Below are 65,000 nucleotides of genomic sequence, written 5' to 3'. Positions count from 1 at the left end.
GGGAAGGGGGGTGTTGCCTCACGTTACCTCACAAAGACGTCACCTCACAAAGATGTCAGCTGTCAGATTCTCGTGCAGTAAACACAACTTGACTGAAAGGACAGCACTGCGCCTCATTCTAATATTCATAATTATACACCCATTGTATTTTTGTAAACTACAGGTGGGAAATATTTATGCTATTTATGCTGGCAGGAATTTTTGTCAACTCTTGCCTGAACATATTTTGATTAATGAGGCCCTTGGTTGTAGTGCGTGCGTGTGTGTGTGTGTGTGTGTGTGTGTGCGTGCGCGTGCGTGTGTTTGTGTCTATATATCCATCCATTTCCTACCGCTTGTCCCTTTCGGGGTCGCGGGAGGTGCTGGAGCCTATCTCAGCTACATTCGAGCGGAAGGCGGGGTACACCCTGGACAAGTCGCCACTTCATCGCAGGGCCAACACAGATAGACAGACTATATATATATATATATATATATATATATATGTATGTGTGTGTGTGTACATACCGTATTTCCTTGAATTGCTGCCGGGGCGCTAATCAATTTAAAACCTTTTCTCACTCCTGCACTTACCAAAGGTATGCGGTAAAAGTAAGCATGCACTAATTATTTTAAAACCTCTTCTCACTCCAGCACTTACCAAAGGTATGAAGTAAAAATTTGAGTGTGATGTAAGCTTGGACCTTAATGGCCAACTGAAATGAGATTTTCTTATTTAAACGGGGATAGCAGGTCCATTCTATGTGTCATACTTGATCATTTCGCGATATTGCCATACTTTTGCTGAAAGGATTTAGTGGAGAACATCCACGATAAAGTTTGCAACTTTCGGTGCTAAGAGAAAAGCCCTGCCTCTACCGGAAGTCGCAGACGATGACGTCACATGTTTGATGGCTCCTCACATATTCACATTGTTTTTAATGGCAGTCTCCAAGAAAAAGTGCTATTCGGACCGAGAAAACAACAATTTCCCCATTAATTTGAGCGAGGATGAAAGATTTGTGTTTGAGGATAATGATAGAGACGAACTACAAAAAAAACAAGTTAAAAAAGACGCGATTGCATTGGGACGGTTTCTGATGTTTTTAAACACATTTACTAGGTTAATTCTGGGAAATCCCTTATCTTTCTATTGTGTTGCTGGTGTTTTAGTGAGTTGAATAGTACCTGATAGTCGGAAGGGTGTCTCCACGGGTGTGTTGACGTGCAGTGTCTCAGGGGAGTCGACGGCAGCTATGGACGGCACAAGCTCAGCTTTTCTCCGGTAAGAACCGACTTTTTAACCACAATTTTCTCACCGAAACCTGCTGGTTGACATGTGGTCGGAAGCCATGTTCTCTTGACCGCGCTCTGATCCATAGGAAAGTTTCACCTCCAGGAATTTTAAACAAGGAATCACCGTGTGTTTGTGTGGCTAAAGGCTAAAGCTTCCCAACTCCATCTTTCTACTGTCACTTCTCCAATATTAATTGAACAAATTGCAAAACATTCAGCCACACAGATGTCCAAAAAACTGTATAATTATGCCGTTAAAGCAGACGACATTTAGCTGTGTGTGTGCGGTGCTCATATTTCCTAAAATCCTGTGACATCTAGCATACACGTCATCATTACGCGACGTTTCGAAGACGAAACTCCCGGGAAATTTAAAATTGTAGTTTAGTAAACTAAAAAGGCCGTATTGGCATTTGTTGCAATATTAATATTTCATCATTGATATATAAACTATCAGACTGTGAGGTGGGTAGTAGTGGGTTTCAGTAGGCCTTTAAATCCTACTGAATAGCTCTTAATCTTCTTCCCTTTATGCGATTTCAAATTACCGGTATTGAAATCAGTCTCCTCCATTTTGAAAATGATGACAGGGGAAATGTCACTCGTGACGTCACAAGTTTGAACAGGCGGTAATCCTAAGCATGCGCTAATTATTTTGGGAAGCGAGTTTGACCCGGCAGTAATTCAAGGCAGGCGCATACTATATGCCCTGCGGCAATTCAAGGAAATACGGTATATATATATATATATATATATATATATATATATATATATATATATATATATATATATATATATATATATATGTATATATGTGTATATATGTATATATATATATATATATATATATATATATATATATATATATGTATATGTTTTTTTTCGGACTATAAGTCGCAGTATTTTTTTACAGGTTGGCCGGGGGGGAGACTAGGCAAAAAAAAAAAAAACATTTTTAAAAATTTTTTTTATAGTTTGGCCAAGTCTCACCCCCGGCCAACCTATAAAAAAAACTGTGACTTATAGTCCGAAAAATACGGTACATACACTGTATCGAGAGAGAGAGATAATATCGATCACTGCTACAGTGTATGATTCATGATTTTCTCAGGATGCACTGACAATCCTTCAACAGTGTTTATACTGTGTACACAGCACACACCCACTTCAATTGTGTTTTATGAAAAAAAAAATATATCCTCCTGTCTTTATATTTTGTCATGTGGTGAATGCAGCGCCATAACGTGTACAGATTCATAGCAGTCTCAGCCTATTTTATACTTGTCATGTTTTTCAATTGTTATTAAAATAAATAATACTGGTAATAAAGTAATTAAACAAAAAATAAAAAATTTCACCATGAACTTAGTAAAAAAAAATTGTGCAGTTTAAGAATTTATTTTTTTCAGATCAGACAAAATGCAGTCAAGTGAATTTTTTTTATAAACAAAAAGACAAGAAGTTTAACTATTTATGAGTCACAGCCAAGAGATGTGACACATGTCTGTCAATTAAAAGTGATTCTTCTTTGAGTTTTTGTGTAATTATTGATTCAGCTGCTCATTACTGAACTACAATTTAATGTCAGTCATAAAAGCTGTAATATTTAAAAGGTGACTTCAAAACGTCGCAACTTCTAACAGGTACCATTGAATTAATTAATACAATCACAAAAAACTGGGTGATTAATAGTTTTTGCACATTGAGAAACCACACAAAGTGTGTGTGTGTACTTTTGGAAAAGACAACACAACACGAGTTGAAGTAATGGCGATCGCTTGTAATTAAACAGGCGAAAGTTCAAGTTTGGCGGCAGGCCAAGTCCCCGGAGAGGTGGTCGCACGTCTTGATTGACAGCGACGGTGAAAACAATGAGGCTTTTGTACCGGTTCCTTCATGCTCGTCTTTTTGTGTCAATTAGGGCTCTTCTGAGGAGAGGCGGCCATGTTGCGGACACCAAACACACACGCACACACACACACACACGTTCTGCTAAACGTTTGATGGTTAGCATTAGCGAGCCTACATCGTGATCTTGGCATGACACAGATATGACTCTACAGCTGTGATTAGAAATGGGAATATATGAGATTTTTACGATTCCAATTCCACTTTCGATTCTGCTTAACGCTTTAGTTCTTGATTGATTCTCTTATTGATTCTCATTTGGATAAAACGATTGCAAACGAGTTGATTAGCATCAACTTTGTTTACAAAAATTGTGAGTATACAAACACAACATCCATCCATCCATCCGTTTTCTTCCACTTATCGGAGGTGGGGTCGCGGGGGCAGCAGCCTAAGCAGAGAAGCCCAGACTTCCCTCTCTTCATCTGGCTCCTCTCGGGAGATACCGAGGCATTCCTAGAGCAGCTGGGAGACTTAGTCCACAGGCCACAGGAAAAACACAACATTGAGGTCTTAAAAGACCCACTGCATAGTTGGGCTGCCAGGAAAAAGAAATGTTTTGAAATGAACTATAATGTGAGTGTGAGTGTGAATGTTGTCTATATAAGAGGGACAAGCGGCAGAAAATGGAAGAATGGATGAATATTGTATAATAACAAATAGTTGACTGTAGTAATAACCAAAATACAACAGAAAATTATTTTGTGGCAAATGACAATCACAAAAAAATGTTCAGTAAGATGTTTCACCTAACAAGCACAAGACATTAATACAATGTTGATTATACATGCATGTCCTTTAAAACTGACTTTGAAACAATGTTGCAAAGTCAGTTGTATTTGTAAATTGAGACAATGTTGATGTCTAATGTTGGAACCACGTTGTTGGTTGGGAAATGACCAAATTTCAATGGTCAAATCAACGTCACAACCTGTCATTGAATAAAGGTGATCATAAAGCATGTTGTTTGAACATTATATTTGTGTTGCAGAATATTGGTTGGGAAGTGACCAAATTTCAATGGTCAAATCAATGTCAGTATAAGGCATTGATTAAACCTCGTCATAAAGCATGTTGTTTTAACGTTTTGTTTGTGTTGTGGAATATTGGTTGAGAAATAACCAAATTTCAATGGTCAAATCAACATCAGAATCTGACATTGATTAATCGTCATCAAAAAGCTTGTTTCAATATTATGTTTGAGTTGCTCAACATCAGGACATAATTATACAACTTCTCAATGTTGGTTCAATGTCTTATGCCTGCTGGGTAACATTTTTTCAAATAGAAATGAAAACTATTCCTTTAAAAACAAATGCATACACAAAGCCCAAAACCAGTGAAGTTGAGACGTGTAAATCGTTAAAAAAAAACAGAATGCATGAATTGCAAATCCTTTTTAGCCTATATTCAATTGAATGGACTGCAAAGACAATATACTTAATGTTCGAACTGGAAACCTCTGTAATTTTTTGCCAATATTAGCTAATTTGGAATTTGTTGAAAAAAAGCTGGCACGAGTGGCAAAAAAGACTGAGAAAGTTGAGGAATGCTAATTAAAAACTTTTTTGGAACATCCCACAGGTGAACAGGCTAATTGGGAACATGTGGGTGCATGATTTGGTCGCAAAGCAGTTTCCATGAAATGCTCAGTCAATCACAAACAAGGACAGGAGGAGGGTCACCACTTTGTCAATAAATGCATGAGCAAATTGTCCAACAGTTTTAGAACAACATTTCATAACGACTTATTGCAAGGAATTTAGGGATTTCACCATACAGGGTTCTTAATATCATCAAAAGGTTCAGATTATCTGGAGAAATCACTACATGTAAGCATCAAAAAGCGACATCAGTGTGTAAAGGATATCACCATATGGGCTCAGGAAAACGTCAGAAAACCACTGTTAGTAACTACAGTTGGTCGCTACATCTGTAAATGCAAGTTAAAACTCTACTATGCAAAGCCAAAGCCATTTATCAACAACACTCAGAAACACTTCGTTGGGCCTGAGCTCATCTATAATGGACTGATGCAAAGTGGAAAAGTGTTCTATAGTCTGATGAGTCCACAGTTCAAATTGTTTTTGTAAACTGTGGACGGTGTGTCCTCCAGACCAAAGAGGAAAAGAACCCTCCGGATTGTTGTAGGCGCAAAGTTCAAAAGGCAATGGTGATGGTATGGGGGTGTATTAGTACCCAAGGCATGGGTAACTTACACATCTGTGAAGGAACCATTATAGCTGAAAGGTACATACAGGTTTTGGAGCAACATATGTTGCCATCCAAGCAACGTTATCATGGACGCCCCTGTTTACTTCCGCAAGACAATGCAAAAGCCACGTGTTACAACAGCGTGGCTTCATAGTAAAAGAGTGTGGGTACTAGACTGGCCTGCCTGTAGTCCAGATTTGTCTCCCGTTGAAAATGTGTGTCGCATTATGAAGCGTAAAATACCACAACAGAGGCCGCGGACTGTTGAACGACTTAAGCTGTACATCAAACAAGAAAAGCTTCAAAAATTGGTCTCCTCAGTTCCCAAACGTTTACTGAGTGTTGTTAAAAGGAAAGGCCATATAAGACAGTGGTAAAAATGACCCTGTGCCAACCTTTTTGCTACATGTTGCTGCTATTAAATTCTAAGTTAATGATTATCTGCAAAAAAAAAATACGCTTCTCAGTTCGAACATTAAATATGAAGTGAAGTGAATTATATTTATATAGCGCTTTTCTCAAGTGACTCAAAGCGCTTTACATAGTAACACCCAATATCTAAGTTACATTTAAACCAGTGTGGGTGTCACTGGGAGCAGGTGGGTAAAGTGTCTTGCCCGAGGACACAACGGCAGTAACTAAGATGGCACAAGCAGGAATCAAACCAGCAACCCTCATGTTGCTGACACGGCCACTCTACCAACCAAGCTATGCCACCCCATCTTGTCTTTGCAGTTTATTCAATTGAATATAAGTTGAAAAGGATTTCCAAATCATTGTCTTCTGTTTTTATTTTGCATTTACACAACGTGCCATCTTCACTGGTTTTGGGTTTTGTACAATATAAAATATATGCCATGCAGTCCAAGACAACTAAAAGCAGGTCAAATCAAGGGAAACCGAGCACAGCAATTTTTCAACCATCAAATTTGAAAATCAACTATTATTTTGAAGAAGATTAAGCATATCTGTTTCTAACTAATCAGGGTGTCTTCAGCTGTGGACAACACCTCTTAGACAGGAAGAAAGAGTGCAGACAGTTAATTAGTTATTCACTAATTAACTGTCGTATTAACAGCAGACAACATGCAGACCTCTACACAGGACTTGCAAAGATTGTCTGCGTGAAGTCCTACTTGCTGACCGCAGCAATTCGTCAGGTCAACCCCCGACACTGAGAGAACCGAGGCTCAGTGGTTGTATACGACGGCAACGTTGTTACGATTGCGAAGTAGTTGTCGCAGATTTATAACAGACGCAGAAGCCGCCGGTTCCTGAGGGTTCTCACCAGAGCCATGTCAGCCGGGTTGCTGCCCTAATACTGCTGGGTGCCAGACCTGTCAGCCATGGGTGGCCCTACCAGGAACCGAAGTTCTGGCACTACCACATTGCCAACGCCCTTACCACGGTGAGGAAGGGTTGGACTATAGGAGGGTGCCACCACTGCTGGCAAATGCGTCATTCGTTCAACGTCTGCTAATATTTATGCTCGTATTTTCTCAGTTAAATGCAATATCCATTTTGCAAGTATTGCGAGTTGCCTCGCTGACTTCCTTTCTCGTGAATAATTGTGGCGACGGCATGAGTCGATAAGGGAATAGTGAACAAAACTGTAAAATGATCCGCAGGAATCGAAATCCTGGGAGCCGGTTTCTCAATAAGTACGATGGAGGGTACCCGGAACCTTTTCTGTGGTTAGGGTGCGTGCCTTAAACACCATGTCACACGCACCTTTTGAAACGAACTCCTGGGGCATCCACTCAGCTTGATGGCGGGTATTGTTCCATGGAATCAAGTGCATCTGAGCCTGAGGGTTTGGTCTACTAATATCCAAGAAACGCGTACTGAATAGTGTGTGCAATTTATAAAATTGTGTCCTATTTGTAGGCATGTTGCGGGTGATTTTCTAAGACTGTGTACAATTGATGATAAGAGCAAAAAGGGTGCAAACCGACCTATTTATATAAGGGTTTTATGTGCCGCCATGGAGACACTCATTTCCCTCCACATTTATGGCATCAAATGGTCCACATTATACGGTCCAACCAGTTCTTGACCTGCAGCACATAAATAAAATATAGATCACCTTTGATGGGCAATATAGAAATGTGATTGAAACAACTGAACCTATTTCGGCAAACTCCGGCAGGCACTGCAATGTTGTTTTTCAGACTAAAAGAAACGCATATGGTAATATTTTTTCTTCATATTATGGGACATAAAGTATTAAAATTAGTTTTTATTGTTACTGTAATTATTATTACAAGTATAGTTTTTATTATTATTATTGAAAAAACTAACATCATTTCAAAAAAGGCCAGCAAACATAAAAACAAAAATCAATTCAATTAATTATAAGTCATCCAACTGCAAGGTAAAAGCCAAAAACTATTATGGCCAATATCTTTATTTGTGACAGTCCAAATATGTTGACACACACGTGGGACAGAGCATTTTCTGTCAACCGTGCGTCTACCAATTTGAAACCACTTTTTATCTTTTACGATGTTTCCCCTGTTGTTTTAATTGAATTGTTGTTTGAATGTGTCTATGTTTTGTACGACACTTTGTGATTTTATCAGCAAAAAGCGCTTTATAAATAAAATGTACTTCCTTACTTTGCAGCGCAATGGTCTCATTTCTCAACGCCGTTTGTGCATAACTGTGCACGCTGGCATGCACTTTCTAAATAGAGACACAAAACACAGCTTTTGTCTTGATGAATCACATTGCGAGTGCTAAATTATTCTATTTGTGGGTGTCCTGATGATCAGCATGTATTCTTTATATTCATTGAGAAGACACACTAAAATTGTGTTTCTTATTTTTCTCGTTTAAACATTTATGGGGGAATTTTGCCTATAGTTCACAATTAATACAAGAGACAAGAATATGTTTTAATCCGTGGCCCGGATCATGTTTTGTTACTTTCTGTTAGTTTTGGACTCCCTCAGTTCCTGTTTTGTGCACGCCTGAGTTTGTTTTAGTTACCATGGTCGCTTATATTTGTCACCTGTCTCTGAATGGTGTTCGGGACGCTCACCTGTTTCCCGAGCACTAATAAGCGGCATTATTTAACCCTGTCTGGCTCCTTTGGTTGCTTCATGCAAAAAGTTACGTGAATATTCATTATCCTGTAGTCTATGCTAAGTGGTAACCTTAGCGTCCAGTGCGATCGGCACATTTTTCCGATGGCTTGTTTTCTGTTTTTGGTACTTGTTTGATTTCAAAGAATAAGTCACGTTCCTGATAGCACGTCTTGTCCGGAGTGGTCCGTCTGCATCCCGGGGGAACAAACCCTGCAGTAAGCTGCGACCCCGCTACACGTAACAGGAAGAAGCCAGCATACAGTTTCCCTGCAACGGACATCGAGGAGGTGGCCGAGGAAGGTACTTGGATGGTGTTGAGGGCGATGGAGGCGAAGACTCTCCGCTATTGCCCCATTGAGCGCCAGGACCTATCGGCACGTTGATCACTATCAACGCTGACAGTACTGAACGCGTCAGCGAAGACAGAAGCCGTCTAAAAGGGTGTTGCTTTGCTGCCAGGATGCGCCGCTCCCTCAGACTCCTCCTCCGGTGAACAGCACGCCTCAGGCAGCCCACTCTACGCCCAGATGTTTGGTAATCCTGTCACGCATTTTGCCAAACACGTTACCGACTGGGCTATGAGCCCAATAGACTCTGGCAACAATAATGTCACTCCACCCACTGCTGCTGACATCAAGGACCAGGATTTTCTTTTTCTGTCTTCTCTTTCCCTCTGTCGGCCGCCCCCTAAGACTGAAGCCCCGCCCACATCACAGACCTTTTCCTTTTGTCCTCCCACACAATCTCAGGTGGTGGGTGGAAAGTAACATTTTGGACAATCTAAAGGGGAGGAGTCTACCCCTTTCCTGACCTCGAGGGTTCCAAATCATTAGGAGCGCGTCTGGTATCCGCCATAGTCCAAGTCCTGACCGATGTTGCCAGCAGTCCTTTCGTCTGCAAGCAACTTGGCGGATGAAGGAAGGAAGGTGGGAATCGTTAGGTGCCATGGGGGACCGAGACTTGATGTGGGGGCCAAAAGGCAAGCCAATCCCAATTAGCTCCATGTGGTCCAGGGACGGCGCCGCGTCACCGCAGTCCCAGAAGCACCGCCCCCGACGAAGGACGTGAGGGAAGGCTTCCGCGAATGGACAGGACGCGTCGTTCCCTTGAGCTACTCCCCCTCTGGGCAGTAACGGGCTGCGGCCTGCCCGGCTTCCTCAGGATGACGTCACCCCGCCGCCGCGAATAACGTCACAGAACAGGATTTGTTTTTTCTAAATTCCTTTTCTTTCAATCAACTGCACCCAGCAAAAGACTGTATGTCCATGATAAAACATTATCAGGACATGTTTTTGAAAATTAGATCTCGTCAAACCAAGCCACGTCCTAGTTTTCATGCGCCACACCCCAAGACTCAATCTCCGCCCACTTCACAAAATATTTGTTTTTTTCCCGCCCACACAACCCCAGGTGGGGGAGAATGAAAGACAATTTGGACAATTTAGAGGGGAGGATTCTGCCCCCCTCCTGACTTTCCCCCACCCACACCTAAAGACGATTTCAGACCGCAGGGAGCGCGTCTGGTATCCGCTCCTTGAGGAGGGGGCTAGTGCCGGGAGCTGTGCTAGTGGGGTGGCACAGCTAGGGCCAGCCAGGCAGTAACTTCCAGCCCTTCCACCACCACCAGTCCGTCGGCATGCCAAGCTGCAACCCCCAGCTAGGCAACCTCCGCCGAGGTAACGGCTAACCTCCGCCCAGGTGGCCCTTAAGATGCCATCCTCTCGCCACCTAAACCTGCTGCTCCAAGGTTAGCACCTGTCGCTGCTCCAAGGCTAGCACCAGCTGCTGCACCTCGGCAAGCACCAGTTGCTTTTCCTTCTCCTTGGCAAGCACCAGTCCCTGTTCCTGCTCCTCGTCAAGAACCAGTTTCTGTTCCTGCGCCGAGGCGAGTTCCAGTTCCTGGAACTGTGCCAAAGTGAGCTCCAGTTCCTGTACCTGCTCCACGGCTGCTTCCTCCCTCGTCTCCGGTGGGCCTTTCCACGGCGCCGCCACCTTCTTCATCACCAGCGTCGTCGTCTCTGCGACCTCCGGCTGGCCGGCTGTGCAATCGGCCATCAGACGCCTTCAGGCGGCCCTCTCAAGGGCCAATTCATGGACGCCCCGGGCGCAAACAGCAGCGACGCCCACAAATTGGGCGTAAGACTCATAGGCTGCTGAGGTTCTGGCATCACTCACGCCCACCTCCTCGTCGGCTACTGATGTGGCTGTTCCATGGTCACTTGCCTCGCCAAGTGCAGCGGCGTTCAACGCGTCGCCGCCACCTGACTTTCCCTCGCTGGTTGCGGGGACACTTGGCCTAGCGTCCCACCGCCAAGTCCTCACTTCGCCCTCCCGTGACTCTTGACCCAGCCTGTTTTTTTGTGGACATCTAGAATCTGTCCTTAACAGGGAGGCACTGTATGTGGCCCGGATCATGTTTTGTGATTTTCTGTTAGTTTTGGACTCCCTCAGTTCCTGTTTTGTGCACCCTGAGTTCTATTTAGTTACCATGGTAGGTTATTATTTTCACTTGTCTCTGATTGGTGTTCGGGACGCTCACCTGTTTCCCGAGCACTAATCAGATGCATTATTTAAGCCTGCATTTGCCGGTCAGTCGGCCTGGCTTCTTTGTTTGCTTCATGCAACAAATTACGTGAGTATTCCTTGTCTTCTAGTCTATTTTAAGTGGTAGCCTTAGCGTCCAGTGCGCTCGGCTTGTTTTCTGTTTTTGGTACTTGTTTGATTTTGAAGAAAAAATCATGTTCCTGCCTGGACGTCCCCGGTGTGTATATTGTACTTATTATATATATATACATATATATATACATATATATATATATATATATATATATATATATATATATTAGGGCTGGGCAACGATTAAACATTTTAATCGAAGTTAATCGCACTATTTCTCCGATTAATCGCAATTAACTGCATTGTATACGCAAAACCCCAATAATGAATTCAAAAGTAGTGTGTAGTGCACCTTTATTGGAATATTCTCCCACATGAACAAAAGCACCAAAACATTAGTTGTGCGAACACAATTTAAATCAGTCCTTGTTAAACAGTAGCAGTTAAATAGCATGTTTTATGAAAATCAACTCAAAAAATCGAAATAATAACATTTAAGCTTATTGCCACTGCCAGGGTATTTAAGTTATTCTTTTAGTTATGGAAAATAAATATAATCTACATACAAATCTCTGAGCCACAATCATAACATCTGAACAGGCAATTTCTGAGGTAACAGCAGAAACATTTTTTTTTATCAGGGATCTTATGTTTAAAAAACCTACATGATAGGTAGTGGGCTGTTTTAGGGAATTTTTGATTAAATTATCCGTAGTAGCAATATTAATAATGTTGTGTTTATTCTGCGTAGTGCACTTAAAATAATTATGACCATATCTAGGAATTGATATGATGGGAATTTTCCGATTTTTTGCTTGGTGCTTTGATAAACTGAACGCATCATATACATGGTACTATATTGTGATGTTATGAGCCAGGGGAAAAAAGAACTACCCTACCCAGCATGCAACAGGAGTGACGAGCATGCGCGGTAGCCCGGTATAGGTTGTGTGTCGCCATGACGGCATCTTGTATGTTGTGATATGCACGCTCTGAAAGCAAACGTTAAGAACTCAGCCAACACTCCTCGTCTGCATTATTCATAAATAGACAGACAACACATATACTCCGCTGCTTCACAGGCCGCTGGATGTGGCCGGCAAAGTATTCCACGCGTCATTCAGTCCAAAACGGCCCGATCTATCCACATTCAGAATTGTGTGGTGGTCGTAAGTGATACCGGAGTGACCACGCTGTAAGCCAGCCATGAAATTTGCAGAATTGTCCGGTATTTTTGCCAAATGTTCCATCTTTACCAAGAGCCCCTCGACGCCGAAGCCCATCCGGGCGACACCATCTTGTTAAGCAAAGGCGTTGACAAAATAAAAGCATGTAAACAACATACGCAAATGTGCGATAAAATAATTGTCGGCGTTAATAGATTGATGAGTTAACTCGTAATTAACGCATTAATTTGCCCACCCCTAATATATATATATAAATATGTAAATATATATACATATATTGGATGGATATATATATATATATATATATATATATATATATATACATATATATATATAAATATATATACATATATTGGATGGATATATATATATATATATATTTATATATATATATATATATATGTATATGTATATATATATATATATATATATATATATATATATATCAAACATATTACATATTGTTATAAAGGTGTCTGTTATTACATTATATTTACTGTATACTTGCAGTGTGTAAATCAAACATATTACATATGACTGTTACTACATCATATATATATACTTGTGGGGCTAGCGGGTATGAACCGCAGGGTGATGTGATGCGTCTAGTGCAGCCATCCTTGGATAGCATAGTTGCATGCCTGTCTGCTGCTTGCTTTGTTGCATGCCTGCTGCTTGCTGCCTCTCGCTTCCAGGAACTGCCGCTGGCTAGCTGATCAAGAACCAAGCGATGGAAAAGCAGAATGCGTAAGTCTTTCCTCGCCAGTACATAGCCTCTCCATCACTAAGACCTTTGCTGTGCCTCGTCATGGCAGTGCCGGTAACTGTGTGCCTTGCGGGGTGGATAGCTTAGTCCTCATCCAGGCTACCACCATCCGACTGACCAGTGCCTACTGGCTAACCACTTGGTTATAGGCTACGGGAGAAAACCCCTAACGAAAAATCTGTGGCTAGGACCCGCATTAGGCAGTCACCAACAGACCGGTGCTCTGGCAGTCCTCTGCAACCCCATGTGGCAGAAGGTCGTCATGAGCTTTTCATGCCACTGGAGGACGCCACATGGGGCAAAGACAACACAGTGTGGGTAGAGACTGCGCACTTCTACCACCACTTAAATCAATTCACTGCGCAGGTGTTTTTGCTCCTCCTCAGCACTACACTCCCACCTCCCCAATCCCCCCAACTTCCCGCCCTCAAGTCCTGCGGCGATGGGGAAGGGCGGCAGGTACAGGTCAAGGATGTGACTGGCAGTACCTAGCACAACCCTGCACGTAGGCGGCGTGAGAGTGAAGGTCGCTATGGCATGGGATGGAACAGCATGCCTCTCCGGCAGCTTCGCACGTGACTGAGCAGCCCCGCTCTGCTCACCCCTGAAATGGGAAGGGCCTAGAAAAGGTGGCCTAAAAATGGTCTGTTCCTCATCGCCCGGGCAGCCTACCGCAGCTGCCGGGCCATCCCTTTATGCGGTCGAAAACAAACTTACAAAAAAACAAAATTCCCTTCACAATAGCGTCATGGAACGTCCGCACACTTTTAGATGTGCGTGATCTCTCCAGCCGCCCGCAGCGAAGAACAGCACTTGTTGCACATGAACTAAACCGATACGGCATTGACATAGCCGCCCTGAGCGAAACCCGCTTACATGGGGAAGACTCAATCACGGAGGCGGGAGAAGGCTACACTTTCTTCTGGAAGGGTCATCCAGAAGGCTCCCGTCGTCTACATGGAGTGGGGTTCGCCGGCAGGACAAGCCTGCTTCACAAGATCCCAGAGTCTCCAGTGGGTATAAGCAAAAGGCTCATGACGTGGCGTGTACCACTCACCAAAAATCGCCATTTCACCGTTATCAGCGCTTACGCCCCAACCCTGGATGCAGACCTCGAGAGCAAGGATACATTCTATGCTTCACTAAACTCCGCCATTGAGGGAACGCCTCCCACCGACAAGCTCATACTCCTCGGGGATTTTAACGCGAAGGTAGGCTCTGACAGTGGGCTCTGGACCGGAACACTTGGTCAGCACGGGGTTGGTAGGCTCAATGATAATGGGCTTCGCCTCCTTACACTCTGCTCTGAACATCAGTTGATCATCACCAACACCATGTTCCAGCTCAAGGATAAATTCAAGACCTCCTGGCAACATCCTCGCTCGAAACATTGGCACCTCCTCGACTATATTATCACCCGTCGTAGAGACAGGGAGGAGGTCTTAATCTCCAGAGCGATGCGTGGAGCGGACTGCTGGACCGACCATCGAATGATCAGAGCCAAATTTCAGATGGAAGTCCGCCCCCAACTGAAGAAAACACCACCAAACAAGAGACTCAACTGTGAAGCACTCAAATCCAAGCACTTTGTAGACCAGCTCAGAGCACAGCTTGCAGAAAATTTGTCTGCAATCCCTGATACCCACCTGGACCCTGACATCAACACCTGCTGGAACTCCCTAAGGACTGCCATCCATCAGGCAGCAGAGGAATCCCTTGGGTACACCAGGCGTAAACATCAGGACTGGTTTGACAACAGTGCACCGGATATCCATAAACTTCTCCAGGCAAAACACAACGCCCATGCTGCTTACCTGGCCAACCCACAATCCATCACACTAAAAACTCGACTCTCTTTCATAAGAGCCGAAGTCCAGCGTACCCTCAGAGCCATGGAGAATGACTGGTGGATCAAGAAAGCCAGCGAGATCCAACTCTATGCTGACACCAACAATTCTCATGGATTTTATGATGCCGTCAAATCCATATATGGTCCACAGAGAAAAAACATAACACCAGTCAGATCGGCAGACGGAGTCACCCTCTATAAGGACACACCCCAGATCCTAAATAGATGGGCTGAACATTTCAACACTCTCCTTAACTCCGAAAATCCCTCTGACAAGGACATTTTCACCAATTTCCCAACCACTCCCCCTGTCGACCACCTGGACTCCCCGCCTACCTTTGCTGAGGTCCAAAAAGCCATCAAGGGCCTAAAAAACAACAAAAGCCCAGGCCCTGACGGTATCCCAGCTGAGGTACTGAAGCTTGGTGGCTAACTCCTCACCCGCCGGCTTCACCAGTTGATTGACTCCACCTGGTCCTCTGAAGCCATCCCCCAGGAATGGAAGGATGCTACTATAATAACCATCTTCAAGAGGAAAGGTGATAAAGCCGACTGTGGAAACAGCAGAGGAATTTCTCTGCTCTCGGTTGCTGGGAAAGTCCTTGCTCGGATCATGCTCTCTCGTTTAGTTACTCACATCTCTGAGAACATCTTGCCTGAATCACAGTGTGGATTCAGGAGAGATCGCAGTACTACTGACATGATCTTTGTAGCCAGGCAGGAACAAGAAAAGTGCCGGGAACACCACCAGGATCTGTACATCACCTTCATCGACCTGTCCAAGGCATTTGACACCGTAAACCGGAATCTCCTCTGGGACTTACTGGGAAGGATGGGAATTCCACCAAAGTTCCTCAACATCCTGAGACAACTTCACGATGGAATGCGAGCCTGTGTCCGCATTGGAGGCCAGCAATCCCCCTCTTTTAATGTGAAAGTCGGGGTCAGGCAGGGATGTGTCCTAGCCCCTGTTATATTCAACCTCTTTCTCTCAGCAGTCACTCTCCTCTCACACAAAGCTCTGGGAACCACAGATGGCATCCACATACAGTTCCGGCTAGACGGCAGTCTCTTCAACATCCGGCGCCTCCAGGCCTTCACTAAAATTACAAAACAACAGATCCTAGAACTTCAGTATGCTGACGATTGTGGTCTCCTTGCCCACACGCCAGACTCTCTCCAACGTGCAGTTAACGTGGTCTCATCCACGTACAGTGCCCTAGGACTCAAGGTCAACATTTCAAAAACACAGATCATTGTGCAACACTCTATCCATCAGTCAGAAGTGCCTGTTTTCAACATTGATGGCCAGCAGCTCACCATCGTTCAACACTTCACCTACCTCGGAAGCGTCCTGTCCCCCACCTGTAACATCGATAATGGCATCCAGGTCCGTGTTGGGTTAGCGTCTGCTGCCTTCGGTAGGCTCAAAACCAGGGTCTTCCTGAACAGAAACCTGACAGTTTCCACCAAAGCAGCTGTTTACAGAGCAGTTTGTCTGTCCACACTGCTATATGGCTCGGAAGCCTGGACCCCTTACCAGAGGCACGTCAGAATCCTGGAGAGATACCACATCTGCTGCCTGCAACGGATTCTGGGTCTGACCTGGGAGGACAGGGTCCCTCATGTGGATATTTTTGACCGGACCCAAACACCCAGCATCCAAGTGTACCTTGCGCAAAGACATCTGCGCTGGGTGGGGCATGTAATCCGCATGCCCGCCCAGAGACTCCCCCGACAGATCCTCTACGGCCAACTCCAGGAAGGCTGTAGGTCTCCTGGGGGTCAGCGGAAACGCTACAAGGACCACATAAAAACCCTCCTGAAGCGCTGTGCTATCCAGCCTTCCGCACTGGAAGTCTTGGCTGCTGATCGCCACACCTGGCGCAACTGCAGTCACGCCGGCATTGCTCATCTCCAGGAGCAGACCACTGAGAGGAGAAAACGACAATGTATACAGCGACATCAGCGCGCTGCAGGGGCCCCCCTCTCAAACGTGGACTACATCTGCCCCACATGTGGCAAACCATGCGGGTCACGTATTGGCCTGCACAGCCACATGCAATGGCATATTCGAAACCCCCCTCAATAACCCATTACTGGAGCAACGTCATCATCGTAATCGATGGACAGCCATAAGCAAGCAAGTAAGCATATACCTGTAGTGTGTTGATTGTACATATAACATGTTGCTATGAAGGTGTATGTTACTACACTATATATATACTTGTAGTGTGTGTATTGTACATATTACATATTGTTTTGAAGGTGTCTGTTACTACCTTATATGCACACTTGCAGATACTTGCTGGGTGTATATTGTACATATTACATGTTGTTATGACGGTTTCTTTTGATACATGATATATGTATATATATATATATATATATATATGGTGGGTTCCCTCCGGGTACTCCGGCTTCCTCCCACTTGCAAAGACATGCACCTGGGGATAGGTTGATGGGCAACACTAACACTAGTGTGTAAATGTGAGTGTGAATGTTGTCTGTCTATCTGTGTTGGCCCTGTGATGGGGTGGCGACTTGTCCAGGGTGTACCCCGCCTTCCGCCCGATTGTAGCTGAGATAGGCGCCAGCACCCCCCGCAACCCCGAAAGGGAATAAGCGGTAGGAAATGGATGGATGGATATATATAAATATACTGTATATATGTATGTATATATATATATATATATATATATATATATATATATATATATATATACTTGCAGTGTATGTATTGTACATATTATATATTGTTATGAAGGTGTCTTTTAATTTTATAATTGTAAAGAACAATGTTTTATCAACTGATTGCAATAATGTAAATTTGTTTTTAACAATTAAATGAACCAAAAGTATGGCTTATTTTATCTTTGTGAAAACATTGGACACAGTGTGTTGTCAAGCTTATGAGATGCGATGCAAGTGTAAGCCACTGTGACACTATTGTTCTTTTTTATTATTTTTATAAATGTCTAATGATAATTTCAATGAGGGATTCTTAAATACTGCTATGCTGAAATTATAACTAATATTGATACTGTTGTTGATAATATTCATTTTTTTTTCACTACTTTTGGTTTGTTATGTGTCGTGTTTGTGTCTCCGCAATTGCTCGTTTTATTGCAGTTCTGAGTGTTGCTGGCTCAGGTTTGGTTTTGGAATTGAATTGCATTGTTATGGCATTGCTGTGCAGTAGTTTGTTGGATTGATTAAAAAAAAAATTGGAAAAAAAAAATCGAAAAAAAAAACAACAAATAGAAATCAATTTTTAAAAAATGAGTATTGATTCTGAATTGCACAACGTATTTGATTCGATTCGTATTCAAATCAAATTTTTCCCACACCCCTAATATATATATATATATACATATATATATTTACAGTGGGGCAAAAAAGTATTTAGTCAGCCACCGATTGTGCAAGTTCTCCCACTTAAAATGATAACAGAGGTCTGTAATTTTCATCATAGGTACACTTCAACTGTGAGAGACAGAATGTGAAAAAAAATCCAGGAATTCACATTGTAACAGCCCCAAAGCATGATGTTTCCACCCCCATGCTTATAGGTGTGGTGTTCTTGGGATGAGACTCAGTATTCTTCTTCCTCCAAACACGACGAGGTGAGTTTATACCAAAAAGTTCTATTTTGGTTTCATCTGACCACATGACATTCTCCCAATCCTCTGCTGTATTTCCAATGTATCCATTTTGGTATAAACTCAACTCGTCGTGTTTGGAGGAAGAAGAATACTGAGTTGCATCCCAAGAACACCATACCTGCCGCTTTGAACTGAACTCTCGCGGCTGTGTTGGAGCCACTATGGATTGAACTTTCACAGTATCATGTTAGACCCGCTCGACATCCATTGCTTTCGGTCCCCTAAAGGGACCGGAAGAACCCCTTATGTGGGTACTTCCGAGGATGTCGTAGTCGTAATGGTTTGTACAGTCCTTTGAGACATTTGTGATTTAGGGCTACATAAATAAACATTGATTGATTGATTGATTGATTGATTGATTGATTGAAGCATGGGGGTGGAAGCTTTGAATGGTTGACCAAATACTTATTTTCCACCATAATTTACAAATAAATTCTTTAAAATTCCTACAATGTGAATTCCTGGATTTTGTTTTCACATTTTGTCTCTCACAGTTGAAGTGTATCTATGATGACAACTACAGACCTCTGTCATAATTGTAAGTGGGAGAACTTGCACAATCGGTGGCTGACTAAATACTTTTTTTGCCCCACTGTATATATATATATATATATATATATATATATATATATATATATATATATATTGATTGGCAACACTAAATTGGCCCTAGTGTGTGAATGTGAGTGTGAATGTTGTCTGTCTATCTGTGTTGGCCCTGCGATGAGGTGGCGACTTGTCCAGGGTGTACCCCGCCTTCTGCCCGATTGTAGCTGAGATAGGCGCCGGCGCCCCCCTGCGACCCCAAAAGGGAATAAGCGGTAGAAAATGGATGGGATGGATGGATATATATATATATATGTATGTATGTGTGTGTGTTGGGAAATTGTGTTAGATGTAAATATAAACGGAATACAATGATTTTCAAATCCTTTTCAACCCATATCCAAATGAATGCACTACAAAGACAAGATATTTGATGTTCAAACTCATAAACTTTTTATTTTTTTTGCAAATAATAATTAACTTAGAATTTCATGGCTGCAACGAGTGCCAAAGTAGTTGGGAAAGGGCATGTTCACCACTGTATTTCATCACCTTTTCTTTTAACAACGCTCAATAATCCTTTGGGAACTAAGGAGACACATTTTTGAAGCTTTTCAGGTGGAATTCTTTCCCATTCTTGTTTTATGTACAGCTTAAGTTGTTCAACAGTCCGGGGTCTCCGTTGTTGTATTTTAGGCTTTATAATGCGCCACACATTTTCAATGGGAGGCAGGTCTGGACTGCAGGGAAGCCAGTCTAGTACCCGCTCTCTTTTACTATAGACACGCTGTTGTAACAAGTGACTTGGCATTGTCTTGCTGAAATAAGCAGGGACGTCCATGATAACGTTACTTGGATGGCCACATATGTTGCTCCAAAACCTGTATGTACCTTTCAGCATTAATGGTTCCTTCACAGATGTGTAAGTTACCCATGCCTTGGGCACTAATACACCCCCATACCATCACAGATGCTGGCTTTTCAACTTTGTATCTAGAACAGTCCTGATGGTTCTTTTCCTCTTTGGTCCGGAGGACATGACATTCACCGTTTCCAAAAAACGATTTGAAAATTGGACTCGTCAGACCACAGAACACTTTTCCACTTTGCATCAGTCCATCTTAGATGAGCTCGGGCCCAGATAAGCCGGCGGCATTTCTGGATGTTTTTGATAAATGGCTTTGGCTTTGCATAGTAGAGTTTTAACTTGCACTTAATGATGTAGCGACAAACTGTAGTTACTGACAGTGGTTTTCTGAAGCGTTCCTGAGCCCATGTGGTGACATCCTTTACACACTGATGTCGCTTTTTGATGCAGTACTGCCTGAGGGAATGAAGGTCCGTTATATCATTGCTTACGTGCAGTGATTTCTCCAGATTCTCTGAACCTTTTGATGGTATTACGGACCGTAGATGGTGAAATTCCTAAATTTCTTGCAGTAGCCCGTTGAGAAATGTTGTTCTTAAACTGTTTGACTATTTGCTCACGCATTTGTTCACAAAGTGGGGACAGTTTCCCAATCCTTGTTTGTGAATAACTGAGCATTTCATGGAAATTAATTTTTTATCCAATCATGGCACCCACCTGTTCCCAGTTAGCCTGCACACCTGTGGGATGTTCCAAATAAGTGTTTGATGAGCATTCCTCAACTTTATCAGTATTTATTGCCACCTTTCCCAACTTCTTTGTCACGTGTTGCTGGCATCAAATTCTAAAGTTAATGATTATTTGCAAAAAAAAAAACTTTTTACCGGTTTGAAAATCAAATATGTCGTCTTTGTAGCATATTCAATTGAATATGGGTTGAAAAGGATTTGAAAATCATTGTATTCCGTTTATATTTAACACAATTTCCCAACTCATAAAAAAGTATAAGTACAAGTAAACATTAATTGATATGGAAAAAAGGTTTGTATATATATATATATATATATATATATATATATATATATATATATATATATATATATATATATATGTATATGTATATATATATATATATGTATGTATATATATATGTATATATATATATATATATATGTATATATATATATATATATATATATATATATATATATATATATATATATATATATATATATATATATATATATATATATGTATATATATATATATATTTACACAGAGGTGGGTATTAACGCGCTACATTTACTCCGTTACATCTACTTGAGTAACTTTTGGGATAAATTGTACTCCTAAGAGTAGTTTTTACCCAACATACTTTTACTTGAGTATATTTAGAGAGAAGAAACGCTACTTTTACTCCGCTCCATTTATCTACATTCAGCTCCGTACTGTTTTTTTATCGATCTGTTAATATTTGTTTTGGTATGTCACAGACCTTCAAAGTAAGATCTACGCATGCCTGCGTTTCACCAATCACATGCAGTCACTGGTGCTGTTGGACCAATCCAACAGAGCCAGGCGGTCACATGAACGTCACACGTGGAACCCGACTTAAACAAGTTGAAAAACTTATTGAGGTGTGACCATTTAGTGGTCAATTGTACGGAATATGTACTGTACTGTGCAATCTACTAATAAAAGTTTCAATCAATCAATCAATCAATCAAAAGTGTAAAAGAAAAAATACACTTTTTATTTCAACCGTACTTCCCGTCAAAAGTCTCAAGACTGATCGCACAGTTCCTGTCTTCACAATAAAAGTGCCGCTCCATCGCGCCTGCGCTAACAAAATAAGAGTGTGCGAAAGCCAGCGCAAACAGGCTAGCAAGCTCCGGAGTTTGCCACCAATGTATTTCTTGTAAAGTGTATAAAAACGAATATGGAAGCTGGACAAATAAGATGCCAAAAACCAACCACTTTCATGTGGTATCAGACAGAAAGGAGGAACATATATTCTCCTCCATTTGAAAACGTGGATGTTATCAGCAATATACTGTCTGATTCTAATCAATGCAAGTCATCAGAATCCGGTAATACACCAATTTATATTTTTGTCTTAATGAAAGATAGGAATCTATATGTTAAACATGCTTGTATATTCATAAAAACACCTTTAACATGTGAACAACAATGGCAAAATAAATAAATTTAAATTATATACTGTATATATAAATGTATGTCTATATACATACATATATATATATATATATGATATGTGTGTGTATATATATGTATATATGAGGTAGATCACCTCGACTTGGTCATTTATTAAGTAATTGATTAACGTTGAAAAACTTATTGGGGTGTTACCATTTAGTGGTCAATTGTACGGAATATGTACTGTACTGTGCAATCTACTAATAAAAGTATCAATCAATCAATCAATCAATTAATGCCTACTGAGACTATGGTGCTATTAAGTTAGTGTGGCTCAATTTGCCCTAATTTGTTTTATCGTAATGTATTATTACTTAATATATAATATTGTTTTAGTTGCTTAAGAAATATTCCTGGCTCTGAATTTGCTCATTGCTATTTTTATGTTTTTGTGCATTATTTGTTGCCGTAATCATTAAACGAACAGATTACTCATCAGTTACTCAGTACTTAGGTAGTTTTTTCACAACATACTTTTTACTTTTACTCAAGTAAATATTTGGGTGACTACTCCTTACTTTTACTTGAGTAATAAATCTCTAAAGTAACAGTACTCTTACTTTAGTACAATTTCTGGCTACTCTACCCACCTCTGTGTGTGTGTGTGTATGTATATATATATATATATATATATATATATATATATATATACTTGCAGTGTGTATATTGTACATATTACATATTGTTATGAAGGTGTCTGTTACTACATTATATATACACTTGCAGTGTGTAAATAAAATGTTGGTGGAGGGTTTTGAAGTTGATTTAGAGGGCTTCAAAGGCTACAACGGTGATTCCTCATAGCCGCATCTTCCAAGTGTTTTTTGTCATCTTTATAATCCTAAAAAAAAAAAAAAAGTTTCATAAGGCATTTGTTCTTTATATCTCATAATAACATTTTAAAAAGTGCTGTTCCCCTTTAAAAAAACACTATCGATCAGCTTGCTAAGCTGTCAATTTGCATATCAAGATTAGGCTCCAAGTCTCTGTCTTTTTTTCGAAGGGGTATGCAAAATAATCCATCATGGGGCCAAAGAAAGTTGCGAGTGGCATAAAGAAAGTGAGACTTTTGAATTCAAGAAATGATGCGTGGCAGTTTTCATTCATATATTTCATTATAATTGACATGTATTTCACATTGCTTTCTGCATGTAAAACTATATCTATTCACTAAAAAATAGATTTTGTGTTCATATGAGATTATTGGATTTACGTTGTGTCTTATTGGAAAAGTTGCTTTGGTTTTCGTCAGACTTTTAAGAAAAACTTGATAGAAACAGGTGTTGGAATGCAGGCAGAACTTTTCCCTTTGAGCAGAACTTCCTCTGTTGAATGAGCGCGTCGAATGCCAAGAGCGGACTTCTCAATTAGAGCGGATCCACTGACCCGGGGTCTGTTTGATCCTCTTCCCTTGGGGCCCGAAACGTCGGCGACCCCCTTCCAAATTTGGCAGAGACACATCTCTATCGGGTGAGATTGAAAAGCACCATTGTTGGTGCGGCTGGGAAGGGCCTCGTAAAATGTTCCAAGTGTAGGTTGGGGCTACGTGTAGGTTGGCGTCCTGAAATGACCCCCAAGGAGCCAAAGAGTGCATGGGCGGGATGGAGGTGACACCTCGCTAATGAGAAACATATCTGGACGTGATCATGGAACGTTAAATGGGGACAGAAGAGAGACACTGGGGTCCGACAAATATTGTGACCGGTGTTGTTGTCTTTCATTTTCAGTTTGGAAAGGATTTAACGCTGGCTCTTCCCCAGGAGTGTGCAGGAAACCTTTGATGGGTGGCGTCTAGGAAATCAGGACGGGCGTCTACACTGAATGATTTGATCCAGCAAGGCTCCATGAAGTGGTTGCTTTACCCCTCGTGTGGAGCGTCTGAATTGGAGCCGGGTCATCTCTGGGTGAAGGTGTTATTCATTATTTTTCCGCCTGTCGGATCCCATGAGCGGCGGCAGGAGACAGTGGCAGTGCGGCGGCCGAGGAGCAAAGGGCCCGCCGGTGGGCTACGTCAAGCGCACTCAAAGCCTCTCCACTCGCCTGGGGGATTATGATCAACAAAGCATGTCCCACACCTGCACCGGCCAGCACAATGGAAACTCCGCGGGCCAATGGAGGCGCACAGAGAGAGCGCTTATTAGAGGCCTTGACGATGAAATGGATTACATTAACCCCTTGTGTTGATTCCACCACGCTGAAACATCTCGCTAACATTTTCAATTACAGGTTTTATTCCAGACATATATATTTTCATTGGTTCATCAGAATCTTCTGCACGTTTATCAAATGGATAATTCATACATTTCCCTTTCAGACCCTCCCCTTCCAGCAGGAGCACATGTCCTTTGAAACAACGTTAAGAAATAGTTGTATTTGTAAATTGAGACAACGGCGATGTCTAACGTGGTTAGACATAGATTGTTGGTTGGGAATTGACTTTGATGAATTTCAATGGTCAATTCGACGTCACAATCTGACATTGAATAAATGTCAAAAAGCATGTTGTTTCAACGTTGAATTTTTGTGTTGTAGAATATTGGTTGGGAAACAACCGAATTTCAATGGTAAAATCAACGTCAGAACACAATTTTGAACAAATGTCGTCAAAAAGTATGATGTTTTTAACATTGTATTTGTGGGGTAGAATATTGGTTGGAAAATCACCAAATTTAAATGGTCAAATCAACGTCATAGCCTGACATTGATTAAACGTTGTCCATAAGCAAGTTGTTTCAATGTTGTATTGCTGTTGTAGAATATTAGTTGGGAAATGACCAAATTTCAATGGTCCAATCAACGTCACAACCCGACATTTAAAAATGTCGTCAAAAAGCATGTTTTTTCAACATTGTATTTGTGTTGCAGAATATAAGTTAGGAAATAGCAAATAACCAAATTTCAATTGTCAAATCAACGTCAGGACCTGACATTGAATAAACGTCATCAAAAAGCATGTTGTTTCAACATTTTATTTGTGTTGTAGAATATTGGTTGGTAAATGACATAATTTCAATGGTCAAATCAATGGCTCAGGACTTGGACTATGGCGTGGTTTGTTTTCCCATGGTGCAAAGCGGCTGGACTGGACAAGGCGTGAAGGTAATGACATGATTTAATTATGCTATAAAAGGAACAAAAAGCGCGCACAAGGCGGATAACAAACTTGGCTAAGAAAACAAAAACTAGCACAAAGGCAGAACTATGGACATAAAATTGAAAACACTTACTGTGACATGAAAAAACGAACATGGAACAATGTCAGGGATATCAGGAGTGTATCAAAAGTGATCAAGAGTGATGACACCAGGACGACCATTAGAAAATGACAGGCCTAAATAGTGACATGATTAATGACAGGTGGGTGAGTTCAAACAAATGAGGCAGGTGAAATTAATGAGTTGTCATGGAAACTAAAACAAACCAGGGTGCACAAAAACAGGAACTAATGGAGTCAAAAACAAACAGAACATAACTAAATGGGACATGATCACAAGACATGACAGGCACTGGGACCGGCCGTGGAACTTGGCGTGGTGCTAGCCTTGGAGCAGGTGGAGGTGACTTACTTGGGGGTTGCGGCTTGGCAGACCAAAAAACCGTTGGTGGTGGACGGGCTGGAGGTTGTGGCATTGGCAGACCGAAAAACTGGTGGTGGTGCCTGGACCGGATGTTGCTGCCTGGCTAAGCGCAGCTGAGCCACCCCACTAGTACAGCTACCGGCCCCAGCCCCCCCCCCCTCAAGGAGCGGATACCAGACGCGCTCCCTGCGGTATGGAATCGTCTTTAGGGGTGGGTGGAGGGAGGTCAGGAGTGGGGCAGAATCCTCCCCTCTAAATTGTCTTCCATTCTCCCCCACCTGGAGTTGTGTGGGCAGAAAAAAGACAAATATTTTTTGAAGTGGGCGGAGATTGAGTCTTGGGGGGTGGCGAATGAAAACTAGGACGTGGCTTGGTTTGACAAGATCTAATTTTCAAAAACATGTCCTGATAATGTTTTGTCATGGACATAGAGTATTTTGCTGGGGGCGGTTGATCGAAAGAAAAGGAATTTAGAAAAAACAAATCCTGTTCTGTGACGTTATTCGCGGCAGCGGCGTGACGTCATCCTGGGGAAGCCTGGCAGGCCGTGGCCTGTTTCCGCCCGGAGGGGGAGGAGCTTGCGGGAACGATGCGTCCTGTACGCTCACGGAAGCCTTCCCTCACGTCCTTCGTCGGGGGCAGTGCTTCCGGGACTGCGGTGACGCGCCGACGTCCCTGGACCACATGGAGTTAATTGGGATTAGCTTGCCTTTTGGCCACCACATCAAGTCTCGGTCCCCCATGGCACCTAACGCTTCCCACCTTCCTTCTTCCATCCGCCAAGTTGCTTGCACACTAAAGGACTGCTGGCGACATCTGTCAGGACTTGGACTATGGCGTGGTTTGTTTTCCCATGGTGCAAAGCGACTGGACTGGACTGGACAAGGCGGGAAGGTAATGACATGATTTAATTATACTATAAAAGGAACGGGAAAAAAAGCACGCACAAGGCGGATAACAAACTTGGCTAAGAAAACAAAAACTAGCACAAAGGCAGAACTATGGACATAAAAACAAAAACAGTTACTGTGACGTGAAAAAATTAACATGGAACAATGCCAGGGGTATCAGGAGTGTATCAAGAGTGATCAAGAGTGATGACTTCAGAACGACCAACAGAAAAAGACAGGCCTAAATTGTGACATGATTAACAACGGGTGGGTGAGTTCAAACAAATGAGGCAGGTGAAACTAATGAGTTGTCATGGAAACTAAAACAAACCAGGGTGCGCAAAAACAGGAACTAATGGAGTCAAAAACAAACAGAACATAACTAAACAGAACATGATCACAATACATGACACAATTTTACAACTTGACATTGAATGAATGTCAAAGAGCATCTTGTTTCAACGTTATACTTTTGTTGAAGAATATTGGTTGGGAAATAACCAAAATTCAAAGGTCCAATCAACGTCACAATCTGACATTGAATAAACGTCTTCAAAAAAGCATGTTGTTTCAATTTTGTATTTGTGTTGTAGAATATTGGTTGGGAAATGACCAAACTTCAATGTTCCAATCAACGTCACAACCTGACATTGAATAAATGTAATCAAAATTTATGTTGCTTCAATGTTGTATTTGTGTTGTAGAATATTGGTTGGGAAATGACCAAATTTCAATTTGTCACATCAATGTCAGAAACTGACTTTGAATAAACGTCATCAAAAAGCTTGTTGTTTCAACTTTTTATTTATGTTGTAGAATATTGGTTGGGAAGTTACCAAATTTCAATGGTCAAATCAACCTCACAACCTGACATTGAATATACGTCATCAAAAAGCATGTTGTTTCAGTGTTGTATTTTTTTGTAGAATATTGGTTGGGAAATGACAAAACTTTAATGGTCAAATCAATATCACAACTTGACATTGACTAAACGTCATCAAAAAGCACGTTGTTTCAACGTTGTTTTTGTGCTGTAGAATACTGGTTGGAAAATGACCAAATTTCAAAGGTCCGAATCAACGTCACAGCCTGACTCTGAATAAACATCAAAAAGCATGTTGTTTCAACATTGTCCTTATGTTGTAGAATATTGGTTGGGAAATGACCAAAATTCAACGGTCCAATCAACTTCACAGCCTGACATTGAATGAATGTCGTCAAAAAAGCGTGTTGTTTCAATGTTGTATTTTTGATGTACAATATGGGTTGGGAAATGACCAAACTTCAATGTTCAAATCAAAATCACAACTACACATTGACTAAATGTCATCAAAAAGCATGTTGTTTCAACGTTATATTTATTTTGTAAAATATTGGTTGGAAGATGACCAAATTTTAATGGTCCGATCAACGTCACAGTCTGACATTGATTACATTTTGTCAAAAAGCAAGTTGTTTCAATGTTGTATTTATGTTGTAGAATATTGTTTGCAAAGAATAATTAACTTAGAATTTCATGGCTGCAACATGTGCTAAAGTAATTGGGAAAGAGCATGTTCACCACTGTATTTCATCACGTTTTCTTTTAACAAAACTCAAAAATCCTTTGGAACTAAGGAGACACATTTTTGAAGCTTTTCAGGTGGAATTCTTTCCCATTCTTGTTTTATGTACAGCTTAAGTTGTTCGACAGTCCAGGGTCTCCGTTGTGGTGTTTTAGGCTTCATAATGCGCCACACATTTTCAACGGGAGACATGTCTGGACTGCAGGCAAGCCAGTCTAGTACCCGCACTCTTTTACTATAAAGACACGCTGTTGTAACAAGTGTTTGTGCTTACGCACCAAACAGCAGTTCAGAGTACCCACCCTTTTTGGATACACTTGAGGGAGTACTGGAAAGTGCTCCCCCGGGTGATTCCCTTGTCCTACTGGGAGACTTCAACGCTCATGTTGGCAACGACAGTGAAACTTGGAGAGGCGTGATTGGGAAGAATGGCCGCCCGGATCTAAACCCGAGTGGTGTTTTGTTATTGGACTTTTGTGCTCGTCACAGTTTGTCCTTAACAAACACCATGTTCAAACATAAGGGTGTCCATATGTGAACTTGGCACCAGGACACCCTATGCCGCAGTTCCATGATCGACTTTGTAGTTGTGTCATCAGTTTTGCGGCCTCATGTTTTGGACACTCGAGTGAAGAGAGGGGCGGAGCTTTCTACCGATCACCACCTGGTGGTGAGTTGGCTGCGATGGTGGGGGAGGATGCCGGACAGACCTGGCAGGCCCAAGCGCATTGTGAGGGTCTGCTGGGAACGTCTGGCAGAGTCTCCTGTCAGAGAGAGTTTCAATTCCCACCTCCGGAAGAACTTTGAACATGTCACGAGGGAGGTGCGGGACATTGAGTCCGAGTGGACGATGTTCCGCACCTCTATTGTCGAGGCGACTGATCGGAGCTGTGGCAGCAAGGTTGTTGGTGCCTATCGTGGGGTTAATCCCAGAACCCGTTGGTGGACACCAGCAGTGAGGGATGCCGTCAAACTGAAGAAGGAGTCCTATTGGGTTCTTTTGGCTCATAGGACTCCGGAGGCAGTGGACGGGTACCGACGGGCCAAACGGTGTGCAGCTTTAGTGGTCGCGGAGGCAAAAACTCGGACATGGGAGGAGTTCGGGGAAGCCATGGAAAACGACTTCCGGATGGCTTCGAAGCGATTCTGGACCACTATCCGGCGCCTCAGGAAGGGGAAGCAGTGCACTGTCAACACCGTGTGTGGTGCGGATGGTGTTCTGCTGACCTCGACTGCGGATGTTGTGGATCAGTGGAAGGAATACTTTGAATACCTCCTCAATCCCACTAACACGTCTTCCTATGAGGAAGCAGTGCCTGGAGAATCTGTGGTGGACTCTCCTCTTTCTGGGGCTGAGGTTGCTGAGGTAGTTAAAAAGCTCCTCTATGGCAAGGCCCCAGGGATGGATGAGATCCGCCCGGAGTTCCTTAAGGCTCTGGATGCTGTGGGGCTGTCTTGGTTGACAAGACTCTGCAGCATTGCGTGGACATCGGGGGCGGTACGTCTGGATTGGCAGACCGGGGTGGTGGTCCCTCTCTTTAAGAAAAGCGACCGGAGGGTGTGTTCCAACTATCGTGGGATCACACTCCTCAGCCTTCCCGGTAAGGTTTATTCAGGTGTACTGGAGAGGAAGCTATGCCAGATAGTCGAACCTCGGATTCAGGAGGAACGGTGTGGTTTTCGTCCTGGTCGTGGAACTGTGGACCAGCTCTATTCTCTCGGCTGGGTCCTTGAGGGTGCATGGGAGTTCCCATGCTAGCGAGGTGGTCCAATGTACACGCATCTTTCAGTCCAAAACGGCCCGATCTATCCACATCCAGAATTGTCTGGCGGTCGTATGTGCCCACGGAGTGTCCACGCTGTCAGACAGCCATGAAATTTGCAGAATTGTCCGGTATTTTTGGCAAATGTTCTATTTCTACCATGAGCCCCTATAGTTCCTGTGTTCCCCTTGTGGGCAGAGTTGTGAGACGAGCACAGCTGCGTCCAATCTTCCCGACACTACTTAAGCAGCACCTTGACAGCTGAATGGCACTCAGCGACTCCACTCCTTGACTCTCTGTGTCAGAAGACTCTTATGCTTCCCGAGTTTTTGATGCTTACCTTCTTGGCTATTCCCAGTGCCATCCAGCTTGTGTTGTGGGATAGTTTGCACATCTTGTAACTCCAACCCTAGTTATTTTTGTATACTAACTTTTGTTCTTTTTATCTATTTCGCTCATTTTACTTTCTCTTTTTCGCACCGTCGCTTTTTGTTATCTCCTCTTTGGATCATTGCTGTGAGGACTTTTTCCTTAACTAGAATAACTGTTTTATTCACCATTTGTCTGCATCCTTGGATTCCTCTGTACTGCATTTATTGCATTGTGACAGGTGGTCATCGAGGGCAACCAGAACCTCCGGGCGACAACGGACAGTGTGCACCTCACAGGATGCCACAAGGTGGCAGGAGGCCTTATAGGCATGTCCCCACTGAAATACCTTGGACTTCAGCAGGAACAAACAGTTTATCAGTTGGACAATTCTCCTGGGAATTTAACGTCTGCTTCAGACATCCTAGTCTCCACCCCCTACCGGAGTGTTCCCACCACCTGGACTACAGGAATGATTGTCTTAGAAGCGCTATCCTTTCCAATAGGACGTAGACTCTGGAGAGAGCATCCGGATGTTGCGGTAGCCTGGTCTGTAAGTGATGGAGAAGTTGATAAGTGTCAGGAACAGGGACCACCGTGCCTTGTGGGAATTACTATAAGTCTTTGAGCAGTTCTGTTGTAGGCCAGGCTTTTGTGATCTGTGAGGACCAAGAATGCAGCCGCCGTGGCTTCCAACCAGTGCCTCCAGTTCTGAAGTGCAAGAACGATTACCAGCAGCTCTCTTTTCCCCACATCGTAGTTCCTAATGGCGGATGTAAGGCAACGCGAGAAGAATGCACATGGCCATCGCCTAGGTGGATAACAGACTCATTATAGAGGCTTTTCTGGTCAAGGCAGAAGAATAAGTACTGTGCAGCTTGTCAAAAACTGGAGAAACTGTCCACACAGGTCAGACCATCCGGAGTATTGGGGAGGATGAGGACTACACAGTTGTTGTAGAGAGGGTGTGGTCGCAGCTGACGTGGAAGATATGGTACTGGCCGCGTGAGTAGGGTCACCCGAGTTAAGAGTTGCACAATTCTGGTCCAAATGTTTTTTGAATGTTCCAAAACTTGTGGACATTTGTTTGAGGACATCCATACCTTCCCACAATATTTAATCGTGGCAGCCAACTATTTGATCAAGATTTTCCAACTTTTGCTTTCATTTTGGCCAGACGATGAATGTTCCGATCGGCAAGGTCAAAGTAGGACCTCAATGCAGAGAGAGACAGAATCCAAAACAAAAAAGGGTTCATTAACAAAATGTGCACTCAAAAGAAGCGGAGAAAAAACAACCCAATCAGGACGAGGCCACATAAGGAGGGACAAAACCAAAAGTAAGTTGCAGTGTGGAAAAAATAAACAACTGCAACTCCAGGTATTCACAGAATGTCTAGACAATGAGACACAGCTATGTGGTAGAAAGGTGCAATAGCTGACGAGGTGCATAGCATGACAATCAACTGGCAATTTAAGTGGCTGGCAGCAAGGCTTAAGTTGACCTGATATAAACTGCCTACAGGTTTGAGCGGTCACTGCCTAGAGAGGTGGTGCAAGAAAAGGCAGAGAGGTGACAACGCCACACATTTACAGTAACTCCTTTTTCATATTTTCTTTCTGAACTCATGCATTAATTAATTTGTATACTTTTATTGTCAGTTTGAGCCTATCTCAGCTGAGTCCAGGTCAGGTCACCATTAGGTTGCGGACAGAATTCTGTTACGGATTCGCATAGTTTGCAGTGTTTGATGTGATCCCAATGTGCAGATAAGGGAGGAGAAGTGCAAAACAGAAGGTCCCTGCATTAGGTACATGCGATTGTTCAAAAACAGGGAGCGCAGACAAGCATAAAGCAGCAGGCCACGAGTGAAAAAAGAGAAAACTTACACTTAACATCTTCAAAACAGCAGTGAGTGTTAACCATGCAGCATGGAAAGGTAGGAAACAGAAATAAACACTAATCACAGGAAAACAATATTCAAAGTCTGACCTGTCATGGCATGTCATGAAAGAATTTGGCACTTTTATAGGCACCGACCGAATTCACTCATACTACAGGGTACCGATTCACATAAAAAAAAAACAACTGCGCCCTATTTTGAAATATGTATTGCTCGACGAGGACATTTTTTAAGTATGCTTGATAGAAAACGCTCCAGTGTAAGGTAAGGCGCCACTTTTCTAAAGTACACTAGCTCAATGTTAATTTATATCGAATTTGCCATAGACATGCTAATGATTAGAAGTATTGATTTTACATTAACGTTATGATTTCAACACCTCCAACTATGGTAGTAAAAATCACAACCAAGATGCACGGCACAATCAATCAGCGCGGGTGTACTGAGTACAGTAATGGTTCCTATAGTGCAGCTTACAGTCGGAGCCGTGCGAAAAGTAAACGTTGTTAGCATGCAGTACTGCAGCCCGCTAGGGGTTTGTTTCATACGGGTGGGCACTTCAGTGTTACTCACCCACCGCTGGCCAATGGGGCCTGAAGCGCAGTGGAATGCACAACGTTGGCCTCATGTGCCCCCCCAAATTACCACCATGCACCCCCTTCCTGACACTCCCACCACATACACACACCCTCTGTTTAGCTTTTAATTGGGCCTACTGGACGGGCACCTCTCCAGATCACGCTGTCACTTTACAGTGCGTAATAAGCTATTAGACACCCCCACCCACGCCCATGCCGCCCCCCGCGCTAATCAACATGGACATGCTCATTGTGCGGGAGCCGGACTGTTGTTCCTCCATGCGTCCACGCCCGGGTTGTGCGGGAGGGACACACAGGGGGAGACGGGTGATGTAGGTAAACATGTGTGGGGGGTCGGTGGGGGGTCAAGTTGAGGCAAACCACGCTCTCCCCCGGGAAATAAGAAAACAAACTGTAACACCTTCAGCGCTGCTTTCCTGCTTTGGCAAAAATATGACTTTGGGCCTCGTCCCAAAACAACAACACAGAAACTTTTCGTAATACGGGGCCGCCAGACCCACCCCCCCTCTCCCCAGTTATCTCAACAGTGGGAGCCGCCCAATCAGAGCAGACGCAGGAAACCCTTGTTTTTGGCAGCCATGTTGCTCCGTTAGGAGGAAATTGTCCCGGACCACATGACTGAGTCCACAGGTCTGCGAGGGACAGAACTGACCTTGACAAAGACTGAGAACATACTGGAAAACCTAAACTGTAACAATTGGCGCCGTGGACGCCGTCTATCCAACAGTTTGTGTCACTATGGGAATTATTAGTAACACACACACACGTACTTTCTACGTCCATGCTCTAATCCAGCTCCCCCTGAGCTCAGGGTCTCAGGGGAAAAGTTCATCCAGAGGGCGAAACCAGCCTCTGTGGCAAAGTAAGAAGTGGTTGGGTGGACGGTAGGGGGGTGACAGTGTGGGTGTGTGCGTTGGAGGGGAAGGGGGCGCCTGGCGTTCTTAACAGCTTCGTGTCGACACATGGGAGGGGGTGGGGAACGGGGAAACAGCAGTGGTTACTGGTTTTTGAGGTTCCTCATCCACATTTGTCCAGTGTTAGCGCTCTGGGCTAGTGAAAGATTGGGGGGTTTGGGGTCGAGAGTAGGGGCAACATGGTGGTTGGTGCTCGTGCCTCAAAATAAGAAGGTCCTGGGTTCGGTTACCAGGCTGGGGAGTCTGCATGTTCTCCCTGTGACTGTGTGGGTTCCCTCCGGGTACTCCAGCCTCCTCCCACCTCCAAAGATGGTGAGGTGGCGACTTGTCCAGGGTGTACTGGTCGGAGGCAGAACCTCAACATTGAAATTATTTTGTTTTGTTGACAACATTGGAATTTTGAAAAGTCAAAGTCCAAAGCATCCCAGACCATTTGTCAGGTCATTTGTTCACATTATAAAATGGATTTAGATATCCCGTTAAAAACATCACTAAGTGGACCAATTAGGGCCCGTTAACACCAGGTAGTACAGTCCAGTTCTGTACATACAAACATTTGTGTTTTCATTGTCACAACGGATCCATAAGACCCCTCCATGGGGGTGCCAAATGCAGTTTAGGGTACCTAAGAGGTGGAGTTCGACGGGATGCAGCGTGCTGATTGGTGGAAAGACAATGGTCACTTTCGTGTGTTATTATAATATGTATAATGTATCAGTATGAATAATAATAACAGTATGAAGCAATAGCAGTAATGATAGTGTGGTATTATTAATTTAATGTAGTAGTAGTAGTAGTAGTAGTAGTAATGATACAAACAATAATAACAATGTAATAATAATTTTGTCATAATTATAATATTGTAAGGTTAATGTTGTAATAATAACAACAAGAAGAAGCAGAATGCATTTATATGTAGTAATGGAGCAATAATAGTGTAATAATATTACATAGCAGCAGTAATACAAATAATGCAATATTAATAAAGTAATATCCTAGTGGTAGTAAAAAATAAAGTAGTAATATTAATGCAGTAGCATAAATAATAATGCAATAATGTAATATCAATAACGTAATAACCAATAATAATCAATCAATAAATGTATAATGTAATAAAAAAACATTATCATTACAAATAGAATAGAATAGAACAGAATAGAATAGAATAGAATGTACTTTATTGATCCCTGGGGAAAATTCCGCACCACTGTTCGCTTACAATAAACAATGATAATAATAAATAATAAAATATATATATTATATATGTAATATATAATATATGAATAATACAACTATATTCTACATATATTCTACACTTAAGTGCAGTCAAGAAGGAACATATGCAGACAGTCTGATGGCTGTTGGTATGAAGGACCTCCTGTGTCGTTCCGTGTTGCATTTTGGGAGTCTGAGCCTTCCACTGAACATGTTCATTCTCTCCGCAAGGTCCGAGTGTAGTGGGTGGGAGGTGTTGTCCAAATGTTGCCACAAATAATATCAATATGTAATACAATTGTCATAAATAATAATATTATGGCAGCAATAATACAAATAATGTAATAGTAATAATGTAATGTAGTAGTGGTAGTAAAAAAAGTAGTAATATTAATGCAGTAGCATAAATAATAATGCATTAATGTATTATCTATAACGTAATAACCAACAATAATCAATCAATAAATGTAGTAGTAATAGTAACCATTTGTAGTGTAATAATCATCCATTATCATTACAAATATTATTAATATGTAATAAAATTGTCATGAATAATTAAGTAATAATAATATTATTTCTGTACTTGCATTTATATTTATACTAAACTTGCAGACTGACAGAGTCTTTGCAATTGCATTGTGCATTCAGCCTGTTTAGTTGTACAATGGCAATACAAACTTCTAATTCCTTTCCAGTAATATTAATAATAATGTAATTTTAATCATGAGAACATGTACTACTACTCTTAAAGGGGAACATTATCACCAGACCTATGTAAGCGTCAATATATACCTTGATGTTGCAGAAAAAAGACAATATATTTTTTTAAACCGATTTCCGAACTCTAAATGGGTGAATTTTGCCGAAGTAAACGCCTTTCTGTTTATCGTTCTCTTTGCGACGACGTCAGAACGTGACGTCACATCGGTCGTCAACGCCATGTTTCCCTACCACATCGAGTCAAATCAGCTGTTATTTTCCGTTTTTTCGACTGTTTTCCGTACCTTGGAGACATCATGCCTCGTCGGTGTGTTGTCGGAGGGTGTAACAACACGATCATGGACGGATTCAAGTCTATTTACATAGAATGTGCATCGTTTAGCACGGCATGCTAATCGATGCTAACATGCTATTTAGGCTAGCTGTGTGCATAATGCCTCATTTGTAGCTATATTTACATCCAGCCTTTCCCTCCATCCACATTTAATGCCAAAAAACACTTACCAATCGACGGATTTAAGTTGCTCCAGTGTCAAGAGATGCGAAAGTCCCTCGTTTGGTTTTTACCTGCGATGCTACGACAGAGATGGCACAGAGATGACAAGAATGTCTGGATATCCTGCGACACTGATCAAAGCAGATGCATTCCCAAGGATAAAGTCAACGAAATCACAAAGGTGAGTTTTGTTGGTATTGACTTATTGATCCAGTGTCAATGCGAAAGTCCTGAGCGGTTGGTCGGCACATTTTACCGGTGATGCTAACGCAGAATAGCGTTAGCGTGGCCGAATAGCGTCAATAGCTATTCGCTCAATAGCTTCAGTTTCTTCTTCAATTTCGGTTTTGCTATCCGCCTCCATACACCAACCATCGGTTTCAATACATGCTTAATCTGTTGAATCGCTTAAACCGCCGAAATCCGAATCTGAATCCGAGCTAATGTCGCTATATTTTGCTGTGCAATTTGCCATTGTTTGTATTGGAATCGCTATGTGACGTCACAGGGAAATGGACAGTGGCATCGCAAATAGCGAAAATCAAGCACTTTAAAGCTTTTTTTAGGGGTATTCCGGGAGATGTAAAATTTTGAAAAAAATTTCGGAAAATAAAATAAGCCTCTGGGAACTGATTTTTATTGGTTTTAACCCTTCTGAAATTGTGATAATGTTCCCCTTTAATACTAATAATGCAATAATAGTTATAAAAATAGAAATAATTATAATAATGTAATTGTAATAATTATGTAACAACAATGTAGTAACAGTGTATTAATAGTGTAATGTAATAATGATAATGTAGGGTTAGGAATTTAATTAAATTATTTATTATTTTAAATGTATGTAGTAGTAATTACAAAAAGGCAACATTATCGGAATATTATAAATGTAATAACACTGTCGTAATAATAATGATAACATATTAATATTGTTAGAATAAAAATAATATAATAACAATAATGTAATCATATGTAGTAAGTTGTAATAACAGTTTTAATTGAAGTAGCAGTAATTATTTTTGTGTAATTTTAATAATGTAATAAAAATAATGTAATAATAATAATATGCAGTTATATGTAGTAATAGTGTAATAATAGTGTATTGATAATGTGGGATCAGTAATGATATTATTTAAATAATAATGTAATTATTGTAATAATAATATATAAGTAATAATATACCGGAATTATAGTGTAATAAACAGTATGCAAAATAATAATAATATGATAAAAATAACAATGCTTTATTGATAATTTCCTATGACTAACAACATAATAATGAAATAGTAGTAGTCGTAAAATAATGTAATAATAGTAGTGTAATAACAATAATAATAATAAAAAGGTCATGCATGTAGTAATAGTGTGATAATGTTTTACTAGCACTAATGATAATGTGGAATAATGACAAAGTAAAAATAATTCAATATTAATTGTAATAGGGCCAATATCAATATGAATAATATAATAATAACAATGTCATAATATTGTAGTAGTCGTAAAATAATAATTCAATATTAATTAAAACAAGTCACTAGTACCATTAATAATGTAATATAAACAATGTAGAAATAATGTAGTAGTAATAATCCATCCATTTTCTACCGCTTATTCCCCTTTGGGGTCGCGGGGGGGCGCTGGCGCCTATCTCAGCTACAATCGGGCGGAAGGCGGGGTACACCCTGGACAAGTCGCCACCTCATCGCAGGGCCAACACAGATAAACAGACAACATTCACACTCACATTCACACACCAGGGACCATTTAGTGCTGCCAATCAACCTATCCCCAGGTGCATGTCTTTGGAAGTGGGAGGAAGCCGGAGTACCCGGAGGGAACCCACGCAGTCACGGGGAGAACATGCAAACTCCACACAGAAAGATCCCAAGCCTGGATTTGAACCCAGGACTGCAGGAACTTCGTATTGTGAGGCAGACTCACTAACCCCTCCTCCACCGTGAAGCCCAGTAGTAATGATATTGTAAAATAATGATATAATCTTGAATATGTATTAATGTAAAGATGATAAATTGTAATGTAAAAATGCTAAAAATTTAATAAGAAAAGTGCTCATTCAGAATGTATTAATAATAATAATGTACTAAGTAGATAAGTTAAGACTTTGTAAGGAACGTCCTTTGCTTGTCCACTGATCCTTTGCGACCAAAAGTTAACAAGAAGCCAGAAGGGAAAGAGTTGGAAATCCCCCCCCTACTCCCCGTTGCACAGTGCAGGTGCAATCTAAGGCCAACCGCGCCGCTCTGTCAGCTTCGAGGCAGGCCGGCGAGGGGCTCGAGCCAAGGAAGGGGGCCTGAGTGGGTCTGGGGTCCGCACGTCACCCTGCTGGCCTTTCCTGGTCCGGCCATCGGGACAGAAAGCTGGCTGGGCGCCCGCTCTGCCAGCCAGAGGCCGGGCAGCAGCGAGGGCGCTGGAGCGGGCCAGGATCGGGGCTCACAGCGGGGGTGAGGGGCGGGCCTGAACTCCAGATGACCAATGTGTGCTCACTCATTTAGCCATACCCCCCCCCCAGCCCCCCAAAATAACGAGCTCCTTCTCTCTGATTGGCCGAGGCGGTCCGGGCTCCTCTGGATGCTTCAGCTGATTTTAAAACTTGGGAGTTAGCTCATTTCTTTGAAACCGTAGTTGACTCTCAAAGTGGTGTGCGCCTGACACGGTAGGTAATAAAGTACCTCTAATAAAGCGCGTCCCACAGGTAATTACAGCAAGGGTTGTTTTTTTGAAGTCTTGTTTGCGATGATTCATGGTTGCACCAATGTCATTTTCCTGTCACTCTCCTTTCAACAGCAGCACGCCACCCGCTCGCTAACGCTGACACCAAGAGGACTTCTTCAAACCACAGGCTGTGGGTGTGTCACCTTTTAGCTACTCTACGTCTAAGTTTCAGGCCCTCCAGGATTTGGCGGGCTGTTTTTGTGATTGTTGCAGCCTAAGTTGGCTGAACTCGAGGCATTTGTTTTTAATGTTTTGAGACTTGAATCCATGTTCTTCCGCAAGGTATACGGATTAGTTTGTTTACGCTAACCAAGACAGTATGCAAAAACCCGGACGAACTTTTGACAACGACTTTGACTAAACCCAAATCCTACTTAGTCCAAATTAGGGCTGTCAAAGTTAACGCGATAAGAATGGGGGAATAGTTTGCGTTCAATAGTTACTGATGAGCCACAAGCGGGAAAATAGCGAGCGGAAATGGACAAAGGAAAGAGTACTTTAGGGAAATACTGGGTTCAAAGCCATGGCAAGTTGTTCTCTCGACAAGAAAAGTTGCACTGATAACATGAAATGTAGATTGTTGCTGTGATTGCTTTTGCAAAATGGAATAAAAGCGCATCAGAAATGAAAGACGGTAGACAGGAATTTAGTCTAGAGTCACTTTTTATATCAAATGTGTTTAAACCATGTCAAGATACCTTCTCAAACCAATCACACACTTCTGACTTAAAAAAAAAAAAAAAGCGCTGCGCTTTACATCCGGTATTACAAAAATAACAAAATAAAAATGTTTTTCTTTATGAACATGTTTCATCAAATATGTTTTGTAATGTAATCTGTGATATTTCTACCTAAATAATAAAGCGCAAGTTATTTCCTAACCAGTTTGGATTGATCGTCCGCAATTACAGAGTGTTTTGCGGGCTAGATATTGCACTTTATTAATAAATAGAGAAGGTTAGGACATTGGTATGCAGAGATATGAATATGATTAACAACATTAAATGTACAGAATATCAGAAGCATTTATTCGGGTAGAACTATCACAGATTACATGACCAAGTGCATGATCGTAACAATCCACATGTTGTGGTATTAATGCGAGAAGCTTTTATCCAAACATGGTGTAGCTCCTCCTCTGAATGCGAGTGCTCCTACAGCAGGAACACAAATTCTGTATTCCCACAAAATACCAAAAAAATACCAAAGTTCTGCAGGTATTTTTTACTGGCATTAAAAGCGTGTTAATGTCCTTTTTTGTGTTAAGCTGGCCAGTTTATAAAAACATTTTTTAAAGCACAATAATTGTTTAGTCATGGTGGTATAAACTTGAAAATTATCTGCTAGAGGCCACCAAATAATATTTGGTTCTCAGCTGTGGTCCGTATGGACAGCAGCGGTGCTCAGTTGTAATACATTTTTCCACCACTTGTGGCAGTCATGACAATATGAAACAGACAGAAGAAGTCTGGAGCTAAAGTAATTGATTCTACACCAAAAAAATCCGCTAATCATTATTTGTTATGTTTCTACTGGGGAAGGAGACGGCAAGGCAACGGGATGTCAAGTTCAATAGATTTATTGAATACTTGATGAATACGTGGAGTGTGTATGCTACTATGTGTCTGCATGAATGACTATGTGTGGAATTACCATATGTGAATACCGTAAGGTTTGTTGAGATGCGTGTTGGATGTTTCAGCATCCAAATCCGAGTGGGAACAAGCCAGGGAAAGTCCAAGGTCCAAGCGGGGGTCAAAGGCAGGAGAAAGGGTCCGAAAGTCCAAAGCTAGGTCAAGGATCCAGGAAGGCAAAATGGGTCGAGGAGGGAAACAGCAGTGGTGACACGAGCGCTGTGGGAAGAGCGGGAGAAACAGGGATCAGGGGAACAAAAGGCAACAAGGAAACAGGCAACGAGCGAGATCAGGAGGTTTGTCAGAGACGTGCAGTTTACGGGTAGTAGATTACGTTCCGACGTTGATGAGTCAGCGTCGGCCATCTTTATACTGCCGTCCTTCATCAATGCCTGTTGTGTCAGACGTGGACTGCGGCGGAGAGCAAGCGCGGTCCGCTCGATGAGCGCGGGGGCGTGTCTGGTGTTCTCCCGTCCAAAGGCAAAACATAGTAACTCACTTCTAGCTGATTTTGAGAAAACAAAGGAAAACCAATCTATCTTGATGCTGTCTTACAAAGATTTACAAAGTCATCAAACGTATAGATGTTTTCCTGAGCTTTCATTTTCTTGCCGATTGAGCCATGGATTGAATCCGCTCTCATGAACGTGTGCCCTTTCTCCAGATATTGTATCACAATCTCGTGTGGGCCCCATTCTGCGTTTGCACACTGGGCAAGAGCCGTGTACAGCGTCCAGTTTTTATTTTGACCTCCACAGTTACAGTATCTGCCCAAAAGAGTCTGCAAGGGGAAGAATCAAGAACAATACATTTAATGAAGGTGCTTGCCACGTCCTGGGCCAATCTTCCAAATATCCCCTCGTGCCATAATATCACATAATCAGGTTGACCGTTGGCCCCCATTCGTGCAAATGTCTCATTAAAGACAATAAGGCGACTGATAAAGAAGCGCCGATCGGTCCCTTGAGATACTAGGTTTTTCTGTTGTATGTACGCGGTTATGTGGTAGTTGCTAGGTCCTGCCATGCGCGTAACAGCTTACTTACGGAACAAATTACAATATCGCATACACTAATGTAAAGCATATCACCTAGGAACTCCAAAATTATTATCAGCTCAGTTTTGACCAACATTGAGTTACTGGGTTTTGCCTTTGGACGGGAGTGTTCCCAGTGGAGCTTCTGCGTGCTCCCGCAGCAGAGGGAAGCACGGAGTGTGTGTGTGACACAACATTATTATTCTGTTCACAAAACTTTGGTGCCCTCCACAGCCCACAGTTTTCATCCAATCGGAACTGTTGAGTATCAAAACGTTCAGCTCGACCGGGAATCTTGAACGACCCACTAAAATAAAAATTAAATAAAAACTACCCATAAGTCCCGGTTTTCCCGGCTATTTTGTCCATTGAAAATGAATAGGCCAATTTTCAAACATGCACAACTCCTACAATTCTCACCCAAATCAAATCATTCCACCATCCACACACTCCACTCTCCTTGGACAATCAAACTCCTAAAATCAAAATCCGGTTTTGGAAAGCCCTGTTTTCACCTTCTCTTGGAAAGTTTTCACAGTCCATATTTTTCAACCGTTTTTGACTATTCCATCTTCAAAACATTCCTCTTAGTTGGGACAACAAATACAAAATTCCTGGAATTCCGAAATACCTATTCTCACTTCAAACTGTTACTACATGAACATTTTCAACTGATTCCAAAAATTTAAACACCAAACCATTCATATCATCTAATACAATAGTGCCAGTATCAATGTTTTCAAAGATTCCCGGTTTTACCGAAATACCCAAATTTCCAGGAAATTCCAATTCAAATGAATGGACGTATCCATTGTTCGGTATAGCTCAGTTGGTAGAGCGGCTGTGCCAGCAACTTCAGGATTGCAGGTTTGATTCCAGCTTCCGCCATCCTAGTCACTGCCGTTGTGTCCTTGGGCAAGACACTTTACCCACCTGCTCCCAATGCCACCCACACTGGTTTAAAAAAAAAAAAAAATGTAACTTATATATTGGGTTTCACAATGTTAAGCGCTTTGAGTCACTTGAGAAAAGTGCTATATAAATATAATTCACTTCACTTCTACAATGCCCTAAATTATCAAAATTTTGCGCCATTTTTAAACCCCGTTCCCACCTTTCAACCATCCACTCTTCCGATATAGCAAACACAAAACATGTTTTCCCTTTCCCATAATTCCATGTTTTTCCGAAATTTCTCCCCACACTCATCTAATTTGAACCTTTCCAACATCAACACACTCCACTCACCCTGGACATTCAAGCAAGGATGTTTCCCAATCATCTGATTATCTGGAATTACCAATAATTTTCCCCCATTGAAAATAAATGGGTGCATTGTACAAAACGCTACGTATTCCAAATTTTTCAACCGCTTCGAACCGTTCCAAAATCCACACACTCCGCTCACCTTGGACATTCTAGCATTCTACATTGCGAATTCTATTTATTTATGAGTCCCTTCATATACGGTATATTTGGTTACTACTTTTCTAATCGGCCTGACCGAAGTCTAAGGTTTATGTGTTAAATAATCACCATTATGATCAACACATGGTTTCATATCATTTGAGAAGGGTGTAAACTCTAAGTTGGTTAGATATGATTCTTGAATATGAGTAAAATCTAGATTACGATGACTAATTTAATGTTAATATTGGAAATGTTGGTCCCGTAGGTCAAAAATGACCTCTGATTTAGGGTGAATTTATTAATGGTGATGCTATCTGCGCCTAAACGCGATTAATTTTGAGTTAACTATCTACATAATGCAGTTAATCACGATTAATGGTTTTAATCATTTGACACTCCGAGTTCAAATGCAGTTTCTGCCATCTTGTGGAGGTGGTCAATTGAATAAAGGCATCCATCCATCCATTTTCTACCGCTTATCTCTTTAGAGGTCTCGGGTGGTGCTGGAGCCTATCTCAGCTACAATCAGGCATTCATTAGAGTATTTATGGTAACAATGATATGAGAGATTTTGATGAAATGTTTATCGGTCAGGTTTTTTCTCAAGTCAGACCAAAAGAAAAACTCCCCAACATCTCCTTTAAGGAATTGGTTGGCCTTGCAGGAGTACGGTCTTGTCGAGAAAACGCTCCGGCGGGCTGCAAGTGACTGACGTTAGAGCAGCACACACACACACACACGCACGCACGCACGCACGCACGCACGCACACACACGCACGCACGCACGCACGCACGCAAACACACGTAAAGGCTAGATTCAGACATCAAAGGCAGGTGGAGTGAAACCATGAAATTACAGCTAAGGTGTCAATTACCCTTTGAAAGCACAACCAGGCAAGACCCGGCCCGTCGCTGGAATTACAACAAATAAAGAGGAACTGAGGGGAGGTGGAAGAAGAAAAAGAAGAAGGGGGCGGGAGGAGTTGCTGTCTACAATATTGCATCCATGTAAACGCTCTTAATTCGTTTTGAAATTACCCCCCTCGCCTCGCACACATCACAAGCTGTGCCTGCGTGACGGCGCCGAGTCTGCAAAGCGAGAACCACCAGCGGGACCTCTTGTCAGACTTTCTCCTCCAGGGTTCTGGCGAGGGAAACCTGTCGGGCCTTTTTTTTCAAAATATATCTGTGGCAAATGCGTGCGTGTAATGAAGATCTGCAGCACTCTATTCCAGTAGCAGTAGAGTGGACACACAAGTTGACTTTATTTACTTAATAGTGTTTCATTGTATCCATTAAACCATATCCAGTTGTATTTATATTCCGCAAAGTATGTGAAAATACCGTCTAAACATCACAAAATGCCACAAATTCAGTCAGCCATTTTGAATATTGCGCTCCGAATATTTTCGGTAATTTCCATAGATTCTACGTCACTGTAGTAACACTTCTGCACTTTCACCATATTATTAGGTCAGTCATACTGGAAATACGCAAACATTGGAAAGAGGTGCATAATTGCCAAGCCTCACGATTTTTCCAGGAAACTCCGGTATTTCAGTGCCCCTCCTGAAAATCTCCCGGGGCAACCATTCTCCCGAATTTCTCCTGGTTTTCACCCCGACAACTATATTGGGGGCGTGCCTTAAAGGCACTGCCTTCAGCCTCCTCTACAGCCTGTCATCACGTCCGCTTTTCCTCCATATAAACAGCGTGTCGGCCCAGTCACATAAAATATGCGGCTTTTACAGACACTCTTAAATGAATGCCAGCATACTTGATCAACAGCCATACAGGTCCCACTGAGGGTGGCAGTATAAACAACTCTAACACTGTTACAAATATGCGCCACACTGTGAACCCACACCAAACAAGAATGACAAACACATTTCGGGAGAACATCCGCACTGTAACACAACATAAACACAACAGAACAAATACCCATAAAGCTACAATATACACCCCTGCTGCCCCCCAACCCCGCCAAGTTCAACTCCCCCACCCCCTGCTGCCCCCATTTCCGGAATTCGGAGGTCTCAAGGTTGGCAAATATGAAGAGGTGTGCTGTTTATCATTCACACTCCTTATGTAAGACAATAACATATATACTTGGCTTTTTTATGCATTCCAAATAAATAGCTAACAACTGAGTTAAAAGATCAAGGGTCCTCTATTTTGCCCATAAAATCCTCTAAAAAACATCCACAAAGCCCCAACAATACTTCATTCACATGTCGTGACCTGAAAATTAACCAAATATGAGTAATATCCTTATTAAAAACGCTTATGCAGACAGACTATTTTAGCGGTGCTTTGATAGCGGTGAGCTACTGCTAGCTTACGCTGCTAAAGTTGACACACAGAGTCGACGATCGCTTCTGCTTGGTTTTAAACTTTGCTAAAAGTAAATACTATATTATAATTCTTGCATCTCTCACCTGCTAGTCGACATTTAAATTAGGGGCGGCATGGCGTAGTGGGTAGAGCGGCCGGCCAGAAACCTGAGGGTTGCAGGTTCGCTTCCCACCTATTGACATCCAAAAAATCGCTGCCGTTGTGTCTTTGGGCAGGACACTTCACCCTTTGCCCCCGGTGCCGCTCACACTGGTGAATGAATGATGAATTAATGATAGGTGGTGGTCGGAGGGGCCGTAGGCGCAAACTGGCAGCCACGCTTCCATCAGTCTACCCCTGGGCAGCTGTGGCTACTGATGTAGCTTACCACCACCAGGTGTGAATGAATGTTGAGTCCCACTTCTCTGTGAGCACTTTGAGTGTTTAGAAAAGCCCGATATAAATTTAAGTTATTATTATTATTATTATTATGTGCAGTGGACCAACAGGCTGGTACACTTTCAAATTCCCCTCGTTGGCAAAAAAAGACACTAAAAGACGCTAGTTTGGTAAATCATTTCAAACCCTTTGATTGTGATTGAATCTTCATCTAAACGGGATTATGTGACTGTCCTGTCAGTGGGCATCCCAGCGAGAGTGGAAATTGTACAGTAAGTGTTCTTACTGTACAACTTGACATCTAAAAGGTATCACTCATCCTCTTTGTGTTCCGGCTCCAAAATTTAAGGTTCTTGTTCAGTATTTTCCCCAAAGTAATTGTTGTTGGCTCTCAAAAAGTCTGCTTGATTAGCACTGTTGTTGATGGAGAAGGGATCTGAGGTTCCTCCTCTACTTCACGGACCACTTGGTTTAAACTCTCAAAATGGCTCGGGAATATCCCTGAGATTGATACTATTTTGACCATATCTATTTATTCTCAAACTCTGTAAGTCGTTTGGTGTCATGAATTAGATTTATATGATAATAGCTTCAGTTTTGGGGCAACCTGTTTTTCCACTCTACTAGTACATAAAACAAACTCCAAGATGAACACAATGGATTAACTTGTGCATTGGTAGAAATCACCTACTCCAGTGACAAGCTGTAGCCAACCTAAAACCTTTCTTAAGTGTGTTAGGAAATGTGTGCCACACCAAAAAGCAATAATTTTGGAGACACTTCTGTGTTCGACACCTTTCCTTCCTGTCAGCTAGATGCCGAGCTGTCAAAAGAAGACGTCGTCTGTGCTTTGTCAGAGGCCCACAAAAGTCGACGCCACCGATGACGAGTGAGTGACACTTTTTTTTTTACTTCTTAATTTCCTCCAGACGGGAAGCGATGTAACGTCCAGACAGAGCAAGTCAAAGAGGCCGCTGCCTTTGATTCGTCAACAGACTAAGCGCTTCGTCGAAAGACGGGGAAAAAAATCTCCCTTTAGTTTTCGAGTTGACATACCCCCCAACCCCACCCCCCGGGACAAACAGCAACTGTTACTCAGATTCACGGCAACGTTTCGGACTACAAATCAACACGACAAAGAACTCCTAACTTCTTCCACCATGGGTCGCATCGGCAAAAAATTAAAGATGTAAATGATACATTAGGGTTAGGGGGTTAGGTTTTGTTTGGTGTTAGGGGTGGGGTTAGGATTGGGTTAGGGTTACAGTGGGTTAGGGTTGGGGTTAACGTTAGAGGTTAGGGTTGGGGTTTGGGCTAGGGTTTCAATGGGTTAGGATCGGTGTTAGGATTAGGTTAGCCTTACATTGGGTTAGGGCAGGGGTCGGCAACCCAAAATGTTGAAAGAGCCATATTGAACCAAAAATACGAAAACAAATCTGTCTGGAGCCGCAAAAAATGAAAAGTCATATCACATACAGATAGTGTGTCATGAGATACAAATTAAATTATGAGGACTTAAAGGAAACTGAATGAGCTTGGGGCGGCATAGCTCAGTTGGTAGAGTGGCCGTGCCAGCAACTTGAGGGTTGCAGGTTCGATTCACGCTTCCGCCAGCCTAGGCACTGCCGTTGTGTCCTTGGTCAAGACACTTTACCCACCTGCTCCCAGTGCCACCCACAATGGTTTAAAAGTAACTTAGATATTGGGTTTCACTATGTAAAGCTCTTTGAGTCACTTGAGAAAAGCGCTATATAAATATAATTCATTCATTCATTCAAATACAGCTACAAATGAGGCATAGTAATGCAATATGTACATACAACTAGCCTAAATGGTAGCTAGCAGTCATGCAGTGACCAAATATGTCTGATTAGCACACTCCACATAAGTCAATAACATCAACAAAACTCACCTTTGTGCCATTATAAGTTTTGTGGACAAAATGAGACAGAAAAAGAAGTGGCATAAATCACGTCTTAGAAAGTTGGAGAAAGTTATGCATGTAAACAAACTAGGGTGAGTTCAAGGACCGCCAAAATTATTAGGAGAGAATGGCGCTCGCCAAATATTCGAATCAGTGAAGCATGTTTAATATAAACAGTGTGCTTTATAGCAATTAGGGACGTTTGTGTCATGTTTGTCCTCCTATAGAAACCAAATTAAAACAAAAAATATGTTTTTATCCCCTTATCATTTAAATTTTTCATATATTTTTTAAAAAGCTCCTGAGAGCCACTAGGGCGGCGCTAACCATAACCATAACCCCTGGGTTAGGGTTATGGTTAGGATTGGGTTAGGGTTTCATTGGGTTAGGGTTGGGGTTATGGTTAGGGTTACAATGGGTTAGGGTTAGGGTTACAAATGAAAATACTCTTTGCTAGAAGTATAATTTTTTTTTTTAAAAAGCCCACACATCAGCTTTTTGTTATTGGTCATAATTTGTTATTCTTTGTGTGAAACAGTCACTACATTTCCATTTGCTAAGTCAGTCGAAGTTCCTGATTAGTCTAGTTGAGAAATCGCATTCATTTAGTGCATGGACACGCAGTGACTGTTTCATTTCGTGTTTGGAACAGACAAAAACCAATAGCGCTTGCAGGGCTGCCGATTCCTCACCAAGGGAAGCGATTGGCTCCCCTAAAAGTCAGTCAAGTCTTGGTCAAATCCAAGTGAGGTCCAGAAGGAGCAGAATGTCAACAAACCACACAACAGCGACCACAAAGCTGCCCATGAGTGTTCCGGATACTCGCTAAGTTGGCAATGCTGGATGTTTTTAAACATTGGTGAAAAAAAAGGAGTAACTTTTATTACTATTTTTACTGACACCAACCTGCAGGGGAGGCTCATAACTGGTACTGCTGTGTCATGTCAAGAACCACTAGTCCAGTGAACAGTAAAGAAGTTGAAAATGTTATGTTTGTGCCAAGATAGCCATAAAGAGAGGATTATAAGGCGCACCTAACTATAAACCGCACTAGCTAAATTCAGGGGAAAATACAGATTGCTCCATATATAAGCCGCACTCGACTATAAGCCGCAGGCGTTTTGATGTGTATTTACCGTAGTATATAGGGGTTCCTGCTACCACGGAGGGGATTGTCGGGACAGAGATGACTGTTTGGGACTGCAAAGCGTCTCATTTACTAACAATAAATCATTCAATCATTCAATCAAACTTTCACATCATTGACATGGCGAGCAGCGTTCGTGCAGAGTACAAATAATAGAACGGTGCAAAGTAATACAAAGTGCTCGCCTGTAACATGGCAGTAAAAGTGCAGTCTTCATGCTGCCGTCTCCAACGTCTCACCATTGATTCATTGATGTCAATGAATCGAGCTCTATTTCCTTCTTTGACAGCCAGATCGATTGCCTTTAACTTAAAAGCAGCATCATATGCACTTCTCCGTTTGTTTTCCATATTGAGGGTGTTTGCATTAACACTTCCTTCGCGCAAACTGTCGCTGACGCTCTCCTACTCTTTGTTTTGCTCTCGTTACCTGGCGCCAGATGTCTGCCTCGGTCTCGCGCATCCTCGGTAGTGCGCGCCCCTGGTTACCAGAACGAGGGAAAAAAGTAAGGGCTTATAGTCCGGAAATCACGGTAGTAATAGTGTAACAACAGTAAAAGTGATGAATCATTGATTCCTATCAATGCTTTGTTGAATACTTCATGGATTATGTTTCATTTCCTTTCAAATGTCAGAGAGTGTTCTTGTTCCGAAGATAGAAAAATCAAGTTATCAAAATAACTTTTAAAGTGAACCATAAAAAACATGACCGAGCGTCTCGCCAACTTGGGGAGGCAATTTGAGCATATCACTGCTAGTCTGCGCTTTATTTAAACCGAATGAGTCTTACGCTAGTCAACAATGTCGAAATAATATCTAATTGCTGAATATTTATCCCTGAAAATATGGAAAAGCTGCTGATGGTGTGTTTGACAAAAAGTCAATGCTGTACTTTATTATCATATTCGTTGTATGCATGAGTGTATTGTTTTTATAAAATATTTATTATCTAAAGTGTATTTTTCTTTTAAAAAGGCATGTTACAAGTGAAAATTGTGCTGGTTTGGGGCAGCCAAGCACAAAATATGATTTTAATTTGTTTCAATGGGAGACATTGGTTCACAAAACCAGCTAATGGAGATAAATGAAGCACATAAGTTGAGGTACTGCTGGAGGTTTAATGATTTTAGTTATTGTGAATCTTGATTGTAAATGTGTATTCTGATTTTCACATTTTGTAAAATATATAATATTTGCTAAAGTAGTCCTTATTTTGCCCGTCATTCACCAACCCAAAGTAAAACAACAACACATGTATTTGGGGGTTATGCATTCTAACTAGTAAATAAATGCGAGCAAAAATCTACTTGCAATGGAGTCTATGGGGAAAAAAACTATCTGAAACACTTCCATTCAGGTTTTATGTACACACTGTAAGTATATATGTAATGTAGTATCAAACACATACATAATAACATGTCATGTTGACGTATTTTGCTCATTTTTGCGCATGTTTTTAAAGTTACCTATACTTTGGTGGTGGAGCAGGGCAGGGAATAAAATTCAATAGTCTCGGAATGAAGTTATTGTCTTTTTGCTGTCTCCCCCTATTCAACATGACAGACGAAGTGTTATATGCTGTTGAGTTTGTTGCTTTAAAACGAGACTTGCAAAAACTAAAGTATGGTATGGAGCTTTTTTATTCATGACATTACAGCTACTCCAAATGCTAACTGCTGGCATCAAACACACAGAGAATGGCGTAACATGAAGATGCGCAGCAACCAGTACATAATCACAACATAAAAAAAGCACAGAATGGAATTTACATTATTATCGCTATTACATTAGACTATAGTTATCTTATTACTACACTGTTGATAGATAATCAATATTACTCAATTATTATTTTTGTTGTTAATTTATTACTACATTGTTATCAGATAAATAATTGATAAATGGGTTGTACTTGTATAACGATTTTCTACCTTCAAGGTACTCAAAGCGCTTTGACATTACTTCCACATTTACCCATTCACACACACATTCACACACTGATGGAGGGAGCTGCCATGCTAGGCGCTAACCATCAGGAGCAAGGGTGAAGTGTCTTGCTCAGGACACAACGGACGTGACAAGGTTGGTACTAGGTGGAGATTGAACCAGGGACCCTCGGGTTGCGCACGGCCACTCTCCCACTGTGCCACGCCGTCCCTAAATAAAAAAAATATTACATTAATATTATCACTACTATATCATTAATAAATGTTGGTATTACATTATTAATGTTGCATTATTATTATTACTACTATATTAATATTACATATTTTGTATCATTACACAATTAATATTACATTGTTATTGTTATCACATATTAACACTATCACATTACACGATTGTTATCATATTACAACATATATGTTAAAAAAATTGATATTACGCTATTATTATTATTACTGTGATACTATTATTACAATGTTATCACATGAATATAATTACACTAATATTATTAGTACTACATCATTATTAAATGTTTAGTGTTACATTATTAATATTGCGTAATTATTATTAATATTACATAGTTTTTATCATTACACAATTAATATTAAATTCCATCCATCCATTTTCTGCCGCTTATTCCCGTTCGGGGTCGCAAGGGTCGCTGGCGCCTATCTATCACTTTACACGATAGTTGTCATGTTACAACATTTTTGTTAAAAAATTAATATTATGCTATTATTATTATTACTGGTATACTATTACTACATTGTTATCACATGAATATATTTACACTAATATTATTAGTACTACTTCATTATTAAGTGTTTAGTGTTAAATTATTAATGTTGCATTACTATCATTACTACTATATTAATACTATATAATTGTATTACTACTATATTAATACTATATAATTTTATCACTACACAATTAATATTAAATTGTTATTTTTATTATATTATTATAACTGTTACATTACACTATTGTCATCCTGTTATGACATAGATAGACAGATAGTACGTTATTGTACTATCAATTTTATACATATTTTTTATTATTACACAAATAGTATTAAACTGTTATTGTTATCATATTATTATCACTATTACATTACATTATTGTTACACTATTACTCAATTGTTATTAAAAAAATATATAGCTATTAGTATTACTGTTGTTACACTCTTACTACATTGTTATCAGATAAATATTATTACACTGATATTATTACTGCAACATTATCATTACATTTTAGTGTTACATTATCAATGTTGCATTATTATTATTATTATTACTACTACTATAATATGACAAAAAAATTATCATTACACAATTAACATTATTTCATTTCACTATTGCTATCCCATTATTACATTTTTAATAGATCAATCAATCAATGTTTACTTATATAGCCCTAAATCACTAGTGTCTCAAAGGGCTGCACAAACCACTACGACATCCTCGGTAGGCCCACATAAGGGCAAGGAAAACACACACCCAGTGGGACGTCGGTGAAAATGATGACTATGAGAACCTTGGAGAGGAGGAAAGCAATGGCTGTCGAGCGGGTCCAACATGATACTGTGAAAGTTCAATCCATAATGGATCCAACACAGTCGCGAGAGTCCAGTCCAAAGCGGATCCAACACAGCAGCGAGAGTCCCGTTCACAGCGGAGCCAGCAGGAAACCATCCCAAGCGGAGGCGGATCAGCAGCGCAGAGATGTCCCCAGCCGATACACAGGCAAGCAGTACATGGCCACCGGATTGGACCGGACCCCCTCCACAAGGGAGAGTGGGACATAGAAGAAAAAGAAAAGAAACGGCAGATCAACTGGTCTAAAAAGGGAGTCTATTTAAAGGCCAGAGTATACAAATGAGTTTTAAGGTGAGACTTAAATGCTTCTACTGAGGTGGCATCTCGAACTGTTACCGGGAGGGCATTCCAGAGTACTGGAGCCTGAACGGAAAACGCTCTATAGCCCGCAGACTTTTTTTGGGCTTTGGGAATCACTAATAAGCCGGAGTCCTTTGAACGCAGATTTCTTGCCGGGACATATGGTACAATACAATCGGCAAGATAGGATGGAGCTAGACCGTGTAGTATTTTATACGTAAGTAGTAAAACCTTAAAGTCACATCTTAAGTGCACAGGAAGCCAGTGCAGGTGAGCCAGTACAGGCGTAATGTGATCAAACTTTCTTGTTCTTGTCAAAAGTCTAGCAGCCGCATTTTGTACCAACTGTAATCTTTTAATGCTAGACATGGGGAGACCCGAAAATAATACGTTACAGTAGTCGAGGCTATTGTTATTGCTGTTGTTACACTATTACTACATTGTTATCACAGCATTTGACACATTCAATCATAAAAGTTTTAATCAACAAATTAGAAAGGTATGGCATCAGAGGGTTGTCTTAAAGCAATACGTGAAGATAGGCGAACACACGTCGACAGAGCTTAACATGTCTTGTGTGTAATGATAAAAGTAGAGTAATATATAGTTGCAATAATAATAAGGCAACAATAAAAGTAAAAAAAATATGATAATGTAGTAGTAATAATATTTATCTCATAACAATCTAGTAAAAGTGTAAAAACAGTCAAAATGATAGTGAACAGGGGCAGGCCATGGGTTTCCCACCTATGCTTTCAGTGATCTCCGACTTCAATTATTACCTCTCAAAATACCATCATTGATGTCACCACATGACCATTGCTGGAAAAATACTATACAGGAACAAATTTAAATAGTACTGGGCATTGAACACATTAACAGTGTACAAAACTGGTTATTTTCTGGCGCATTTACGAATCAATAAACCCACATCAGCAATTAAAACATATCTCATGTGATACTGTCAAAATTTAAATTGCAAAACACATATTAAACGTGGAAAAAATAAAAAATAAAAAAATATCTGAACTGACAATTTGTAGAACCCATTCGAGCTTCCAGGGTTGGCAGACATTGTCTCACAAAATGTAGTTTCTCTTTAAACATCCTTCTTGAAAATGGCCTTGCAAATATGTGTTGTCATGTCTAATCATAAAAGATGCATTCGAGGCGTGTTGGCTGAGTTCTTAAAGTTTACTCCACAAGGTGCTCATCAAAAACATCCTGCTGCCAGCATGGCTAAACGAGGCTACTGCGCATGCTCTTCACTACTTTGGCATGCTGAGTAATGGAGTTGTTATGTTACCTAGCTCAAAACATCACAATATGTGTCTGCCTTAGGCCATCTAGAATGCCATACTGACAACAACTCGTGATCTGATTGGCTATCACAACTGTCTGTTAACCATTTGTATCCGTTCATTTACAGTGCACGGACGCCTGCATTATCGATTCTGAAGGCTTCGGGCAGATTTTGTACGGCATGGCAACATACGCTAGCTGAATTCTGATTGGATACAAACTCTATAACCCAAAAACAACAACGCTAGAAGGAGCATAATATGACACGACGAGAATATGAATACTTTTAGATTTTTAGGGAAAGTAAATTAAAAAAATACTTTTGTCTTTAATTATGATCATGGTTTCTGGTTATGTTAGTCCAGCAGAGAAAACGTTGTTGACCCTGACGGCACACCACTGTTAAAGGCCTACTGAAATGAGATTTTCTTATTTAAACGGGGATAGCAGGGCCATTCTATGTGTCATACTTGATCATTTTGCGATATTGCCATATTTTTGCTAAAAGGATTTAGTAGAGAACATCCACGATAAAGTTCCCAACTGTCGGTGCTAAGAGAAAAGCCCTGCCTCTACCGGAAGTCGCAGACGATGACGTCACATGTTTGATGGCTCCTCACATATTCACATTGATTTTAATGGGAGTCTCCAACAAAAGTGCTATTCGGACCAAGAAAACGACAATTTCCCCATTAATTTGAGCGAGGATGAAAAATTTGTGTTTGAGGATATGGATAGCGACGGACTAGAAAAAGAAAAAAAAGAGTTAAAAAAAAACGCAATTGCATTGGGACGGATTCCGATGTTTTTAAACACATTTACTAGGATAATATCTTTCTATTGTGTTGATAGTGTTTTAATAGTGAGTTACATAGTACCTAATAGTCGCAGGTGTACGTCCACGGGTGTCTTGACGCGCAGTGTCTCAGGGAAGTCGACGGCAGCTTCATGGACGGCCCAAACTCAGCTTTTCTCCGTTAAGAACTGACTTTTTAACCACAATTTTCTCACCGAAACCTGCTAGTTGACATTCGGTCTGGATTCATGTTGGCTTGACCGCGCTCTGATCCATAGGAAATTTTCACCTCCGGGATTTTTAAACAAGGAATCACTGTGTGTTTGTGAGGCTGAAGGCTAAAGCTTCCCAACTCCATCTTTCTACTGTGACTCCTCCAATATTAATTGAACAAATTGCAAAAGATTCAGCAACACAGTTGTCCAAAATACTGTGTAATTATGCCGTTAAAGCAGACAACATTTAGCTGTGTGTGTGCGTAGCCTCATACTTCCTAAAAACCCGTGACGTCTTGCGTACACGTCATCATTACATGACGTTTTCAAGACGAAACTCCCGGGAAATTTAAAATTGTAATTTAGTAAACTAAAAAGGCCGTATTGGCATGTGTTGCAATGTTAATATTTCATCATTGATATATAAACTATCAGACTGTGTGGTCGGTAGTAGTGGGTTTCAGTAGGCCTTTAATAAGGAATCTAACCTCAGGGTGTTTTCCGAACAATTCTAAATACCTGGGAAACTTAACTGCATGTTCAATGCCTCATGTGTAATTTGGGTCAAACACCATGAATTTCACGTGGAAGTCGAACAGCACAGCATTTACTTAAATGGCATAATTCAGACAACCTTCCTTAGTCATGGAGCATAAAAAAATATTTTTAAATGAAACCAACACTGGTGGGTAGTAGTGGGTTTCAGTAGACCTTTAAATGCTTTTGTTCGATCCATAAACACTGCAGCAGCACGTTTTTTAACATCTATTGTGATATCTTCCATTATTTCCATTAATGCCATTGATGCTGAAATGTTGGCTCTGTATCCGTGTTGCTTGTCTCTGAGTGTTTCCTTTTTATTTACAAATGTGTCCAATCTGTTGTTAAACAGTTTTTCCATAATTTTAGAAAAGTGTGGAAGAAGAGAAACAGGTCTGTAGTTTGTTTCCAGTCTTATGAATTGGTGCGACTTTTGCCAATTGTGGATTGTTCACCCACTAGTAGGGAACGTGAGCTGGGTCTAGACCGTGGTGATCCAGGTTAGTTTCACCCTACTGATGGTGTGTTGACAAATAGTAAAATTACTCTCAAATGTTTTGTGGGCCAGTCAAAAATGGACAGCACGTCCAGTCTCTATACGGTAACCAGTTTGAGACCGAGAGTTGCTGTTCATATTTCTTTGCATATGTCACCACTTTGCTACGTTAGCGAGGCAAAGCGCCCAGCGGGGGAAGCAGGTAGAACTGCATGCGCTGAGAAGGAGTCCACATCCGCACGATGGCTGATTTTTTTGTCCGCTTCGTGGACTTTTTACGCTGCTAGTTGGAAGAGGACGCATGTTTTTACATAACCACAACTCAGACTTGTGGACCCTCGTAAAACTGGATCACAATTTCCTGCTCCTCCGTCCCACCAATTGAGTTTTTTTTTTCACTAAGGGACATTTCAAAAAGCCACACATAAAAGGAAGCGGTTGTCAGTACTTGGTTCTCGGGTCAACAGCGTCATGTGACCCCGACAGTCGTGGTTCTCGCCGTTCTGGGGATCAGGTGACACTTCCTGCGCCTTCAAACCTTCAAAAGGAGGCAGAGTAAAAGTGCAGACAGTCCACAGCAGCCGCCCCATCCTGGAACAGAGATAAATGGTATGCAAGCACGCACACGGCGGCACTGCAGGGCCCGCTCTCATTGGTCCACACTCCGTCGAATGTGGGTCACATGGGCGGAAGTGCAGGTGGTCCTATTTGAAATTGTTTTCTTCTGGTGGACTTGTTGAAACGAGACCGGCTCTGTGTTTTCTCTCCTCGTGTTTTCACCTTGTCTGCATGGCGTTCCTGTGACAGCCACGAGGCAATGCGACCAAACGAAGGTTGCAGCCTGCAAGATCAGTTTGCTAAATATAAAAATGAGCTGCAGTTTTTTTAATGAAAAAAACCTCTGTTCTAAATGTGTCCACTGGATGTCACAATAGCAATTTAAGTGTAACCCATGTTGCACATGCAAGTGTTCAAAAATGTTGTGTCAGTTGACTTTACGGGCCCCTCTGGATTGGCTGCAAGCAATCAACTGCTCCTGTTATGGCTGGCAGCAGATGGTGACAGACTGATACTGTAACCACGCACAATACCTTCTTTCATTGTCAATTATCCACTCAACGGATAAAATAACGAAACGGTAAGATACAAAGACTTAAGTCAACATGAGTTCCGTGCAGCGCTCATAATTGGTTGACGGTGCGATGTGCACCCTGCACTTCATTGTAAAAATGTGCATTTCTATATTTGTTTTTGTTCTATTTTATTTAATGCTTAAATCTACCATGTTCAAACTGGTTACGCTTAGTTATGTTACCTGGATTTCGGCTACGGTGTCATTTTGACAATTGTTTTGTTTATATTATAATTGCATTATTTGAATGATATTAAATGAATGTGCTGTGGCAGTGGTGGATGTCACCAATGTGGCGGTTTGAGGAAACACTCGGTTGCTTTTCCAAACACATCTTTAATGGTTAACTGCCAACATGGGCCTACGTTTAATGGCTTTGTAAAAACACTGAGACAAAATCTAAGTTCATTGTGTTCTTTTAAATGTATCAACTGGATGTCGCAATAGCAATTTAAGTGTAACCCACATCACACATGACAGTGTTTAAAGACGATGTGTCAGCTGACTTTAGGCACGCTCTGGATTGTCTGCTGCTAATCCAATCGGCGCAGGTGTAAGCAGTCAGCTGCTCCTGTTGTGGCTGGCAGCAGATGGCGACAGACTGATGCTGTAGCATATATATTTTATCCACTCAACAGATAAAATAACAAAACAGTAAGATGCAGAAGCCTAAATCAACATGACCATTGCCTTTGTAATTTGAGTACTGTGCAACGCTCGCAATTGGTTGACTGTGCGATGCACGCCCTGAACTCCATTGTAAACATGTGGTTCTACATTTGTGGTTTGTTCTTTTTTATTTTATGCTTAAATCTACCATGTTCACACTGGTTACGCTTATGTTAGTTATGTTACCTTGATTTTGGCTCTGGTGTCATTTTGATAATTACTTAGTTTATATTATAATTGTGTTATTTGAATGATGATAAATGAGTGTGTTGTGGATGTCACCAATGCCGCTTTAATAGTGAACTTCCAACATTTGCAAACAAAGTTTAATGGCGTTGTAAAAACACTGAGACAAATTAAAGTTCATTGTGTTCTTCATAGTGTTTTTGAAACTGCACCAAGTTGTTTCTAACTTGAAGTTGTTTCTACCTTGAAGTGTTTTGCCTATTTGTAATGTGTACATTTTCAGAATGTGCTTGTTCTATTTTTGGCCAAAACAAAACAGAGAAAACAATCTATAGTTGTCTTTACTTTTAAGTTATTGTGCTTTGATTTGACCAGTGCTGCCCGCGTGGGAGTACATTTTCTTCCCTGCGGCCCTTGAACTAAAATTACTTTGAAACCCCTGGCTAAGAGGATGCATACCGCCTACCACAGGCTCATTATGTAAATATGATTCGCATAAAAATCACCCTGATTGCCAACCAGGGACAGGTGAGGGAGCCAGCACTCAGTTAGGATTAGGGGCAGGAAGTAAAACTAATACCACAAACTAGTAATAATTGTCATGGTGAAATACATGCGAATGTTGTCAGCAGTTCAGCTGAGATTGGCTCCAGCACCCCCCGCGATCCTGAGAGGGACACATGGTATAAAAAAATTAATCTAATCATTTAAATCTTTGCTAAAAGTCATATTTTGGTACTGTATAAATATTTGTATTACTCTTTATTCCAACTACTGTGGACCTTAACTGTCCATCCATCTATCTTCTTCCGCTTATCCGAGGTCGGGTCGCGTGGGCAGCAGCCTAAGCAGGGAAGCCCAGACTTCCCTCTCCTCAGCCACTTCGTCCAGCTCCTCCCAAGGGATCCCGAGGGGTTCCCAGGCCAGCCGGGAGAGATAGTCTTCTCCGTGGCCTCTTACTGGTCAGTTGTGCCCGAAACACCTCCCTGGGGAGATGTTCTGGTGGCATTCTGACCAGATGCCCGAACCACCTCATCTGGCTCCTCTCGTTGTGGAGGAGCAGCAGGTTTACTTTGAGTTCCGACCTCCCTCTCTAAGCGAGAGCCCCACCAACCGGTGGAGGAAGCTCACTTCGGCTGCTTGTACCCGTGACCTTGTGCTTTCGGTCATAACCCAAAGCTCATGACCATAGGTGAGGACGGGAACTTAGATCGACCGGTAAATTAAGAGCTTTGCCTTTCGGCTCAGCTCTTTCTTCACCACAAGGGATCGATACAGCGTGTACATTACTGAAGACGCCGCACCGATCCGCCTGTCGATCTCACGGTCCACTCTTTCCTCACTCGTGAACAAGACTCAGAGGTACTTGAACTCCTCCACTTTGGGCAAGATCTCCTCCCCAACCCGGAGATGGCACTCCACCCTTTTCCGGGTGAGAACCATGGACGCGTACTTGGAGGTGCTGATGCCCATCCCAGTCGCTTCACACTCAGTTGCGAACCGATCCAGTGAGAGCTGAAGATCTTGGCCAGATGAAGGCATCAGGACCACATCATCTGCGAAAAGCAGAGACCTAATCCTGTAGCCACCAAACCAGATACCGTCAACACCCTGACAGCACCTAGAAATTCTGTCCATAAAAGTTATGAACAGAATCGGTGACAAAGGGCAGCCTTGGCGGAGTCACACCCTCACTGGGAACGGGTTCGACTTACTGCTGGCAATGCGGATCAAGCTCTGACACTGGTCATACAGACCTTAACTGTATTTCATTAAAAAAACAATTTGGCAAATGTACACTTTGATCATGTCCCTGAGTTTTTTAATCAATCTTTGCCCTAACTGACACATTATTCCCTCTGACAAATGTAGAATGTCACATGTCACATGGTCCACAGGAAGTTGCATCATTCACAACCTTTGTGACCCGTTCCTTTGTGCTCGTTTGTGCTGCGAACATTTATTCTTGACTCGGAACATACATTTCTCTTTAAGTCACACTTGACTAACTGCACTAGAGCAAGCCCGGTTACAGGCAATTACAGAGCCTGCTAGTCTGGGTGAGGAGTAAATTAAATTAGAACTAGCCAGCGACAGGCTGGATAATCCCTGCACACATAGCAATTTCCTTAGAATAATACACAACTCACATAATGTTTTTTCTGCTATGACTGTGTCAGTGTTGGACATGCGTTCTACTGAGGCGGCAAATTATGATACGTTCAGTTTATCGCAGCACCAAGCAAACAATCTGAAAATACCTCTCATATCAATTCCTAGATATGGTCGTAATTATTTTAAGTGCACTACGCAGAATAAACGCAACATTATTAATATTGATACTACGGATAAGTTGATCAAAAACTCCTTAAAGCATCCCACTACCTATAATATGGGCTTTTTAAACATAAGATCATTGTTTCCCAAAACGTTATTGTTAATGAGGTCATTAGAGACAACAATCTTAACGTCATCAGCCTCAGCGAAACCTGGCTTACACCAGATGACTTTTTTGCGCTAAATGAGTTTTCTCCTCCTAACTATACAAATGCGCATATTTCCCGTCCCCTTAAAAGGGGTGGGGGGGGTCACACTCATATACAACGAAAACTTTAACCTTTGTCCTAACCTAAATAATAAATATAAATCGTTTAAGGTGCTCACTATGAGGTCTGTCACACCGCTGCCTCCATACCTGGCTGTTATCTACCGCCCCCCAGGGCCCTTTTCGGACTTTATCAGTGATTTCTCAGAGTTAGTTGCTGATCTAGTGACGCACGCCGATAATATAATTATAATGGAGACTTTGATATCCATATGAATACCCCATCGGACCCACCGTGCGTGGCGCTCCAGACTATAATTGATAGCTGTGGTTTTACACAAATAATAAATGAGCCCACGCATCGCAACGGTAATACGATAGCCCTATTCATGTTTGCGCTAAAAGACAAGAAAATACAGTAAAGTTTATCATTGATCATTGTTTCTAATGTTATATTTAAATAAATACATTGTTAAATGGTGGTGTTGTCTGTTTCATTGCTACAAACTAGACAAGATATAGGGCAATGTTAAATTATGGGTGCACTTCTTGATTCGGCCCCATGAATAGGCCAAGAACTGCAAGAAAAATGTGTACGCAACATTAGATAAATAAATAAATGATAAATGGGTTGTACTTGTATAGCGCTTTTCTACCTTCAAGGTACTCAAAGCGCTTTGACACTACTTCCACATTTACCCATTCACACACACATTCACACACTGATGGAGGGAGCTGCCATGCAAGGCGCCAACCAGCACCCATCAGGAGCAAGGGTGAAGTGTCTTGCTCAGGACACAACGGACGTGACGAGGTTGGTACTAGGTGGGATTTGAACCAGGGACCCTCGGGTTGCGCACGGCCACTCTCCCACTGCGCCACGCAAACCAAAAAGTAACTTACTTGATTAAGCGAACGCAGCAGGAGCAATTATTGGCAAAATAGAGGAAATCCAGGCAATAGATGATGCTGAAAAACACACAAAATAGAAAATGGTACCAAGTTCCTTACAGTAACATAAGAAATTATAAACAGGCGCAAAATACATTAGTTGTCTGAACCGACGTAAACAGTGATTAAAATAATCAATTTCCAAATCATTCATTTTAATTATAAAGATTGCAGATAGACACTTTACATCAGGGGTCACCAACCTTTTTGAAACCAAGAGCTACTTCTTGGGTACTGATTAAGGCGAAGGTCTACCAGTTTGATACACACTTATATAAATTGCCGGAAATAGCCAATTTGCTCAATTTACCTTTAACTCTATGTTATTATTGATAATTATTAATGATATTTATCTCTGTGGAAACACTGATCATCTTAATGATTTCTCACAATAAATACATACTTTTGATGACATGTTTTGAATAGGTTAAAATCCAATCTGCACTTTATTAGAACATATAACTAATTGGACCAAGCTATATTTCTAACAAAGAAAAACATTATATCTTCTAGATTTTCCAGAACAAAAATTTTAAAAGAAATTCAAAAGACTTTGAAATAAGATTTATATTTGTTTTTCTAGATTTTCTAGATTTGCCAGAATATTTTGATTTTATTTTAATCATAATAAGTTTGAAGAAATATTTCACAATTATTCTTCGTCAAAAAAACATAAGCTAAAATGAAGAATTAAATTAAATGTATTTATTATTCTTAACAATAAAAAAAAAATTACTTGAACATTGATTTAAATTGTCAGGAAAGAAGAGGAAGGAATTTAAAATGTAAAAAGGTATATGTGTTTAAAAATCCTAAAATTATTTTAAAGTTGTATTTTTTCTCTAAAATTGTCTTTCTGAAACTTATAAGAAGCAAAGTAAAAAAATAAATGAATTTATTTAAACAAGTGAAGACCATGTCTTTAGAATATTTTCTTGGATTTTCAAATTCTATTGGAGTTCTGTCTCTCTTAGAATTAAAAATGTTGAGCAAAGCGAGACCAGCTTGCGAGTAAATAGATAAAATTTAAAAAATAGATGCAGCTCACTGGTAAGTGCTACTATTAGAGCTATTTTTAGAACAGGCCAGCAGGTGACTCATCTGCTCCTTACAGGCTACCTGGTGCCCACGGGCACCGCGTTGGTGACCCCTGCTTTACATTGTACATTATATTTGTAAGTCACTGTTCTGCATTGTGTCGTTTATAGTGATGCACACACAGGAGTTGAGTTGTGGATGATTTATTCACCTTTTCTTTTTTTTTAATGGAAACAAAAACAGGGCGTCTCACACAGAGTCCACAGTAAACAAGATCTCTCCCCACATCCGAGCGTCAGTGCACTCAACTCAATTATTTATGCTTACATGTGGAAATAATAATAATGATAATAAATAAAATAATAATAATGATAATTAAAGGTAAATGAAGCATAAAATAGTCTCTAATTAATTAAATAAAAAACAGTATATAATATAGATAGTATATCTATGTCTCCCGGCTGGCCTGGGAACGCCTCGGGATCCTCCGGGAAGAGCTGGACGAATTACCTGGGGAGAGGGAAGTCTGGGCTTCCCTGCTTAGGCTGTTGCCCCCACGACCCGACCTCGGATAAGCGGAATAAGATGGATGGACAGTATATAAAATATATAAATCAGCAAATAACAAAAATATATATTAAGAAAAAGGATCCTTAATATGTGCAGCAATATACCTCATTTTCCCACTCACATCAACTAATTTTATATTTTTTTCTACAATTAACTATGCCAAAAAACTCATAACAGACATACCTTTTTTATTTAATGGAAACAAACAACATGTCTCACACAGTCCACATCAGTCAACAGGATCTCTCTCCACTAAAGAATAAAGAAAGAAATAATACACACTCATAATAATACCACAGCGGCACACAAGATGACCACACAGACACGTAGCAGAGTTTTTGGCTCGTGCGCAAACTCACGAGACCAGGAAACACCGTAATAACTGCCGCTAGCATTAAGCTAACTACTCTAATACACGTTGATTAGTTAAATGCTAGCGGCAGCATTTAGCATAAAAATCTGTTTTTTAAAACAATTTAACAACCATAATCCGGGAATTTAACCTGCATGCTTATCAACAAGTCACAATTAAGACAGTGTGCATTCTTATGGAATACTTTAAGAGCAACAACCAAAAAGTTTATAAAAAAAAATAAAAGGATCGAGAGACATAAAAATCGTGATTTACCAGCTCCGAGTGTCGCATCAAGAAAAATACACAGCAAAGAAACTCTACTTAACTACCATAACATATGCTGCCGAAATTGCTATTCCATTTTACAAACCCCATTTCCATATGAGTTGGGAAATTGTATTAGATGTAAATATAAATGTAATACAATGATTTGCAAATCATTTTCAACCCATATTCAGTTGAATATGCTACAAAGACAAGATATTTGATGTTCAAACTGATAAACTTTTTTTTTGTTGCAAATAATCATTAACTTCAGAATTTGATCCCAGCAACACATGACAAAGAAGTTAAGAAAGGTGGCAATAAATACTGATAAAGTTGAGGAATGCTCATCAAACATTCCACAGGTGTGCAGGCTAATTGGGAACAGGTGGGTGCCATGATTGGGTATAAAAGCAGCTTCCATGAAATGCTAAGTAATTCACAAACAAGGATGGGGTGAGGGTCACCACTTTGTAAGGAAATTGTCGAACAGTTTTAGAACAACATTTGTCAACGAGCTATTGCAAGGAATTTACCATCTACGGTCCGTAAAATCATCAAAAAGTTCAGAAAATCTGGAAAAATCACTGCACGTAAGTCATGATATTACTGCATGAAAAACCAACATCAGTGTGTAAAGGATATCACCACATGGGCTCAGGAACACTTCATAAAACCACTGTCAGTAACTACAGTCGGTCGCTACATCTGTGTGTGCAAGTTAAAACTCTACTATGCAAAGCCAAACCCATTTATCAACAATATCCTGAAACGCCGCCGGCTTGGCTGGGCCCGAGCTCGCTTAAGATGGACTGATGCAAAGTGGAAAGGTGTTCTGTGGTCTGACAAGTCCACATTTCAAATTATATTTGGTAACAGAGGATGTAGTGTCCTCCAGAACAACGAGGAAAATAACCATACAGATTGTTATAGGCGCAAAGTTCAAAAGCCAGCATCTGTGATGGTAGGGGGGTGTATTAGTTCCCAAGGCATCTGTGAAGGCACCATTAATGCTGAAAGGTCCATACAAGTTTTGGAGCAGCATATGTTGTCCTCCAAGCAACGTTATCATGGACGCCCCATATCAGCAAGACAAATGTTACAACAGCGTGGCTTTGTAAAAATAGAGTGCGGGTACTTTCCTGGCCCGCCTGCATGCCAGACATGTCTCCCATCAAAAATGTGTGGCACAATATGAAGCGTAAAATACGACAGCGGAGACTGTTGAACGACTGAAGCTCTACATAAAACAAGAATGGGAAAGAATTCCACTTTC

General features: G+C 41.3%; 1 protein-coding gene and 1 long non-coding RNA gene across 2 annotated transcripts in view; one reads left to right on the top strand and one right to left on the bottom strand.

Moving 5' to 3' along the window:
• foxi2 (forkhead box I2) overlaps window positions 1–2,008 on the top strand; it is an 8,506-nt gene extending 6,498 nt beyond the window's left edge. Inside the window, exon 2 of the mRNA XM_061894969.1 lies at window positions 1–2,008. This exon is cut by the window's left edge and continues 978 nt beyond it. The gene's annotated coding sequence lies outside the window, so the exon portion shown is untranslated.
• A 38,498-nt stretch (window positions 2,009–40,506) lies between these two features.
• On the bottom strand, window positions 40,507–56,631 carry LOC133548747 (uncharacterized). The gene is made up of 2 exons (XR_009805934.1): window positions 56,463–56,631; window positions 40,507–40,798 (listed from the first exon to the last, which is right to left on the bottom strand). It is a non-coding gene; the product is annotated as an uncharacterized LOC133548747 (long non-coding RNA).
• Window positions 56,632–65,000: the final 8,369 nt, after the last annotated feature.

This window comes from Nerophis ophidion, linkage group LG03, assembly GCF_033978795.1.
Source record: "Nerophis ophidion isolate RoL-2023_Sa linkage group LG03, RoL_Noph_v1.0, whole genome shotgun sequence".
Classification (NCBI taxonomy): Eukaryota; Metazoa; Chordata; class Actinopteri; order Syngnathiformes; family Syngnathidae; genus Nerophis; species Nerophis ophidion.
The sequence above is the reverse complement of the archived record's forward strand: the minus strand, read 5'-3'. Positions and strand labels throughout refer to the sequence as shown.